The 72,089-nt window shown below is 40.5% G+C and overlaps 2 protein-coding genes and 1 pseudogene across 2 annotated transcripts; 1 reads left to right on the forward strand and 2 right to left on the reverse strand.

The window, feature by feature from the left end:
* Positions 1-2,953: 2,953 nt before the first annotated feature.
* Positions 2,954-5,115, reverse strand: LOC130417605 (acetylcholine receptor subunit alpha-1-A-like). The gene is made up of 4 exons (XM_056743264.1): positions 5,066-5,115; positions 3,770-3,951; positions 3,629-3,673; positions 2,954-3,067 (listed from the first exon to the last, which is right to left on the reverse strand). Exons 1-4 carry the CDS (start codon positions 5,103-5,105, stop codon positions 2,954-2,956), a joined length of 381 nt encoding a protein of 126 aa, XP_056599242.1. The 5' UTR covers positions 5,106-5,115.
* A 7,216-nt stretch (positions 5,116-12,331) lies between these two features.
* On the reverse strand, positions 12,332-35,310 carry LOC130428746 (5-hydroxytryptamine receptor 3A-like). The gene is made up of 8 exons (XM_056756965.1): positions 35,251-35,310; positions 35,110-35,154; positions 32,990-33,099; positions 31,219-31,391; positions 30,386-30,531; positions 20,599-20,809; positions 16,431-16,571; positions 12,332-12,495 (listed from the first exon to the last, which is right to left on the reverse strand). Exons 4-8 carry the CDS (start codon positions 31,286-31,288, stop codon positions 12,335-12,337), a joined length of 729 nt encoding a protein of 242 aa, XP_056612943.1. The 5' UTR covers positions 31,289-31,391; positions 32,990-33,099; positions 35,110-35,154; positions 35,251-35,310; the 3' UTR covers positions 12,332-12,334.
* A 14,720-nt stretch (positions 35,311-50,030) lies between these two features.
* Positions 50,031-52,146, forward strand: LOC130417613 (uncharacterized; annotated as a pseudogene).
* Positions 52,147-72,089: the final 19,943 nt, after the last annotated feature.

Here is a 72,089-nt window from a genome sequence, read left to right on the forward strand (position 1 = left end):
CATCATTCTTAAAGTCTCCATTTGGTCAGTTGACCAGTTGACTAAACTTGATCTAGTCGGATATGCCATAACGTAAATTGAGTTGTTTAAACTTAGAACCAGATGAATGGACGTTTACATTTCAGTGGCACGAGGGGACAACAGATGAGCAATACTGTGCCTCTTGGTGTTTCTTGTCATTTCCATTCAGTCACCACATTCACAGAAGTACTGCTTCTTTTTCTTTTTGCAATACGGATGTCATGATACACTGCTTTTTCAAGAAGGCGGAAGTTAAGTGACGTCATTGTGAAAAGGGCTTATTAGACTGCAACTATCATAATCCGGTCTGTGTTTGTTATGCAGTTTTATGTTACTTCCTGTCTTGTGCCTGGTTTTGTAATTCTTTCAGAGAAACTTTTATCATAAACGACTATAGTCAACATACTAGAAATGCGCTGATAAGCTAAAATGTCACCAGCATCCGCTGCTTCAAATAAATTATCCATCCGCCACCCGCCCGCACGTATCATTTTCACTGATAAAGATAACTGCCCTCGACCCAGATCCGATCGTCATTTAAATTACTCTAGCTCTAATTTTCTAGCACTGTCTTTGTCTGTAAATACTTAAATCTAATATTTCGATTTAGCACACAAATGATGTATCATATTAGAGGTACCAGTTTTATGCCTTTCATATACACTCACCTAAAGGATTATGAGGAACACCACACTAATACTGTGTTTGACCCCTTTTCGCCTTGAGAACTGCCTTAATTCTACGTGGCATTGATTCAACAAGGTGCTGAAAGCATTCTTTTGAAATGTTGGCCCATATTGATAGGATAGCATCTTGCAGTTGATGGAGATTTGTGGGATGCACGAAGCTCCCGTTCCACCACATCCCAAAGATGCTCTATTGGGTTGAGATCTGGTGACTGTGGGGGCCATTTTAGTACAGTGAACTCATTGTCATGTTCAAGAAACCAATTTGAAATGATTCGAGCTTTGTGACATTGTGTATTATCCTGCTGGAAGTAGCCATCAGAGGATGTGTACATGGTGGTCATAAAGGGATCGACATTGTCACAAACAATGCCCAGGTAGGCCGTGGCATTTAAACAATGCCCAATTGGCACTAAGGGGCCTAAAGTGTGCCAAGAAAACATCCCCCACTCCATTACACCACCACCATAATTGCATTAATGAGAAATTGAACAGGTGTTCCTAATAATCCTTTAGGTGAGTGTACATACAGTGCCTCACAGTTGTTGCATTTTAAATACCCAGTACTTGATTCATCCTCGTTAAAACCACTTCGCTAAAGCGCTCCCACACGGTACTTTTCTTTCCTACTTTTTGTTTTGATTTTAATTCTTCCTTTTTAAATTTCTCTCGGATCGGTTTTGCCTCCATTTCTGCTTTAAGAAATAGACCGTCCTCTACCGCCGCCATGCGCAAATTTCTTTTAAATTACTGCAAATTAGAGCCTGATTTTTTGAGAAATGTTGTTAACATTGTAAATGATATCATCCACCCTCGACCCACCTGCCTTCCCTTGAAGCCAGAGCGTTAGCATTAGCAGTAACGCTTTTTTGGCTGAAGTTTGCAGGATTTCCATCTAGTGGCTTTGCCACACTACTTCTGTATAGTTTTCATATTGATTAGTTGTCATTGACCTCCCTCACCTTTTCATGATTTTCTAGATCCATTCCGTGTCTGGATGTTCATGGAAATAAGCAACCCGGTCTCATCGGAAATACTTACATCTGTACACTATTTGCAGCGCCACAAAATACGTACCATCAGGTACATATTGCAATCCGGTATCACAATGTCCAACAGCAATAACGTTAACAACACCATATTATATTTAGGTGTAATTTAGGTGTAATTATAAATTCACCATATTATAATTAGGTGAATTTGAATTCAATCAGACGTCATATTTTGTGCACGTTTATTATTTCTGAGTAACAATTTAGAGGTATTTGAGCACGTTACCCAACCTCGCCCCTAATCCTAACAGTTTGTAAATTATACTATATAAACGACAACATGTAAAAGGAAGATACGGCTTTATGTGCTGTTTATTCATAAAGTGCAGATATTCCAAGTGTTCCGAGGCAAAAGAACAGACCCAAAAGCAATTCCCCTTCTCCGTGCACCATAAAACTCTGATCTGGACCACATGCGCACAGTGACAGAATCTTCAGAATCTTCTACAGTGAAATGGCATTGGCTCTTGTATGTCTTGTGACTTAACTTGTGTCATTAAGTTCACTTATATTATGAAACGCCATTGGATAACCCATTCCGATTGCATCACGTGCCAACCTTGAACGTACACTTTAATAAAACACGACTTTAGAACACTGGAAACGAAACGCAATCTTTTTGTCATTTTTTATAAACTGTGTTTGAGATAAATACCTGTGTCTGGCTTCTATTTCCTTGTTGCGTGTTTATATGGTTAAGTGGGTAGTTTTAAGTTTAGGGTAGGATTGGGGTTAGGTGCTCTGAAATATATTTTAAAGTATAAATAATAAGTGTTTATAAAATAGCTTTAGAGACAAACCATTACACTGACACACATTCTTTAGGTGACCATTAACGCCCCAGTGTACTTTTGTGTCTCAAAACTGTACCAAAAGGTACCTGATGGTACATACATTTTTTGGTGCTGTAAAAAGTGTACAGATATACGTATTTCCTAAGAGATCAGGTTGGAAATACACCCAAACACTTGGGATCAGAGGTTTCGCTGAATTTCTTTGAATTATATCTACACGTTTTTCACAGGGAAAACCTTGTGTCTTATTTTCTCATGTTGTGTCCTTATGTTGTGATCTTTGCTTTGTTAATGTCATTGTATTGTGCACCTCCTGATGACTGTAACTTTCAGTCACAGTCATCTGAATGTTAAGTCTTCTACAATGAAAGTGAGAAGAAAGGCCAAATAAATCTTAACCTTACCTTTCGAGAACAACAATGTCGGGAGCCCAAAACCCATCTTTGAGAGTTGTAATTGTATAAATGTCACAATAGTTTCGGTGATCCCAATGTATATTTTTGTTTATCCACGCCTATAAAAACATTTTAACATTGAGATAATTGGAAATACAATGTATAACATGTAGTTAACCTAAATATTATTAACACATGAATGATCATGACTAGCCCTTTATTAGTTGTGGATTAGTCCATTTCTTCATTCATAATTAGTTCATGTGGAAGTAAGTAGGAATTAGTATGTGATTATTCATGGACCCTTATTTAGAAACAAATATATAGCATAATGCACTGTAAATTGCTTTGGATAAAAGCATAATGTATAATGTAAATGTAAATTTGTAAAAGTAAAACTGTCAATTCAATTCAATTCAAGTTTATTTATATAGCGCTTTTCACAATGTGTATTGTTTCAAAGCAGCTTTACAGGGGCAAACAGGAAAAACAGATAAGTTAGAACACAGCACAGTGCATGGTGTTTATACCACGAGTAAGATCATTCTAATAATAATATCTAATTTATAAATAAATAAATGAATGAATGCAGTCTCCCGGTGAGCAGGCCAACACTGCCCTGCTGTGGCGAGGAAACTGTGTTTGTGTGCGTGATGTAATAAGAGTTTAAAATCACTTACAGTCTCAACTTGAACTTGTGTTGTAATGATCTGGGCATTTTCATTCTGTGGATTAAATCAAATGTTTAGTGATGAAACCATTCGATGACTCATATTCATACTGTAATGGTAAAATAACGGCGAATCGTGTTAAACTTTTACCACATCTGTGATGGCGGTCACACCGAGATCTATTGAAACCCAGGTATAACCATTATATTCATCAACGGGCCGCATGTTCTTAGTCAGACTGTTGTTATTGGACAGGTCAAGGTGTTTAAAAAGTGCAACATAAGCTCTAGCTCGGTCTGTAGAGTTGCATGAGATATCAGCAGACACCCAACCTGCAGAAATTAAACTTTACATTATAAAAGACAGATCAATATGTCCTTAAACCAACAATAATGAAATAAGTCAACAAAACCTTTTTGTCTGGTAATAAAACTTACCTGGTACCACTTTCGGGCATAAATTTAACAGAAGTTAATCACAACACATGATGAACTCTTACAAACCCAGAGCTTGATTTCACCTTGTTTCCCTTTGACTTTGCTTCTTTATCTGTTGCCATATCTACTAATATACCGACCACCAAGTGTGCTCATATGGTAACTTGTTACTTTATAGGTTTCTGTCCAGTATTTATAGCATTTATGCACATGTACAGTCTGCACTTCTCCTTCACTGCCTGTCTGCCCTACTGTGACAATTCCAAATAATAATAAAACAATTCTGACTTATCATTTTTATGTTGTTTTCTAGTAATGCGAGACATTTCTTATATTAATTTACTTGAGTAGCACAGTGAATTCAGATGTTAAGTATAGTTTTCATTAAAAAGAAATGATCAGAATATGTTGTCCACACCAGCCGCAATGGTACTTTGAGATTAGCGACACTAGGTTTCACATTAGAAACCTTTTAGAACCCGTTCATTATGTCTGATGTGAACACAGTGTTGAAACAAAAAGTTTGGTTTAATAAATAATGTCAGGTTTCAATGTTACAGTAACCTTGTTATATTTGTGTTTAAGATTTTACGCAATGCTTAAAATACATTATAACTACAGTATGGTAACTGCTGTGGAGTTCATTGTGTGCTATAAATATCATAGTCTTGAAAGTTTTAACAACATATAAAAATTATTATTTATGTGACGATATTACATATTTAATAACGCGTTATACTCCCTTTATTAAAATGCATTAAAAATTTTAAACCTTTTAAGGGATTAAACATTAAGTCATTTAGCAGACGCTTTTATCCAAAGCGAACTGCTAAATGACTTAAAAATACAGGCTTAATTTGAAACGTAACTGATTCTTTACATCACTCAACAAGACTACATTACAGTAATGTCTTTTTTTTCTGCATTCGATGTAATAATTTTTTTTTGAGAACTCAGCTGTAAAAAATACAGACCATAAATTACAATTCAATTTTAAAAAGACACTTACAGACGGATGCAAAAGTCAAAATGAGGCGGTGCAGGTCCATGGCTGGTAGTTCTGCGAAATCTGCTCCAGGATGAAGATTGAGTCTGAAGTTTATTTGCTTATATTTATACTGTTTGTGGGAAACACGCTCCACCTGCTGCTATTGTTCTAATACAATACAGAAAACTGTCTGCATGCATATGAATGAGTTATGTTATCCCCATACAGAACTTAGAAAACAAATGTCAAAGCAAAATGCTTCTAGTGCCCAAAGCATGTAAATGATCTGCATAAATATAATTTAGGAAAAAAGGTATACTTTGGAATTATTGTCAATTAAGTTCAATAAAAAAGGCCAGCGTACAGTGATATCACTGTTGGTGCATGTTGTTTCCTATTAACACTGCACAACATTCACTCATGCAATGGTGTCAGGGGTGAAGTTATATTATTTAGCAGATCAAGATATCTGACTTTTACAAAAACATTTCATTTATTGAATCACTGTATACTGTATCTGTAAAAAGTTCTGCCACCTTCGTGTGATTGGCTGACCCAAAACTTAATGAGAACACCTGTGTTTTTTATTCTAGTCTCACTGCACTTAGATGGTTTACAAGTGATTGTTTAGTTGTTTGCAATGAATAAGAAAAGTAACATCAAGTCAAGTTAAGCTTTTTTATATTGTGCTTTGTACAATGCTGCATTGTTTCATTGCATTTTCTCAGCTAATAGTGCCAGTTCTCCTCTGACACATTAAAACTGCAGTCTGTGACTTTTAAATAAAGGTAACGTGAGTTAATGTTTATTGATTAACATGGATAGTCTAATAAACAGTCATTGATTTGAGATTTACGTTTGTTGAAAACAGTTTAGATATGATTTTGTGAAGTCTCACTTTTGAACCAATATCAGGCAACAGTGATAATAATGGAGGCATAATGCAACTGAGTGCAGCTATCAAGTAGTGTAAAACTGCTTAAAATAGCGACAAGCAGTCCATCTTTGCTCCTGGTTAGTGGTTGTGAGAGTTTCCTGGTACTGGGAGGATCGTTCAGTCCACAGCCTCTCATAGGAGCTTGACATGAGGTGGTCGTTAGTGGGAAATCTCTACTTCTGCATATCGCAATAAACTGACAAAAGACAACTGAAAAAAATAATAAATGTAATGTAACTATAACTGAATAAGCCTCAATGGACCCACAATTCTCAAATCGGCCTCACATTTCCCAAAAGGGATAGTTCACCCCAAAATATTCATCATTTACTCACTTAAGTCTGTATACATTTCTTTGTTCTGTTGAACAAGCTATTTGAAGAATGCGCATAACTTGACAGTTCTTGGATCCCATTGACTACCAAAAAATTACTTTATAATATTTTGCTCTGTTGAACACAAAAGAAGATATTTTGAAGACTGTGGGAAAGCAAAAAGTTCTGAGGCAATTTTTCCAACAATAGTGGTCAATGGGGTCCGAGAGCTGTCAAGTGGTTATACTGGTTTGGAACAACTAGAGAGTATTTTCATTTTTGGGCGAACTTTCCCTTTGAGTTTGTTCAATATCGACACCCGGGGCAACACAAGGATTAAACTGTTGAACATCAGAGCATGAATGTGTAAATATCAGTTTTCATTTGTGTAAATATACGTCTTAAGTATAATCCTTTCAGGAACAATTTCAGGATCAATTCTGTCAATTGTAATGCGAGATGATTTTTTTTAGGAACAGAAATGGCATTGCAGAGAATGCACAACATTATGATATGTTTTCATTTCATGTTGGGAATATAGCACAAACACTCCAGGGAAATTAACAAGTATCTACAAATAAACATCTGTCATCTTTAGAAATGATTAAAGAGAGATTATTCTATCACTAGCATCTTGCTGGTGCTGGTTTTCCTTTTGAGATCACCCTCATTTACAGAGTTATGCAAGCAGTCTATGTAAATATCTGAAAACAGTCACAGATCCTAAATTGTGGCATGTAATGAAATACTATATTTCTCGTAGTCTTCATCTTCATCACAGTATAAGGGGTGGGCAGTCAGTCATCATTTGGTCAGCATGATGTTACTTTGTGACACTGTTCCATTTTTCCCTGAAGTAATAAAAATGGGTGTCTGGTTATAACCCCCCCAAAGTAAAGAAACCCCTTCTTTGTATATGTAAGTGTATTTTAACTAGAAGTCATCTTAACTGGGAGTGTACCCAGTTCATGTATTAAAAAAGATATGTTCCAGACTAATTGCAATTAAAAAAAACTATTATTCTGATGAATAAAGATCCATGGAATCAAGTGATGAAGCCCGCAATTTCAAGGTATTGTGATCGTTTAATAGCAAACACAAATTCTAAAGTTTATGAGCATTGAGATAGTCCTTGTTCCTGTGGGATTAGTCTCAAAAATAATTTATCCAAAACATTTTATACACACACGCATAACCAAATTCACAAGAATGAAACACGCACGACAAACAATTCAGCAGTTCATTGAATAAGTCAACAAATGTAGAATGGCCAAAATACTTATCATAATCTCTATTAGACTTATAAAGAGCCATTGTTTGAGACAACAATGACAAAGGGTTGCTTTGTAAACAGGTGACTTTGCTGTGCACTTTTGCTATGTTAAACTGTACATTTCATCCAAAATGTAAGTCATTTTACTTCAATTTCACATACAATATTAAATTTAGTCAAGTGGTTGAGTTAATGTAACTAAGAACATGTAAAAATGGCTTGACTTTGTTTGATGAGTTGATGTAAAGACATAATAAAAATAGTTGAAATGACTTGAAAAAGGCAAAGATAGCTTCAGTACGACACACAGCTTCTTCTCCCTTGTAAAAACACATTTCTATGGAATTAATGTTAAAGTTTTCCAAACAAAATGATTTTTTAATGTACCAGTGTTACTCAGACACATAGGTCTGAGTAGTTTAAGGTATAACAGTATAAGGTATAAAGTGAAATCTACTTTAAATTGTAAAGAAATAGAATAAAAAATCTTCATGTTCTTTAATTTGTTCTATTCTCATATATGTTTTATCGTGTTTGTTACAAGAAATCACTGACACTGACCCTTAACACATGAAAGAATAAGGCAACCAGCTGCAGCAGTCAGTAAGTCATCTTATTATATAATATATAGAGGGAAAGGGTAGATAACATTTTCATTTAATGGGCAGTCTTTATAGAAAATCATTCGATCACGAACACAAAAGGAACTTTTTTATGGAAAAATATATATAAAGTATATAGCAAAAACATCCTTGTAATAAAACATGTTTTCTATTTATACTTCTGTGTATTTATGTGTATTAACTAACGGTTGGTAAGATATATGCTATCTCTAATGTCCACCTCCAAACTATAAAAGTAAACTGATTTGCAGTATTTACAAAACTACAGGAAGTATTGCTAGGATGAAAATATTTAAGAAATAAGTTCTAGACATCTTGTAGTGTTACGTCTATGAAACATTTCCTGATAGAACACAACAAGTTGTGTCAGGAGAAGAGTTTATGAAAACTGTGATAAGAAAGTGTGATAAGACCAACACAATATATTTTTTATTAATGAATGATCAAATATTTGTGTGAATATAGGACTACAGTTTAATCCTTTGAGGAACAATTCTGTCACGTGTAATATGAGATGATTTTCCTCAGGGACTGAAATGTGTTATTATAGGCACCATATTGTAATGTTAATTATGTATAATTAATGTATAATCTTTATTTCAGGGTGGGAATCTTACGTAACAGACCCCGGAGGTTCATTCACATCTGCCATTTAATAAAACAGCATTTTTAAATCCCTATTTAATGAAATAACACATAGTAGTCAATCCTGTAAAGTATCAATTGCTACGGATAATTTATGAAGAAATGTACAGAAAGTTTTAAATATGTTTTAACAGAAAGAAAGAGAGTATTTAGAAGAATGTTGGTAAATAAAAATTCTGGGGCATCATTTACTTTCGAGGTAGGATCATTTTTGTATATTTTCTTTGTTCTGCTCAACACAAAAGAAGATATTTTGAAGAATGTAGGAAATCAGTCCTGGGGCACTTTTGAATGACAGAAACATTTTCATTTCCAAATATCTTTCTTGGTGTTCAAGCAAACAAAGAAATGTGTAGAGAGTAATTTATGACAGAAGTTTCATTTTTTGGGTGGAATATCCCTTTAGATCCAAAAATTGCTGCTTTCTTCATTGTTGTAATATACAGATGGTCTATCTTGCACTTTTGTTTTCCTCACTGAAAATATACTCAGTATACTTGCAGTCAGACTCATTTCAGTATTCTTCAAAGGTGTTAATGAGTTAAGCGGTTTGACACAGACGGACCACCACTGGGACAATGTCGGCATGCAGACTAATGTAAAAATGCTGTCGGTCTGCCAGCTTTTATTCGTGGGCACGCCATCAGTGGCTTGCTGCCGCTGGACCACTGTTGGTATAGCAGGGGCAAATTTACAAGACATGTTTTATTTGTTTTTACAGTCAAAGTAATCTTAAGTATAGTAGTATTAGTAAGTAATCTTAGTATAAACAACTTTTTTTCAGTTAAATCGAAAGGCTATTAATTTGCAATTTAATGATTATTTAATGAGATTTAATAGTTTATGTATTATATTAATCCCATATGTACCCTAAATGCTGCGTGATTAACGGGTGTTGCTCGCGAGCTGGACATTTGCGTGTATTTCAAACACTGTAGTGGAGGGAGTTACCATGGAAATGGGGCGGCACCAGTGCCCGGTTGCATAAAGCACCTTTAGTGTAATTTTCCCTTAAATTCTCCCTTAAATTTAAGGGTGTTGCAGAAAATAATCCTTAAGTGTAAGGAAATTCTAAGGGGTTTTTACATTTCAATAAAAAAAAACTTAAGTATATAATTTTCACTTAAGTAATCCCTTAAAAACCATTAAGCGATTCATAAAGCCCCTCAACGTTAATTTTATTGAACGTATTACTTAAAGTATTACTTAAGGGCTGAAAAACGCAAGCTTAAGTGTTTGAAGGACAAAAATGGCTGAGTTCATGGAACTCGTTGAAGAAGATTGTGTGCCAAGGCGAATATTTCACGACAGGGAAAACTGATGAAAAATTGTTGGAGGCAGGGGTGCCGCCAGAAAATCTGGGCCCTATGGAAACCAAAATTTATGGGCCCCCTACATTTTTTACAGATAAAATTTAACCCAATAAACATGCCCTGTATACTTAAAAAAAGATACTTAGCACAGTGCATAGTTAAAACGTCTAAAGATGAGTACAAAGCCCACAAAAACAAGAAAAAAATATAGAAATATGTACTTGTTTACATAAAAGGGAGAACATTTATTATCTCAATTGCAATTGCAAGCACAAAAGAACGTTATGTTCACATATTGACATATACTTTACATGAACAAGCTTTAGCTGGGTCAAACTGCTCAATCAACAAACATCAGCTACAGTAGAACAAACCCGTAATTAAATCAGTCCAGGAATAAAACGAGGTGCAGACAATAAAGCTGACTCTGCATCTGTGTAAGTCACGCACGCAGGCACACACACACCATATTATTTTTATTGGCCTATTTAGTTTTCTTAATATGAAATCTCTCCAGGGAACTCGACTCGACAGGGAAGGCTCAATGAATGCAGTCACAAAAGGTCAATGAATGCAGTGTCTATTTTATACCTGGGCACCTGGGACGGAGTCCGGCATGCAAATTTAATTCACCAATTTCATTGGTCTTTTTCAAAGCTAGTTGGAGTTGATAGGTTCTCAAGGGCCAACCCCACCTGTCGTTTCGACACAACGTCCAGAGACCGACAGAAAGGGAACCTGATGTATTGTGTATGTTTGTCTAATGTGAATGCGTTATGCTGTCAATAATAAATATTTTTAGAATATTTTTATTTGAGTGTGTTTGAACTGACAATTAGAGAAATAAATGTAATTTAGAGTATATCCATTAGAAATCATTTTACTACCTTAATCCAGTTATTAGTTTTTTAAGGTATACTTTTTAAGTACACTTGAAATAGTTCCAATTTAGCACACAAAAGTACACTCAATACACTTCACATTGTGCTGTACTACAATTCAATTGCAACTAAAATATACTTGTAACAAAATGATTGTGTCGAAAATGGCACACTTCAAGTTAATCTGTGCCGCCCAGTTTGCCACTGCTGTACCAACAGAGGCCCAGCGGCGGCAAAAACGCTTCATAATGTATGAAGAGTTTGGTTCCAAAACGAGAGAACTCTGTTTAAAAAAAAAATTATGTCATGTCTTTATTGTTTTATTGTGCTAGTTAGCTGTATTTTTTTTTTAGTTATTAAGGCTTAAATCAAAACAAACCAACTGCAGTTTGATTGATAGTAATTGGACTGCACAATAAAAAAAAATCTCATTTTGGAACCAAACGCTTCAATTCTGTTTTTTATTCTGATGAACACAAAATGAGAAAAAATAGTTCTGGGGCCCCTTTGACTACCAGAACTGAAAATTGCTAACATTCTCCCACATGTCTTTCTCAGTGTTCATCATAACAAAGACATTTGTATATACAGGTATGAAATAACATGAGGGTGAGAAAATTATGACAATGTATGATATTTATGAAAAATAAATTTGGGGTGAAATGTCAATTGAATTAGTTGATGGAAGTCTTATTTTATTATGTTGTTTGTAATTATTTTCTTAATTTTATTTTCTTAATTCTTTTAATTTTATGTGTCCAGTGCATTCCAAAAGCATTGTTTTCTTTTAATTATGACATGATGATAATCTATATGACATATAAAAAAGAACTTATAAAAATACTATCCAACAAACATGAATTAGTCAACACAGATGAATAACGCTGGCTTCTTTAATATATGAAACTGGTGTACATGATGGTCCAACCCTTTCTTCAGTGGTAAGTAAATATGTTTAAAATCATTACACAAACTATATTTAAGCAGTTTACATATAGAAGCACATTCTTATTATATGACATACAGTAAATAGATAGCAAATGTTAGGCCTACATATAGTTATTTAAATGAAACAATTGCGTAATTCAACCACAATAAACAGACGAAGGGATATGATTATGTATTGTCGAAAACACTAAACAAAATAAACAACTGCAATCAAATTAAGCTTTATCCCTGGGTACTACTGTTTCAGACAATGACAAATGATTTTAAACATTGATCTGTTCCTGTCTCTTATTATTATATAATAGGTAACACCACAAAAAAATCAGTAAACAATCCAAAAGAAGTTTTGCATGCCATTACATTAGCCACATCTTGCCAATTACGGAAAGGAACACAATAATGGTGATTATGTACAAAACAATGAAGGTCACATCTATAATTTTTGCAGCTCTGGTCCACAGCGATGATTTCTTTCCAATGGCAAGCATACACATCGGCTCCTCGTTTCCACTGGTTTCTAAAAAGTTATTACGGAAAAAAGACAACAATAAAATTTACATAGTCATGATTTAAATGATCTGTGGGAGGCTCTAAAGGGGTAGTGACTGGGAAGCGTAATATCATTGGTATCATCTTCCGTTGAGGAAGCGCGTTTCCGACTGATCGGTTGGAGTTGTCCACTGATCTTCCGACTGCTGTGTGGTGCTGCTCTTACAACAGCATTTTGTTATTTGAGTTGGTTTTCTTTGTGTATGTTTTGTTTCTTTGTTTCTTTCTTTGATTTCAGTATTTGGAAGTTGAGAGACGTTGGCTGGGGGTATAAATTCACAGATTGCTGTGCTGGAGATCTTACCGTGTGTCACGAGTGTGGTGTATTGAGCGTGGGGTGATGAATTAGCGACCCCAGCTGACCATCGCTCCCTCCTTACTGATAGGATTGGTGTTTTCTATGATTGTAAGTCATTTGATAAGCCATGTAAAAATTGTCCTCGCATTAGATTGTGGGATTTATATATAATAAACTTTTCTATTTCTCTAATTTGGTCCGTTTATGTCACACCACTTCTGACCATGAACCTGTTTGCTTAAATTGTGAGTTCCCGGTGTTTGCCGGGTGGCGTAGTCGAGTAGTTTCGTTACATATAACCCTTCTTGAGTATTCTTTGACCGCACCCCGCCACACTCAGATGAGATGTTAAACCGAGGTCCTGACTCTCTGTGGTCATTTAAAATCAAGCAATATGGCTGGATGCTGCACATTGGTGGTGGTTGAGGAAATCCCCCCTTCCATGTAAAGCGCAATAACATTTTCATTACTCAAATAATATAAATACTGTATTATTTAGGTGGAGTGGTCTTCACTATATATACTGCTATTCCATACGATTTATAATGCACAGCAGTGTTTTTTTGGTTTTACTATATCACATGCACGTTTTATTGCTGTAATTATTTTACCAGATATATAAAAAACACACTTTATGTTTGAAATTGCATAAAATGATGACAGAAAAAGTCTGTTTTTTTTAGATTAAATGGAAATTAAATCATTTTACCTTGGGTGTTTTGTTCGATGACTTCAATAAAACAATTTCAACATGGCTCCTTTTTATTCTGACTAATGGCACTGGGAAGGACCCTGTTTCACTTAACTTTGGGACACTGTTCATTTTTTCCTGGTGACATGACTGCAAGAGCGGGTTGTCATATTTAAAAGCTGGTTTTAATTAAGAATTCGGCAAACCGACATGATCTGATTACATTTTTTAAATAATGGTTGAAATACACATGAGATACACTTTAATTGTTCTGTATATCAGTGCACAAATTTAATCAATTATTAAATTCAACTGGTAAGTAGATTGTGTTCCCTGCCAGTTTAGCAACGTGTGTTTATACATAAATTACAATAAGCATTTGCTTTTTTAAAAGTTCTATCGCCATTCATGGATTTTATTGTGTTGGCTCGTGCGGTTTTGGTAAAACGGCTTCATGAAATGTCACGTGATTTCCGGTAAGGGAACATACAAGGCTTGTTCGACTTGATGCGGTGCTGCAAGATCCGACAGGCGGATGACATCATAATACCGCGAGAGCGTTTCGAAGGGAAATATTTTTGGTTACGTGCACTGGAAGGATTTTGCGATAGAGACAGCCCTTAAAATGTCCGACTCTCTGATCAGTGACTATTGAACAATAGAGTTTGATTGAAACGCACCCAAATTCTTCAACGTGTGGGAAATTTAGTATGTTGCTTGTCTTGCATATACCCAACATATCACTAGGCATGGTGGCATCTAGTGGATTCTCGTGAAAAAGAGTCTCAATTAATGAATATCTCACCATTCTTATAACAACAATTAATTTAAAATTATTACTATGGAGATAACACGCAACTCGACATGATAAATTTGTACTCTACCTATATCGTAAACCATTGAAATGTGTTAAGAAATGTAAAAGCTCATTAAGCGCTCCCATTCACATGAATGGGTCTAGTGGGCTTTTGCTCTCAGTAATAATGCGGCGCCGTTGACGCATCGCAGCAGCGGATTAGTTTGGCCAATCTGCGTATAGGTATTTGCTATGTCTATGATCCTGAAGATCCTGATTAGCTTGTTCAGGTGTGTTTGATAATGGTTGGAGCTAAAATCTGCAGGGAAGCGGCACTCTAGGACCAACGTGGCATGTCCCTGCACTAAGGTGAAAAAATCCCAAAGGAAGGGATTTCTTTAAGAAGGTTGGAACGACGGACGTCTTAACTGTCAGCCTTACATATGCGTTTATTCTACTCCGGCAATAGAAAATCGTTTGCCGTAATTATTGACTGTAGAAGATGACAAATGTAATGACACAGCTAATAAAACATTTGAATGGGTTAAGGTTTCCTTTGTGAAATAAAAATGACAATGCATTTTTTTCATGAAATATTGCAGCGTTTATTGTAAATAGTTTATCAATGTGGGTCATTTTCTCTTTAAAATTTGTGTGCCCTCATAATCTTCAATTAAAATCCCAAAATGCACTTATGACTATCCATCTAAAGTGACCCATGTTAGACGACTTGGGCAGAGCATCCCTTAACTCCTCCCCTTCAACTGTCAGTCTGCTAACACTTCCATTTCAAAATGCAACGGCTGTTTTTATACATCCAATCAAATTGCAGTGAAAGATGAAAGCCACGCCTACTATTATGCGTTAAAATACGGAAGTGAAAATCACAACTTCAGGTTCGCGGGGACTTTAAGGAACAGTTCTTTCAGAATTTACTTACCCTTGACTTGTTCCAAATCTGTAAAAAAGGTTTTGTTCTAATGAACACAGAAAGATATTTGGAAGAATGCTTATAACCAAGTTCCTGGACCCCATTGACTACCAAAGTAGGAAAAATGACATGATATTGTTTTTGTCCTGTTGAACACAAAAGAAAATCTTTGAAAGATTGTAAGCAAACAATTTTGGGTTACTTTTGACTTTCATTGTCATTTTTTGTACTATGTTGTCAATGGTGACCAAAAACTTTTTGGTTACAAGCATTCTTCCAAATATCTTTCTCTGTGAAACTGTGAAAGTAGGGGGAACTGTCTTGTTATTCTTGTAACCTGTTTTTCATTAGGGGTTCCCTAAACTTCCTACAAGCTACTGTGATATTTACTGAGAATGGTGATCGATTTCATATCTGTTGCCAATATACAAATCGATTGTCTGACCTCGGTACACCTGGAATATTTGTACGTTGAGAAAAGTAGTTGTGACAATTTGGTATTTTATGTGACGTAATAAACAAAGTAGTAACGGTTTAACTGAAAATCATACACACATGTCCAAAATTATAACACAACATGTAGTTTCATGATGACGGTATAAGCTTAGCCTTCTACCAGGTGTTAATTCAGAAAACACTTGTATTTGGGGACAAACAGCCTATATCTGGCCGTTTTGGTTGGAGGATAGGTTGCTCTAGATCAGTGGTCACCAACACTGCTCCTGGAGATCGACCGTCCTGCAGACTGTAGGTCCAACCCTGCTTTAGCACACCTGTCTGTAATTATCAAGCAAACCCGAACACCTTGATTAGATAGTTCAGGTGTGTTTGACATAGAGGTGAAATTTTCAGGATGGTCGATCTCAAGGAGCAGGGTTGGTGACTACTGCTCTAGATAAATGCCAACCAGTTTTAAAATATGGGTAGCATTCTCTTATTTCTTCATAAGTTAAGATTCATTCTGTACGTAATAATGAAAAAGGCCAAAGGTTATTGGCGACATCACCAGCTACAGCTTGATAGTAAACACTGCAAAGCATCTTTAGTTTGACCTTGTTAATGTAAACTGCTATTAAAATTAACATAAATTGAAAGATTGAATCGAACAGGTCTGCGTTTCAGATGTAAAGATGTGGTTTTACCACTTTCTTCGTAATAATTATACACAGATAAGGAAAGATACTTACCATCTGGACCAGATACAGCAGCCCTGGTGTTCTCTGGTGTAACTGATTTGGCCTTTTTTCCTTTAGCTATCAGAACATTCACAAAGATGGTCTCAAGAATGCTGATGCCAATCAGTGTGAAAACCACACCACAGTAAACCCCTGTAAAAACAGCAGTCTATGATTGCGACTATAAACTAATTCAATTTCTATAATGCCTTACAGAAGCAGAACTCAAACGTTACTTGAGTGTAATGTTTATTATAAAATAAAACTGATCTCTTGCCTAAATGTCTGACATTGTTTAGTTTGTATAGTAACATAACACCTTTAAAATCTTTAAAAAAACATCTCGAAAATAATTTCTGCAAATTCTAGGCACAGCAAATGTGGAACGATTCATTTAAGAGTCAGTCAAGAAGTAAGGTAAGAATAATGACCTATTTTTACAACATAATAGTGTTTTTACACCTTCTATGTACATAAAATTGTTGTTGGACACTCCATAAACCAAAGTAGGACCATAAAAATCATATGCTACTTATTCTTTAAATGTAAGTAAAATTCTTTTTGGTTTCAACTGAGTTTTTGAAGAATAAAATGTCAAAACTTGGTTGAAATAATGTTACATTGTCATTCAGTGTAACACAATTGTTACGTCTTTAGATGTATGTTTGTATTGTTGCGCTCTGTTTCTCTTTTTCCCAATACTACTCTCGCTCTTGCTCACAGAAGGCTCCGCTCTAGTTGGACGTTTATAGCGTGGCTCTAGATTGGCAGCTGGGGATCCGGCATCTTTTCAAATTTGACGGGTGCTGCAGAATCTCAATTATTGTGTGTGTGTAGAGCTATGCTGTGGGGTGAAACAAATTTGTGTATGTTGTAGTTTGATGGTTCCTATTCAGGTGTGATGTCTAATGCTGTTATTTTTCTACCTTCCCCGTTGAGCATTATAATTTAATGTTTTGATGTTTGTCCCCACAGTAAAAGTTTGATTGTTCTTCTATCTTACTCCAATATTGATCAGAAGTGGTAGGGAATTGAGGTGCCTTCTTTTTGTTTTTGTAAACTTCCTTTATTATTGTTTTTTTCTCCGAGTGAGGAAGTTTAGGGCAGTAGTTATTAATAGAGGTTATTTAGTAAAGTTGTGTTGCCGAAGCCTCCTCAGTGCAAGTAGCACAGCCCACAACTCTAGGCAATTGATATGACACCACTGGCGGGGGCCCATCCAACGCCCCACTAATGTGTGCCCGTTACACACTGCACCCCACCCTTGCAGGGAGGCGTCCGTCGTCACCACGACACGGCTTGTCACCTGCCCAAGAGTCCAGAGAAAGGTCGTGGAAGGCCAGGGGGTTAGGGTGTGTCGGCAGAGAGGCGTAATCACCATGCTCCTGCTGCTGGTGTGCCACGCTCTCCTCGGAACTCAACTCTGTAGCCAGTGTTGGAGCGGTCTCATGTGAATCAACCCGAGGGGTATTACCCCCGCCGAGGACGCCATGTGTCCCAGGGGCCTCTGAAATTGTTTCAGGGGGACCGCTGGCTGCCTGAAGTTTTCCAGGCAGTTCAACACTGACTGGGCGCATACTGTGGATAGTCGCGCTGTCATGATGACAGAGTTGAGTTCCATACCGAGAAAGAGGATGCTCTGCATCAGGGAGAGCTTGCAGGACGAGCACTGCTTCACCATTCTCATGGGGGATGTTTCGTCGGCTGGCGGAGCTAGCCACATCTCGCGGGGGTCCCCGGAAGAAAGGTTGGCGCCGCCGACTTGCCTGCCTGGCGAAACAGCTGCACACACTGTCGGGTTGAGAGTGATGTCTCGCCAAGACGTGAGGTCGGGTTGCCAAACACAGTTCAGTGGAGTGTGAGAGCGGCTGCAAGGGACACCCAGGGTCAACGGAAACTCTCTATGCGAGTATGTGGGCGCCAGGCCCTGAAAAGACGTTTGGCAGGAACTGTCCCATACCGACCGATCAGAGTCGTGGCTGTGATGGTTGGACCCGATGTTGTTCTCCATGGGGTCTTCCCGTGCGGAATGCTCGACCTCCTCTTCCAGGGTGCAGCCTGAGCTGGGGGCACAGGAACCCGAGCCTATGTCGAAGGGGGCCTGGGCTGCTGGGAAGCAGACATCACAGGAGATCTCGGAGGCCTCTGGGCGGGCGAGTCACAGCGAGGTGGAATATGGCTAATAGCCCCTGTCTGCTTCTTCACCGTCGAGAACTGTTGAGCAATGTCCTCGACGTTGTCACCAAACAGCCCACCCTGCGAGACTGGTGCGTCGAGAAAGCGGACTTTCTCTGCGTCACCCATCTGCGCAAGGTTTAGCCAGAGGTGTCTCTCCAGGACCACTAGTGTGGACATTGTCAGACCCAGGCCCCAGGCTGTCAAGTTAGTTGACCGCAGGTCGAGGTCAGGTTCGGCACGAAGATCCTGCATGATACCCGGTTGGGCCTTACAGTCGTGGAGCTCTCTTAACGCCTTGGCCTGCTGGACTTGCAGGATGGCCATGGCGTGAAGAGAGGAGGCATCCTGGCCCGCAGCAGCATAAGCCTTCGACACCAGTGATGCCGAAGTCTTACACGCTTTGGACGGTAGGCGTGCGCGATTCCTCCAGGTGGCAGCCGTCTGCGGGCAAAGATGCACCGTGACCGTACGTTCGACCTAAGTTATATTGACATAGCATTTAGCTGCCCCACCATCAAGGGAAGTAAGGGAGCTAGAACTGGTCTGACTGGAGCGAGACGTAAGCGAGCACTCCAAGTCCTACACAGCTCTTCATGCACCTCTGGGATGAATGGCACCAGGGTTGTTGCGGTTTGGCACAGCTCTCCGACCCCAGGAACCACATATACAGACGCGAGCATTAGGGAAGAGGCAGTGGTGTACACTGCAAACCAATGCTTGTGGCTGCCCGGGTTAGCATGGTTGACATCTCAACATTTGCTTCCTCCTGAGCTCGAACCCCCTTGAGGGGGAGCTCAAAGTCTTCAGCGTCGGATGACAACTAATCTCCCTCCGATGCTGCGAGCGACATCTCATCATCGTCACGCATCGTTTTCCGAATACGTGGCTGAGGATCCTGGATCCGGATCCTGGTTGGCGGGTTTACGCTTGCAGAGGTCGCCATATCAACAACACTGCTAGCACTGGTGGACATCAGGGCCTAAGCCACCGATGTCACAGCCCGGGTAGCAAATGAAGTGGTGGCTGGTTCCCGCAGTGCGGGCAAGATGTGTCTACGAAAGCTGCCTCAGCGTGCTGGACGCCCAGACACTTGATGCAGCTATCGTGTCCATCCCCCTCCGTGATGAGGGTGCCACAGCCAGGAGAACAGCGGGACATGCCGCGCTGGAGAAATGCTCAGTCCTTGAAAGGACTTTTTGGGGAAAATCGCTGAATACCTCTGGAACCGGTGAGACGCCCAGGGGGCGTTGGCCTCATTGGCCTCTTCGATAGTAGTCAGAGTTGATAGGTTCTCAAGGGCGAACCCCATATGACGGCTCGACACAACATCGAGAGACCGACAGAAAGGGAACCATGGGTTTAGTTAGCTGCCCCGTTTTGTTTATTATTTTGGGACTAGCTCATCTTCCGAAGAGATGCTTCTTTAAGGAGAGTTAGGGAAATAAAAGAATTTAAGGAGTACTACTTGTTTTGTGCATTTTCTTTGTTTCTCCTCTAACACCAGACCAGGGGCGTAACACAATGTTTATGCACAAAATCAAAAAACAAGCCTATTCTGGCTTGTACATATAAAAATATGTAGAAGAATAGATGAGCAATTTTATTTATATGTATATGTCCTAAATAGATTTTTGTTGTAAATATGGCTGACAAGATTGTTACACTGAATTACATTTTAGTGGATGTCTTCTGTAAATAATGGAAAAATTTATGGTTTTTTTGCTTAGAAAAACAAGAATGCTATAAGTTAAATTGGCTTAACAATGGCTACATTTTTTTGTCAGCAGCAACAATTTTAAGCAGTATTGTACTATTCTTTTACCCATTTTCCTCTTTGACCCTGATACTTTACTATATGAATATACTTTGCATTTCTGTTTGTTTGGTTAAGCCTATATGTTTTCTGTACTTCTACATTAATACAATGTGAACTATATGAGAATAAAGGATACAATTCCCTCATTATGTTATTTGTTTTTTGTTGTGAACAGTCATGACTTACCAATTAATGGAATTTCACTGGATGTTGCGGTCAGTCTGTCATTAAGAACTTGCAGCACCACAGAAATGGACAAGAGTAAAGTCACTTTAAAGCTCAACTTATCTCCTTGAGATGCATTTATGAAGAAGGAGGCCACATCCAGCACCAGGAAACAAAAGACTGGAAAAATTAAGTTGATGACATACACTAAAGGTTTCCTCTCGATGGTAATCTGCAATTTAAACCAAATCAATCATTATTTTAAAAGTGACCTGTATCTGATATCTGATATAATTATTTGAATATTGGCAAATAATACAATATAACCACACACAACTTTTATATGAAGGAAATATTTTTCTTTCAAAGGTGGAGTATGAGATTTCTGGGAAACACTATTGAAAACTTAAATCAACCTAAACCAACAATTGTGTAAATGTTGGCTACGCGTCTTGTACAAAGTCCTGACATAGATCAGATCAATACAAGTTTACACAAGAACACTCTTAAATCATCTGTTTGAAAAGGAATATTCTAGCAAGTGTTACAACTAACCCTCTGTCTGTTACAATATTTAAAGCTTGTTATTTACGTTGGAGAGTGCCACTGGTGTTTGTCTTCTCCTTTACTCATCAAGGCTTCGATTTGCGATCGCTTATAAAGCCATGACATACAACATTCTATGTAGACTTAGAAGTGTAGCTGGATGTCATGTCATCTTTAGATTTCTTCGAGTGTGAGTGCCAGACTGTCAGTTTTGACAGTTTTATCTTCTCAATGGGAATTTTGTTAAAACGTAAGGCTGAATTAGTTCATTGACGTCCTTAAGGCAAAGTCCTTTTTAATAAAAGGGAAAAAAACATACATTTTGATTTCACTGGGGCTTTAAGAAACTTTAGCTGCATTTGGTGTAACCGCCTACTTCTATGATTGCTGCTGCCGAAAGATGTGCTGCTGGAATACCGCTTCTCAGAACGCTTTTTAAGCATTGTGAATATATTTACCAAACTATTATTATTATATAAATATCCTGCAGAAACTTTGAGAGACGTAAGTTCCGTTGCTTTACTCCTTTTGGTAATCACTTCCGAGAGTCGCTCATCATTTGCAAAAAGTTGAGCAATTGTCCCTTCGCAAGCAGTTTGATTGACAGGTGAACTTACAAATCATAACGCAGATATTATGTACCCAAGTGACTGAATGACCGCAATTTTGTACGACAAACAAACCATTCCCGCAGCTGCTGTTGTAGTAAAGCTTTGATGATTAATATGAAAAATTACTAATTGTAATATTAAACAGAGAGATATATACCAATCTTTAATGGACGTTCACGTTATAACAATAAATGATAAATAGGTTATAACTTATTGAAATAATCCTAAATGAAGGAGAATAGGGGAGTTTACATCACAACTGTTACAAAATTGCTCCGAGATTTAAAGGGTTGAGGATCTAAATGCAGCTTTAATAACCCTAGAAACAGTCAGCAAACAGGCAAAGACGAGGTCACAGGCAATGGTTGGGCAGGCAGTAGTGATTTACAAGCAATATACAATTCAAGGCCAAACACAAGTAATCAAATAGCCGCTAATGCTCAGAAATGGAATGTTACACAAAAACAAGACCTCCGAGTGAGTGAATGAAATGATTGGGTTTAAATAAGCAGAGGTGCAACAGATAACAAGACACAGGTGAATGCAATACTGACTACGGAGTAAAAGGCTTATGGGAAATGTAGTGCACAGAAAGTCTGGATATAGTGGAGAGTGCTCTCTGGTGGAGCACAAGGACACTGCGGCTGACAGACCAACAACTATCCAAATACAGATCATTAATACGATTTACAGACAGGAGCGTTCGGAAAGTGATATTTCAAGGCGGAATAAAATACTTAATCATATATTGCTTACATATTACATGTATGAGCAAGCTGGAAAGATATGCTCTGCATACATGTGATGTGATGAGAGCACCTTGCCTTCAGAGAGCAGCATTTTCAGTGACATTTTAAAGGAAAGACCTATTCAGCAATTAAGTCATAAAGCAACAGTTGTACTCTGTTTATTGTATTTAACACAAATAAAGATTAAGACACTGATGGACTGTTTTCTTTCTGTACTGAACTAATATTTAAAAGTTTACTTTCACAAAGAAGGATCACTGCTGGACAAACTGCCGAATTTACTTTCTCTCTAAAATTGTCTTTACTACACATTTCGGAGTAAAAATAAATACAAAATGCACAATATTTAGGTTAGCTACGTATACACCCATTTGTGTGACAGTAACGTTAGCAGATTACTGCATAGTGCGAGTTTAGAATTAACATAACAATATTATCTGCTGGTGTGGACGCAAATATAGGTATAATTATTTTTACAGTTATCTCAAATCCTGAATGTATCCCTCACATGCATATTGCAGGCCTTCTTGTCTGAAATCAGCATGCCTTTTTTCCAGACATTCTTCACAATTTTCCCCAGGAGTGCACACATTAACAATGGGAGCGCATGGAGAATTGGGAGTCGACTCCTCATTACGAGCCTTCTTAAGCACAAGCCTTGCCCCTAGTTGATGTCATCCGTTAAAGGTTCTATGTGTAAGTTTCAGAGGCCACAATTGGCGATGTAAGAAATTGCAACCTACAGCTCCTCTACCCCCCTCTCCCTCCCATTAGAGAAGCTACGGTTGCCGTCACAGGACAAAAGGGTTCCGTAAATGATAGCGGCCATTATCGGTGGTGTTGATAATTGCAATCTACGTCTCACAGGCGAACATCAGACCGAAGTTACGGACACAGGACAGAGATGTCGTCGTCTGAGACAGCTGAGAGTAACCTTTGCAAGTCAAGTGACAAGGTTTATTTACAAAGAAAAATAAATTAATTAAATTGACTTACTTCATTATTTACTCTAATCGTTATAGTGAATATTATTGTTACTTGTTAACATTGTGTCAGTGATTTTGTAGAGAATGTTCGTGAGTGTAAGGAAGGAAGGAGGCGGGGTCGGCGTAGACTGAGAGACAGAGTCACTTTATTGTAGACTCTAACATAAACGTAGCGCCACTGCGCACTTTCTATCATCAAAACAACAAAGGGTTCTGGTCAGCGTTTCTCGGATTCCACTTCCGGGTTTCAGAGATCCCGTTCGTTCCCGTCTTTTTCAGTCCGTATCTCTCTCTCCCTCTCTCCTCTGAGTCTGCCAGCCTTTAAGCAGTCTCCTCGTCAATCACTGAAACAAGACGCAGGTGAACTTAGTCTGCAATCGACCCATTTGTTTACCGTTTTTCCCGTACCTCTCCCAGGTCCGGTGCAGACGTCACTAAACCACGCCCCCATTGCCACATACCCCCACCGCCCGACTCAGGCCGAGGCCCCATCCGGCCTGCAGCCTCCCCACTCCTCCTGGAGAGGAAGTCGGCCACGACCATCTGGGAACCCGGTCTGTGAAACTTAAAGGGTTGTAATGCCAGATACCACCGGGTGATCCACGCGTTTGTATCTTTCATGTGGTGGAGCCACTGGAGGGGAGCGTGGTCCGAATGGAGCGTGAATTCGCGCCCCAGGAGATAATAGCGGACGGTGAGGATGGCCCAGCTGATCGCCAAGCACTCTTTCTCGATGGTGCTGTACTTCGTCTCTCTCCTCGAGAGCTTTCGACTGAGGTACAGCACCGGCCGTTCCACACCCCACGTCTCCTGGGACAAAACCGCCCCCACGCCCCGATCCGACGCGTCCGTCTGCAACGAAAAAGGAAGAGAAAAATCAGGGGAGTGCAATAACGGTCCTCCACAGAGAGCAGCCTTCACTTTGGTAAAAGCCTGCTGGCATGGCTCCGTCCACTGGACGGTATCCGGTGCCTCCTTTCTAGTAAGGTCAGTCAGCGGGCTGGTGAGCTCCGAATAATTAGGTACAAACCTTCTATAATATCCCGCCAGCCCCAGGAACTGCCTCACCTCCTATTTGGTCTTGGGTCTCGGTGCGGTTGCAACTGCTGCAGTCTTATTAATTTGGGGACGCACCTGACCATGACCCAAGTGGAAGCCCAGATACCTTACCTCCACCCGTCCAATTGCACACTTCTTTGGGTTAGCCGTCAGCCCGGCCCCTCTCAGCGATCTCAGGACCGCCCTCAGATGTTGCATATGCCGCTCCCAGTCGTTGCTGTAGATAACGATATCGTCGAGATATGCCGCCGCATACCCCGCATGTGGTCGCAGCAGGCGGTCCATGAGGCGCTGGAAGGTGGCCGGAGCTCCGAATAAGCCAAATGGAAGTGTTACAAACTGGTGTAATCCAAACGGCGTGGTGAAGGCGGTTTTCTCTTTGGATAGGGGAGATAAGGGGATCTGCCAGTATCCTTTAGTTAAATCCAGTGTCGAAAAAAAACGAGCCGAGCCGAGTCGATCCAGCAACTCGTCAATCCGTGGCATCGCCACTAGAGGATAGTTCACCACGTCCCCGTGTACACACCGTACCTTAACCATACGGCTCTTATCCTTTGCCACGGACCGAATCAGGCGTTGGTGGATGGAGGTTTGGTCACAACCCGAATCCACCAAGGCCTGATATGTAATCCCCTTAATACTCACAGGTATTTGATACAGGCCGGCCGGATCGAGGGCAACCTGTGGGTCGTAGGGGACCCGGATCACCGTCCCGACCTCCATCACTGGACAGCGGTCGATCGTGTGACCCGGCTCCCCGCACCGCCAACAGCTCGGCCCAGACGTTTCCGCCGCCCTAGCGGCAGGAAATGGGCCGAAGGATTGACGAGGAGAGGCTTGTGGTGGAGGAGAGGCCGCAGGCTGGTTGTAACGGCCGGGTCCCCGGAAGAACTGTCGTCCATTTCCCCCTGCATCTGTGGTCCTTGGAGCGGGCTTGGGGCCGAAGGACGCCGGAGACCTGGGAAGGGGTAAAGGTCGTGGAGAGAGAGGGGGAGATACAATAGGTGGGAGAGAGAGAGATGTTCGGGGTACGCCGACCCCAGGGCACGCCACCATCTGGTCCTCAGCCAGCTGGATGGCCTCCGTCAGCCGCGCCACGAACTGTTCCAGTGTCAACCGGTCAATGATCTTCTTGACGTTGCCTCCGTCGGCCATCAGCCACTTGCAGCAGGCGTCTCGGAGCTGCTGGGCCAGGGCGAAGGGTTGGCCAGCTTCCCCCAGGTACAGGGACCGGAATCGCTGCCGCTGTTGCTCGGGGCTCAGGCCGACCCGCTGGAGAATGGCTTTCTTGAGGTCTGCGTAGATCAGGAGATTCGGGACTGGCAACTGCTGGGCGGCCAGCTGTGCCTCCCCCGTCAGCAGGGGGATCAGGCGGGCTGACCAGACATCCCTCGGCCATGCCGAAATCTCCGCGGACCTCTCGAAAAGTTCCAAAAACGCCTCCGGGTCATCCTGAGGCCCCATTTTGTGCAGCGACAGACTTGCTGCTGGTGAGCTGCCCGATAGTCCACTGTTGGTGACTTCCTGGTCCAGCCAGCCCCGGAACGTTTCGCGGTCTTCTTGCTGGGCCTAGAAAAGGGCTTGGAAACGCCGTTCCAGGTCTTCATGAAGGCCCAGCAGCGCTTGATGGTGCTCTCTGTGAAGACCGGCGAGGGACTGGATCACCTCTGCAAATGGCGAACCTGGCAGGGACATGGCGGCGGCACTGGTCCTTCCTTCCCGGGTTTCGGCACCAGTGTAGAGAATGTTCGTGAGTGTAAGGAAGGAAGGAGGCGGGGTCGGCGTAGACTGAGAGACAGAGTCACTTTATTGTAGACTCTAACATAAACGTAGCGCCACTGCGCACTTTCTATCATCAAAACAACAACGGGTTCTGGTCAGCGTTTCTCGGATTCCACTTCCGGGTTTCAGAGATCCCGTTCGTTCCCGTCTCTTTCAGTCCGTATCTCTCTCTCCCTCTCTCCTCTGAGTCTTCCAGCCTTTAAGCAGTCTCCTCGCCAATCACTGAAACAAGACGCAGGTGAACTTAGTCTGCAATCGACCCATTTGTTTACCGTTTTTCCCGTGTCTCTCCCAGGTCCGGTGCAGACGTCACTAAACCACGCCCCCATTGCCACAGATTTATTCGCTTATTTTGCATAGCATTTTTTCGCCAGTAACTTGGTTCGTAATTTGCAGCCTATTGAAACGGCTTGCTAATGTTAAAGCCGTGTAATCTAACCGCGAAAGTCTTAGCAGACGTTTTTCTCATCATCACAGAGTCAATCAGAGGATTAAACACAGGTCGTAAGAGGGAGAGGAAGAGGGCGGAGAGGTAGGGGTGTTGGAGAGGTAGGGGTGTTGGAGATGCAGGCAGGGCGAGGAGAGGAAGAGGAGCTAACGTTACCCGGGAGGATCGCACAAGAGAGCAGTATTGTATCAAAGCAGCTGTACCCAAAAAACAAAATAAAACCCATGTTAGCCAAACATAGATTAAATAAAGATATAACCTTAAAAAGTAGTAGTATAACATACACTGGAAAGCTTTCTGCAACATCCCGCAAGACCCGAGCAAAAAGTCTCATGATTCATAGCCAGAACATGTTGCATGATGGGATACGCTTAGCCTTAATACCGCTCCGAAGCGTTATTCAAGATAGTGTAGGTTTAGTGTGCGTTAAGCATTTTTAAGACATTGGACACACTTGCGCTCTTCCTTCCTGTTGTGTGCACGCGCTCTCAAGTGGCCAAGACCACAAGTGGGGGTATTTCAATGAAGCCTAAAAATCATTCTTTCTTGTCTAAAACTGTACCCAGATAGCACAGGTACATGTAAGATGTCTACTAAAGATCTGGAGATCTGGAAAACATCTGCTGTGTGAAAAGTCGGGCAGCCGGAGATCCTGAAAAGGGACTGCAGGAGTCTGATCGATACAGTACACAACGCATCGGCCACGACGAGGATCATAGTATCAGGGCTGTCGTCAGAGCGGAACTTCTGTGTGACAACCTCTCATAGACGCTTCGCATCATTTCACTAGGAAGTACAAACTTTAACAATAGTCTGTGTTCCTCTCATTCCTGTGTCTGTCCCCCGAATAATTAAACAAAATAATAAGTTAAGTAAAAGTCAGAGAAAAAACCTTGTCGTGATTAAACCTGAAGACAATGTAACTAATGAGCAAAACCAACTCATAAAGTCCGGGCTACTTAATATTAGATCACTAAATTCAAAGCCAGTTATTGCAAATGAAGTGATCACAGAGAACAGTTTTGATATACTCTGCCTTACCTAAACCTAGCTTCAACCAAATTATTATTATGGCCTAATTAGGGTAAGACTTTCTTTCCGTAACTCAGAGAACAGAGCATACCTTTTAATCATTTGAAGTGATAATAATTGTTCTAAACAAAAGTAAAAAACCATTGGTCTCTCTTACATTGGTTACTGTGTATAGACTCCCTGGGCCTTACACTAATTTTCTGGAAGAGTTTGCGGACTTCTTATCAGACGTTAACGTTGATAAAGTACTGATTGTCAGAGATTTTAATATCCACGTAGATAGAGCTAACGATGCATTAGCATTGCTGTGTAAAGAGCTACCTCTCTTTTGGAGTAACACAAAACATCAATAGACCCACTCATTGATTTAATCATACACTTGATTAGACTTGATTATATCTCACGGAGCCGGTCTAACAAATATAGATATTATACTTCAAAGCGACGATGTCACCGATCACCATCTTATAACAAGTACACTGCACACTGCAGAAATCAGCTGTATAATTTGTTATCGACAGGGTAGAACAATTACCTCAACTACTAAAGATAGTTTCTTAAAGAACTTACCAGATCTGACTAACCTTACCAATAAACACAGAATCGGTCGATGACATGACCAGCAACATGGCCTCTCTTTTCTCTTACACATAAGAAGCTGTCGCACATATGAAGTCATAAAAAGATTAATGACAAAATCATAGCACCATGCTACAATAGCGCCACTCGCGCCCTAAAAAGGAAATGGAAACAAACCATATTAGAGGTCTTTAAAATTGCATTGAAAGAGAGTGCAAACTGTTTACAAAAAGGCACTAAAAGCAGCAAAAACTGAGCACCTCTGAAACCTCATAGAAACGTACAAAAACAATCCAAGGTTTTTATTTAGTACAGTTGCCAAACTACAAACAAACAGACTTCACCTGACCTGGCTATTCTGCCGCACCTTGGTAGCAATGAATTGCTACCAAGCTCTTACCCTTATGAGCTCAATCTGTGCGTGAAGAGAAATACTTGTATTAAAAGCAGTCTCACAACATATTTACATAAGATGTTAAGGCTGGACAGAGCATTTTCAACACTTGCCTGCACTATGCATTTAACATTAAATGAGAAAATTACAAAGAGCAATAGCAAAAAACTTATGTGAGTCTATTAAAGAGAAATAGAGCTAATTAGTAACTGATCTCTACATATATATCTGTCATTTGCACTTACAGAATATGCACAGTATTCTTACTTAATTTTAATATAATTTACTGATTATTGATCTGTCATCTATATTCCTCAAGTATTGTTGTTAACACTGCTGAATAACTTTAATCAACTTTTAAAATAATTAATACACATGTGCTTTATTTTGAAAACATTAATAAAAAAAAACTTGAGAAAGATTATTACTAATATTTTTAATGATACTTTGGAATTGCAGCACAAGATTGACATATTTGGTAAAGATTTTGTCATATAATCTATAATTACTGTGAAAGTGAAAAGTGACAGCTTAGAAAGTTGTATTGTGTAGTGGAGTAGGCGGGGCGAGACCGTGGTTCGAGTCCGGTGAGTAATTGTGAATTAGCGCCGGCTGTGCGCACACCGGGCTCGAATCACGTAGGAGATAGGGAGCATATAAAAGGAACGAGCGACGGGACCGTCGAAGAGAGAAGACCGGGCCCGGACACATGTTAAGTTTATATTTATGTTCTTGTGTTTGTATTTATGTTTTGTTCGCCGGCGGTCGTCCGTGAGGGGCCGCCGGCTGTTATTATTTGTATTAAATCTGTTTAAATGTTTGCCGGTTCCCGCCTCCTTCCTTCCCTACTTGAATCGTATTACATATTGCACTAAAAATGTGTACATTTCTATAATAACAACTAAAAGTCGGTATTGAAACAGGGAATTGAGCAGGAATCGAAAACTGCAGCAGCAGAATCTTTCGATTCCCAAACCAGGAATTGGAATCTGGATCGACTGCCGATGTAACGATTGGGGGCGGTCAATTGTCAACTTTATTGAGTCGCTAGAATAGGCCTGAACGGTCACTGTTGCTCGTGTCGCCGGCTCTCCATTGAAATCAATGGAATCGCTTTGTCGCTGGGTCTCGCTGGCGCTCTGAACGGTGCATACAACCTCTTATATGTAAAAAGCTTAAAGGAGCAACGTCGAGATTTTAGCAACATTTAGTGGTGAGGCTTCAAAATGCAACCAATGGCTCACTCTAAACCTCCCCCCTCCCTTTCAAAGCACTACAGTGGCAGACACTGGACCAGCTGTTGTCATGTTTCCTCTTCTTTGCCGAAGGAGATGATGTATTTAGGAATGTAATGGTGGATGTGGATAAAAAAAGCTTCATTATGTAAGATCTCTTTACACCTTTTCTGTCAATGGATCCATCAAAATATTACATACTGCACCTTAACTTGAGATCTGATTGCTTGTGTTCTGATCCCTTAAGGATGGCAACCCTACACTGGACAGGGATCCTTGGATCAGCCAACAACTAACTCACTTAATAATAATACAGCTATAAATTCTATATATAAGAACATTATTATGAGCATCATAATGGATCATGAAGTGTCCTCTGGACTGTACCTGAAATGACACATTTTCTCTGTTTTCATATTCATTTGATAGGATTGAACTGATAAATTGCCACTCTCCCGGGATCTTCAAAGACTGAATGTTTGACGGTTTACTTGGATTATCAGATTTAATGCCATACACTTTTAACTCTTCTTCTGTGGATAAACAAATGATTAACAGACATTTCAGTTTTTATATTTTATACTCCATATACCATTAAGTTATAAATTAACCTGTTATAACTATATACATATGTGAACATCTGACAATATTTCTCACAAATTAAAATAAAACTATCAGTTCTTTTTGCATTTATTTGCAGAAAACCAGTTCAGATTCCCTCTTAAACAATACAATAGTGATATTTCTACATGTAACTAAGAAAAGTTCAAAAGTAATCATTTCAAATGTGATTGCTTAGATTTTTATGACAGTTTATGTGTCTTGTAACGCTATCAGTCTTCTGCATTGCTGTTGGATGACTTTATCCAACACATTTTGTTGCAGAACAGAAACTGGACTGGAATGACCACAATGTAAAAATGCTCATTTTAAATGAAAATTCTGAATTGTTTCTTAGTTTTTCCTGCAGCTATGTCTGTAAGTGTGTGTGTGTGTGTGTTTGCACTGATTTAAAGCTAAAATACACTACAAGACCTTCGCTCAGATTTTCAGTCTAGACGTGTTGCAGAAAGTCTGTGCCAGTCTGATCAGTTAGTGTGTTTCTATCTGAAACTTCTGAAGTCTGCGGAAGTTTAGGATGTCTAGTTTGAAAAAAAAATCTGTTCAGAATATCTTGTAGTGTATTCGAGACATTAATGATTTCTAGATTTCAGACTTACCTGAATACATTAAGGATTTAAAGGTTAGCGTGCAGACTTGTGTGTCGAAGGGAAACTTGTACAGCTCCATGCTACAGGCAGTGGTCAGAGTTAATATCTCTATCTTTCGTGTTTGACCCCAACTACCTATGTTGACATATGGAGACTCTTTTGATGCAAACTCTGTCTTGATGCTAAAAGAACATAAAATATAGAGATGACATTTACAGACTAGTGAGAGGTTCTTTAAGTATAATTAAAAACAGGTGTCGTCATTCTTAGTGAATAACAAGAGAAATTATTACAAGAAAATTAAAATTAGACCCAGAAGAGCACAACACACAATGAAATTTAAAAAGCAAACCAGAGTTTAAGAAACATCGTAATTGACCACATGCAAAGAGCAATCTAACAAACATCCGCAATGAGATAAACCACTTCCGGTGAACCAACACTCATTGGTGTGTGTGGGTATCTTCATTTATCTGAAGCAGCTTTAACAGCATCAACACTGTAATACAATCATGCCATAATGTTAATTGAGAAGTTTCAACTTAAAACCAGATGAAAGGATGTTACATTTCAGCGGCACGACGGGACCAAAGATGAGCACTGCTGCGTCTCTCAGTGTTTTTTTATTAGCGTGTGTTCCCTGGGATTGAACCCTCAACCTTGTTTTGATAGCACAATGCTCTACAAAATGAGCTACACAGGAACACAAAATTCCAGGAAAACAGGAAGTTCTGTGCATATTGTCAATTAAACTACAACATCATGATCTGGTCTGTGTTTGTCATGGACTTTTATGTTATATCCTGTCTTGTGCCTGGTTTTGTAATTCTGTCAAGAGAAACGTTTATCATAAATGATTTACAGCATCCATTGACAACCTTTGATCTCTTTTCCTGCGTTCCTTTGAAGCCAGGGCGTTAGCATTAGCAGTTACACTTTTTTGGCTAAAGGTTGGAGGCTTTCCATCTAATGGCTATGCTTCTGTGTAGTTTTTCATGTTGATTAGTATTTCCTGGTGTCTCCTTGTTATCTTGTTAATACATGTGTATGTATCCCTTGGGTTACTATTTTCTGCTGTCAGTCCATGGTGTTTCATGTTCTCTGTATGATGTTAGTTTGTTGTTATTTTGTCACTTTATTTCATTTTTTTAATCCGTTGACTGCGTTTGGATCCCGTGTCTGGGTGTTTATGGGTTGGTAACGAAGGATTGAACACAATGGAAATAAGCAACCTGGCTTCATAAGAAATGCGTACCTCTTTACACTTTGCAGCGCCACAAAATACGTACCATCAGGTACATATTGCAAAACCACAATTTCAAACAACAGTAACGTTAACAACACCATATTATATTATATTGGGGGTGTAATGATTTGAATTTAATGAGATGTCATATTTTGTGTACATTTATTATTTCGTACAGATAATTTAGACACATTGGAGCACGAAACCTGACCCCGCCCCTAAATCTAACAGTTTGCATAATTTACAATATAAAACACGACACTTAACTGGCATTTACAGCTAAATTAGCTATTTTATTAAAAAAATCAAATTAATCCAAGCGCTCAGAGGCCAAAGAACATACCCAAAAGTGACCCCTTCTCCGTCTGCCATAAAACTCTGACCCGGACCGAATGAGCGCAGTGAGAGAATTTAAAAAATGCCTGCGGAACGTCAGCTTCCGTGTGTTGTGCACCTCTGGGTGACTGTTATTTTTTCTACAAATGACAGTTAGTAGAAATGCCAAAAAAAGTCACATTAAAAATATGTTTTTACCTTTCGAGAATGACAATGTCCGGAGCCCAAACCAAATCTTTCAGAATTGTAAATTCGTAAATGTCACAATAGTTTGAGGTGTTCCAATGTATCACCCTGTTACTCCAAAACTACAAAAGCATTTAAATGTTGAGATAATTAGCAATAAAACTTACAGTATGGGCGTAAATCTCATTTAACAGTAGGGGGGGACAATAAACTTATAATTTCTCAAGAGCAATTTTTGAAGGGGACATAAATTACACAGTCAAAATTGTACTAACTACGACACAAAGCGACAATATGCGTTAAGGAAACAAATTTAAATACACACTACCCATGATACTACATGTTAACTGACATGATTCAGCCTCACCATGTCAGGTTTTCTTGGTCCCTCCCTCCCTCCCTCCCTCCCTCCCTCTCTCCCTCCCTCCCTCTCTCCCTCTCTCTCTCTCTCTCTCTCTCTCTCTCCCTCCCTCCCTCCATCCCTCCCTCCCTCCCTCCCTCCCTCCCTCCCTCCATCCCTCCCTCTCTCCCTCTCTCTCTCTCTCTCTTTCTCTCTCTCTCTCTCTCTCTCTCTCTCGGGTCTTGTCATCATTCCTGCCCTCTTGTTTTCTTGTTAATGCTCGTTATCATGCCCCACACCTGCCCTCTCCTGGTTTAGTTACCTTTAAGATGCCCTTGTGTTTTCTGTCTTGTGTTGGTACATTGTTTGTGTCATTGTGGTGAGTTCCTGTGTCATGTCAGTGAGTTTAGTTTATTGTAGTTAAATGTCTAGTGTTATGGTCTAGTCTAGTCTCGTGTGTGTTTGTTTTATAAATAGATTTTATTTATAAATAGATTTTTATTATGACACAGACTCTTACAAAAGGCTAAACAAAAACCACAAGGGGGAAAACAAGACAGTATAAACTATAAACGACAAGAAGGACACGGACTAACTAGACTAGGAAAACAAAGACTAAGTACAACCACTAAACTACACTTACATGACACAAGGTTAACAGGATCTTGATAAGACAAGGCACAATAAGGTAAAGGTAAAAAGTACAGGGTACAGCGTACAATTTTGCCTTTTGTGAAGTGTCTGTGTTAATAAATATCTGTTGTCGGAGCCGATGGTCGAGCGGTTCGTGCTCCGACATAAGGCGCTGGTGCGTCCCGGGCGACCCGAGTTCGAATCTCCTTTCCCCGACCCCACCCCCTCTCTCTCATCTCATTCACTTCCTGTCCTCTCCAATATCACTGTCTGTCCAATAAAAAGGCAAAAACCGCAAAAAAATATTTAAATATCTGTTAATCACTGCTGCTGCCTTGCAATTGGGTTCTTTTCCTAAAAATTCATGACAAATGTGTTGTGCGTGCAGGTGCGATGAACAGAGAGAGCAGGCATTGGAACAAACCTCTGTGAGGCAGGGGAGGGGAAACTCAACTGTTTCTAAACTTAAAACTTCTAAACTTAGAAAAAATTCTAATTCAAATTACGTAATTTGTAAATGTAAACATGAATATATTTATCACAATAGACAGTGCAAATTTTATTGTTTGGGGGGAAACCCTCGGATGGAGGGGGATGTGTCCCCTCCGTCCCCCTACGGGATTTACGCCCATGACTTAGAGTAGTCATGAAAGTTTGCCCATGAATAAGCATGTACTAACATGGGTTATTATTTTACATTAATTATTATTTAATTCCACATGAACTAATGATGAGTGGAGGAATGGACTAATATTATTCCACTCTCTATAATCATGGTAAAAATCTTTCCATTTTGGCACTTATCCATGTAAGTGAGGACAACCACTAATCCAGAAGCACCAAAGCGACAGATGCAATATCAGAAGTAATGAAAGTGTGATAAAATTCGTCACAAGTACTCTGGCAGTCTTTATTCAAGGGTCCACTTGATAAGTTGTGTTAAGTACTTAACTAACAAACAAACATGTATTAGCATGTATGTAGTTAACCTGGACAAGACCTTTATAAGTTCTTCATTAGTCCATTTCTCCGCTCTTCATTAGTTGATGTGGAAGTAAGTATTAATTGAGATGTTAGAACATGTTTATTCAAGAAATCTTTTTGTGTTACAGGAAATCTGTGTGTGTGTGTGGATTAATAGGAGTTCAAAAACACTTACAGTCTCAACTTGTACTTGTGTTGTAATGCTCTGGGCATTTTCATTCTGTGAATTAAAGCAATTTTTAGTGATGAAACATTTTGACATCTCATATTATTACCGTTATCATCTAAATGAGAAGGTAAATCATCAAACTTTTACCACATTTGTGATGGCGGTCACATAGAGGTTTATATCAACCCAGGTAGAATCTGAATATTCAACAACGGGCTGCATGTTCTTCGTCAGATTGTTGTTATTGGACAGGTCAAGTTCTTTTAAAAGTGCAACATAAGCTCTAGCTCGGTCTGTAGAGTTGCATGCGTTATTAGCAGACACCCAACCTGCAGAAATTACACTTTACATTATAAAAGACAGATCAATATGTCCTTAAACCAACACTAAGGAAATAAATCAACAAAACCTTTCTGTCTGGTAATAAAACTTACCTGGTACCGCTTTCGGGCATAACACAGAAGTTAATCACAACACATGATGAACTCCTCTTAACCAACCTAGAGCTTGATTTCACCTTGTTTCCCTGCGACTTTGCTTCTTTATCTGTTGCCATATCTACTAATATACCGACCTCCAAGTGTGCTCATATGGTAACTTGTTACTTTATAGGTTTCTGTCCAGTATTTATAGCCCTGTTTGCGTCTCGATGGTTTGTCAGTCAATGAAGTTGTAACAACCGTCTTGATCTGTGCCGTGGATGTCGTGATGTGATGATTGATTCCTGTTCCGTTCATCTCAGTTGGCTGCAGTTACCGTGTGTTCACTCACTTTGTGGATTTTACTGATAGTTCTTAGCTGCACATGTATTTGCCCTTTCCTTGCCTGCATGTCTGCCCCATTGTGACAACTCCACATAATAATAAAATAATCTAACTTGTGATTTTTATGTTTGTTTCTAGTAATGCCAGAAAATTCTTAAATGAAGATACATTTGCTTAAGAAGCAAAGTGACTTCAGATGTTAAGTCTAGTTTTCATACAATAACGAAATGATCAGAATGTATTGTCCACACCATGGTGCTTTGAGATGAGTGACACTAGGTTTCAGATTAGAAACCTTTTTTTAAATATCGTGCATTAGTTGTAAGAAAGCGTTTGGTTTAATAAATAATGTCAGGTTTCAATGTTACAATAACCTTGCTATCATTGTCTTTAAGATAGACTGAAAAAAGTGAGACTTTGGGATCAAGTGATTGGTGTCTGTAATCATTGCGTGGTTATTTAAATAATTACTCAGGAGTGTGTTATTATGTGAATAATATGTGATCCTAAATTGTAAGATTTAAACAGTGGTACCATTGGCGTAAATCTCAGTTAACAGTAGGGGGAACTTCATATACAATTTCTCAAGAGCAATCTTTGAAGGGGACACAAATAATACAGTCAAAATTGTACTAAGTTCGACACAAACCGACAATATGCATTAGGTTCATAGGTTTATCATGCAGACTTGCAGTCATATAATAACTGAACTGTCACATACTGTAATACAAGTCAACAAAAAGCTTTTTTCCAGTTTTCTATTTTTTGTCTCTGTTGTGAAGACAGTAAACAAATATAAAAACACACTTCCCATGATACAGCATGTTAACAATGAGTCACTTTTTATCCTGATTTATACTGCAACATCGTCCGACAAGATGACAGATGCTTGTTGTACTTGTTGATGAATTGCCAGTAAACTGAATGTTTAGTTTATCCGCCGCGCACATACTGCACACAATAGATGCTGAGAAAACAACCTTCTCCATCTGAATGAAAGCTGTGCAAAACAAGTTTTGTGGACTTTAGATATAGTGCCAACGTCACAAAACTGTAACCGGTATGTTCGCGGCTGTGTGTGACACGGGACCTGAATGACAGGATCGGTGGATAATTGTGGCAGTTAATGTTCACATCAGGGATCAAGAGACCAACTAAAGCAAACACTGATCACAATAATGATAGTTTGTTAAATTGTATACATTTTGCCATAAATATAATTTGAGAAAAACTAATAAAATTGATCTACAAAGTTGAAGTATTTTTTTTAAGTTGTCCAAAGGCAAAGTTATTTTGTTAAGTTGATCCAAAGTCTCACTTTTTTCAGTGTATTATGCAATGCTTAAAATACATTATAACTATGGTATGGTAACTGTGTGGAGTTCATTGTGTGCCATAAATCATTATAGTCTTAAAAGTTTTAACAACACATAACAAGTATTATTAATGAAACAATATAACATGTTTAATAAAGCGTTATGCCTCCAATCATTATATTGCATTGAAAATGGCCTAATAATGGAGTATACATTTAATCATTTAACAGACGCTATCATCTAAAGCGTTGCTAAATGACTTATAAATACAGGCTTCATTTGAAGTGCTACTGATTCTTTACATCACTCAACAACACAAACCGCAACAAAATAAATTACTCTAAGATTTCTTTTTTTGTCTACATTAAATGTAATGTGTTTTATAGAACTCAACTGTAAAAAAGACAGAACATTTTAAAAGACACTTACAGACTGATGCAAAAGTCAAAATGAGGCGGTGCAGGTACATGGCCGGTAGTTCTGCGGAAACTGCTCCAGGATGAAGATTGAGTCTGAAAAACCTTATTTGCTTATATTTATACTTTTTTTGGGAAACACGCTCCACCTGCTGCTATTGTTCTAATACAATACAGAAAACTGTCTGCGTGCTTATGAATGAGTTATGTTATCCTCATACAGAACTTCTCATTGTCAAGAGACAAAATTAACTTCCAACGCCCAAAGCATGTAAATGATCTGCCCAAATATAAGTCAGTAATAATGGTATAGACCTTGGAATTATTGTGATTAAAATTCAATGGTGTCAGGCATTAAGTGAAATTATTTAGCAGATCAAGATATCTGACTTTTACAAAAAAAAATCATTTATTGAATAACTACTGTATATACTGTATCAAGAGAAAATTCTGCCACCTTCGTGTGATTTGTTTGGCTCACTTTCAGCTCTCCTTCTAAATCAGAATAAATTTCATTGTTCTGGGACACTTTTGACTACTATACTACCTACCTACTATGGTAGTCAATGGGGTCCAAGAATTGTTTCTTTACAAGGATTCGTCCTTATATCTTTCTCTGTGTTCATCAGAACAAAGTCATTCAAGACAAAATCATTTTTGGGTGAACTGTTCCTTTAGGTTTGTTGGATATCAACACCCGGGGCAACACAAGGATTAAACTGATGAACATCAAAACATGAATGTTCAAATATCAGTTTTCATTTGTGTAAATATATGTGTTATGTATAATCCTTTCAGGAACAATTATGTCAATTGTAATGCAAGATTATTTTTCTCAGGAACAGAAATGGCATTGCAGAGAATTTCATTTCATGGTGGGTGTATAGCACAAACACTCCAGGGAAAATGACATCCACCTGCAAACAATATAGAAAATTCTTAATCCTGTGCAGGTATATGTGTGTGTCATTTTTGGAGAGGATTAAAAAGAGATAATTCTATCACTGTCATCTTGCTGTTGCTGATTTTTCTTTCGATATCACCCTCATTTACAGAGATATGCAAGCAGTCTATGTATATACCTGATGACAGTCAGGAGAGAGAGAGTTTGGCTGCGTACGAGACGGTGTCGTGAGGACAGATACCAGAAGCCACGAAAGAAATACTTATGTGCCAGGAGGCCATAATTAAATATTATTTACTTTTACTTTATGTTTTGTACTTTAACTAATAAAAGAATCTTACTAATAAAAGTAATCTTACCTGGGTGTTTATTAGCTGTCTGTTACCACAACACTATAAAAGGACTCCAGGATGCTTCATGAAGTAATGCAAAATAAAAAAACAAAGATATGTTCCAGACTAAGTGCAGCTGAAAAAGATAAACAATTATTTTGATGAATTACGAAGCAAGGATCAAGTGATGAAGCCCACAGTTTCAAAGTTGTCATGACTCTGGGTTTTGTGTGTCCGTTTTTGTACTTGTGTGGCATTGTTTTGTGTTTGTGTCGAACACGTGGGGAGTTGTCTGACAGCTTGCCGCGTGTTCGGTATCCGCGTCACTAGCCCCGCCCTCGTGTCTCCCTCACTGGGTTTCCCTCACTCATCTCTGATCACCCTGACACCTGTAGCGAGTTTCGCCAGCGCTTCACGCCCGTGGGTTGCGCTGCGCAGCTGCTGCTCATTTCTATTATGATAGGTTTCCCTATTTATTCCCTCGTGTCTTGCTGTTCTTTGTCAGTCCGTTGAATGTGTTTGCTCACAGTCCTAGAAGCTGACTCCTTGTCTTGTCTAGTCCTGTCGTCTTCCCTAGCATATTGCTCTGCTCTATACTCTAGTTATTCTTTTCCTAAGTCTAGTTTGTTCAATTATCTAGATTCTTGTCCTGTTATTTTTTTGGTTGAACTTATCTACCTATAGTTTCCCGCCGGCGCTCCAGTTTTCCCCGTGACGCCTCCTCCAAGGAGTTCCGCCATCTGTCCACGGGATCCACTCAAGCCACTCCAGCTAAAGACTTCTCTGTGCTACCTTGCCTATCGTGGAACCTGCTTTGAGCGCTTCGTCACAGCCGCCGTCTAGATCCCGGGTCCTCTGGGTGTGATACTCTCCTTGGCTGCTGACGCAGTTGCTTGGCGGTCTCTCCGATCCAGTCGAGCCCAGCCAGCTAAAGACTCTGTGTGTTACCCTGCCTATTGTGAGACCCGCCTTGAGCGCCTCATCACAGCCGTCGTCTAGATCCCGGGTCTCTGGGTGTGACACTCTCCTAGGCTGCTGACGCGGTCGCTTGGCGGTCTCTTCTATTGGGCTCTAGTTTGTGCCCTGTTTAATAAACGCTTGTATCCTCACCGCATTTGGGTCTCACCTCGTTCTTTGATCATGACAGAACGGACTGACCAAACTCGAGTCCCAGCGGAAGAGGATTCCGTCCGGAAGGCCATCCGGCAGCAGGGGGTCTTATTAGGACAACAAGCTACACGCCTAACTGCCACTACCCAGGGGATGGAATTCTTGTCTGGTCAGATGACGGAGTTACGCACCGCCCTGCACGAGATCCAGGGGACCATCGCCAGCGGTCAAGTGTCAACCACCCCTTCTCTCCCCAGAGCCTCGGTATCAGAGCCACATACCCATCTACCCCCCCCTTATGATGGGACACCGAACGCCTGCCGTCCTTTCCTGGCCCAGTGCGGACTCGTATTCACCATGCAGAACCGCCGCTATGCCCAGGAGGACACCAAGATCGCGTTCGTGTTGAATCTCCTCACCGGACAGGCCCGCGACTGGGGAATTGCCGTCTGGGAGGCTGGCGCTCCTTGCTGCTCATCCTTTGAGGCCTTTAAGACTGAAATGACCCATCTCTTCGACCGATCTGCCCAAGGGGATGAGGCGGCTTCCCAACTCTCTCGTCTTACCCAGGGGAGATCGTCGATCACCAACTATTCGATCCGGTTCCAGACCTTGGCGGCAGCCTGTGGCTGGAATGCTCCTGCCCTGCGGGCTCGATTCATGGAGGGACTCCATTCCTCGATCGCAGACGAGATCGCCACTCTTGACCTTCCTGAGGATTTGGAGGATCTTACCAACCTGTGCCTTCGAGTGGAGAATCGACTCAAGCGCCGTCGTCACCCTCTTGGTGACTCCGTGACACCCCATTGCCACAGACTGCATCGACTTCCTCCAAGGAACCCGAACCCATGCAGCTTGGGCGAACCCGCCTCACTCCTGAGCAGAGGGAGCACCGAATCATGCGTGGGTTATGCCTATACTGCGGAGGTCCAGGACATCAAGCCATCCAGTGCCCGGTAAAAGCAGGCGCCCACCCATAGTTCGGGGAATCCGTGTGGGCGCCATCCCTACTTCCTCCCCGACCTCACGCACCGTCTTGGACTTTCGCCTCTCTTTTGGGGGTCAGGACCACAACGGACAGGCCCTCCTGGATTCAGGAGCCAAGGGCAACTTCCTGGATGCCTCCACAGCTCGTCGATGGGGGATCCCTCTTCTGTCATTGCCCCAACCCATCCCGGTCTGGACGCTGGCGGGCCCATCCTTTGCCACTATCACTCACGTCACTCCCCACGTAAGACTCTTCCTTTCTGGTAACCACTGTGAGATGATTGAGCTGTACATTCTTGAGTCCCCCAAGACACCAATCATTTTGGGGCACCCATGGCTGTCACAGCACAATCCTCACGTGGATTGGGCTAACAGTTCTATCCTGGCCTGGAGCCCATTTTGCCATGCATCATGTCTTGGTCCTGCCCTGTCTCCTGTCTCTGTCTCCCCTGTCTTGCAGGTTCAGATGTCCGACATTTCCGGTGTCCCGGAGGGATACCACGATCTGCGCTCGGTCTTCAGCAAGGCGTGCGCCTCCTCTCTGCCTCCGCATCGCCCCTACGACTGCGCCATTGACCTCCTACCAGGCACTTCTCCGCCTAAGGGTTGACTCTATTCCCTTTCCGCTCCCGAGAGAGAGGCCATGGATAAGTATGTTCGTGAATCACTTCAGTCTGGGCTCATCCGTCACTCCTCCTCGCCGGCCGGGGCAGGCTTCTTCTTTGTCAAGAAGGATGGCTCCCTGCGTCCCTGTATCGACTATCGAGGGTTGAATGAGATTACGGTTAGAAACAAATACCCCTTACCACTCATGTCAACTGCTTTTGAATTGTTGCAGGGAGCCAAGGTCTTTACTAAACTAGACCTCCGCAATGCTTACCACCTCGTCCGCATTCGTGAGGGGGACGAGTGGAAGACGGCCTTCAATACACCATCGGGACATTACGAGTATTTGGTTCTTCCTTTTGGCCTGACCAATGCTCCGGCCGTTTTCCAGGGCCTAGTCAACGACGTGTTGGGTGACATGATCAATCGTTTTGTTTTTGTGTACTTGGATGACATTTTGATCTTCTCCCCCTCTCTCCAGGTACACACCCAGCACGTTCGTCAGGTCCTCCAGCGTCTTCTCGAAAACCAACTTTTCGTCAAGGCGGAGAAGTGCGATTTCCACGCCGATTCGGTTTCGTTCCTTGGTTACATAATCTCTCCTAGAGGCATTGAGCCTGACGAAGGGGTCCCAAGGGGATGCCCGCCTGGTCGTCTGTTCGTCCCGGCTGCGCTGCGCCCTGAAGTTCTTCAGTGGAGTCATTCCTCCAGGTTCGTCAACCATCCAGGCAATCGGGGTACCCTGGCTACGGTGCGTCAGAGGTATTGGTGGCCGTCACTGGCCAAAGACGTTGGGCAGTTCGTGTTGGCGTGCTCAGTCTGTGCTCAGAACAAGCCTTCTCATCGTCCTCCTGCTGGTCTGCTTCGCCCCCTGCCCATTCCCTCCCGCCCCTGGTCCCACATCGCCTTGGACTTTGTGACCGGCCTTCCTCCCTCTGGTGGTAACACCGTTGTGTTGACAGTGGTGGATCGCTTCTCCAAAGCAGTCCATTTCATTCCTCTGCCCAAGCTTCCCTCCGCCCGGGAGACCGCTCAACTGATGGTGGATCACGTCTTCCGTCTCCATGGGTTACCAGTGGACGTGGTATCCGACAGGGGTCCTCAATTTACTTCCCGATTCTGGAAAGAATTCTGCAAGCAAATTGGTGCCACTGCTAGCCTCTCTTCCAGATTTCATCCACAGACCAATGGACAATGTGAGCGCGCCAACCAGGATCTCGGTCGGAGACTCCGCTGCCTGACCTCGCACTGCCCTGGTTCCTGGAGTCAACAGCTGTCCTGGATTGAGTATGCCCACAACTCTCAGCCCGTGTCCTCTTCAGGTATGTCGCCCTTTGAGTGCTCTCTGGGTTACCAACCCCCTCTGTTTTCTTGCCAGGAACTCGACTCCTCGGTCCCTTCGGCCCTGGCTTTCGTCCAACGTTGCCAACGCACATGGAGGAAAGCTAGGAGGATTCTGGCCCAATCCGCTAGTCGTAACAAGACTGCAGCTGATCGGCACCGGACTTCCCATCCTACCTATGTGTGTGGTCAGCGAGTGTGGCTCTCCTCCATGGACTTGCCTCTCCGGGTGCCTTCTCGCAAGCTGGCTCCCAAGTTCATCGGCCCATTTCGGATCACCAAGGTGGTCAATCCGGTGGCCGTCCGGCTCAAACTCCCTCCTAATTTTAGTCGAGTTCACCCTGTTTTTCCATGTCTCCAGGGTGAAACCTGTCTTCACGTCCCGCCTGAACCCCTCTGGTTCCCGCTCACCACCCCCTCCCCCTCGCCTGGTGGACGGGTCCCCGACCTACACGGTCAGGAAGCTGCTCGACGTGCGCCGTCGCGGCAGGGGCTACCAATACTTAGTGGACTGGAAAGGCTATGGCGCAGAGGAGAGGTGTTGGGTGCCGTCTCGCGACATCCTGGACCGTGCGCTGATCGTGGACTTCCACCGGCGACGAGGTGAGCCCCCTCCCTAGGCGCCCGGTGGCGCCACTGGGGGGGGGGTACTGTCATGACTCTGGGTTTTGTGTTTCCGTTTTTGTACTTGTGTGGCATTGTTTTGTGTTTGTGTCGAACACGTGGGGAGTTGTCTGACAGCTTGCCGCGTGTTCGGTATCTGCGTCACTAGCCCCGCCCTCGTGTCTCCCTCACTGGGTTTCCCTCACTCATCTCTGATCACCCTGACACCTGTAGCGAGTTTCGCCAGCGCTTCACGCCCGCGGGTTGCGCTGCGCAGCTGCTGCTCATTTCTATTATGATAGGTTTCCCTATTTATTCCCTCGTGTCTTGCTGTTCTTTGTCAGTCCGTTGAATGTGTTTGCTCACAGTCCTAGAAGCTGACTCCTTGTCCTGTCGTCTTCCCTAGCCTATTGCGCTGCTCTATACTCTAGTTATTCTTTTCCTAAGTCTAGTTTGTTCAATTATCTAGATTCTTGTCCTGTTATTTTTTTTGGTTGAACTTATCTACCTATAGTTTCCCGCCGGCGCTCCAGTTTTCCCCGTGACGCCTCCTCCAAGGAGTTCCGCCATCTGTCCACGGGATCCACTCAAGCCACTCCAGCTAAAGACTTCTCTGTGCTACCTTGCCTATCGTGGAACCTGCTTTGAGCGCTTCGTCACAGCCGCCGTCTAGATCCCGGGTCCTCTGGGTGTGATACTCTCCTTGGCTGCTGACGCAGTTGCTTGGCGGTCTCTCCGATCCAGTCGAGCCCAGCCAGCTAAAGACTCTGTGTGTTACCCTGCCTATTGTGAGACCCGCCTTGAGCGCCTCATCACAGCCGTCGTCTAGATCCCGGGTCTCTGGGTGTGACACTCTCCTAGGCTGCTGACGCGGTCGCTTGGCGGTCTCTTCTATTGGGCTCTAGTTTGTGCCCTGTTTAATAAACGCTTGTATCCTCACCGCATTTGGGTCTCACCTCGTTCTTTGATCATGACAAAAGTATTATGTTTGTTTAATATCAAACACAAATTCTAATGTTTATGAGCATTGAGAATGTCCTTTTTCCTGTGTGATTATAATCTCAAAAATACACGCACATATGGCAAAATTGACAAGAATGAAATGCGCAAAAAAAACAATTCAGCAGTAGTTCATTGAGTATGTCAACAAATGCAGAATAGCTGATATACTTATCATAATATGTCACGCATAACGTCCATTGATCTCTATTTGACTTATAAAGAGCCATTGTTTGAGCAAACTATGACAAAGGCTTGCTTTGCAAACAGTTGACTTTGCTGTACACTTTTGCTTCATTAAACTGTGCATTTTATACAAAAAAATTAAGTCATTTTACTTTACAATTTTAAATTTAGTCAAGTGGTTGAGTTGATGTAACTAAAAACTTGTTAAAATGCTTAACTTCGTTTGATGAGTTGATGTAAAGAGATTATAAAATAGTTTGTTGAAATGGCTAATTTATTAAGGAATGGCAATGATTACCTCAGTACAGCACAGCACACACTTTCTTCTAGCTTGTTAAAACACATTCCTGTAGATGTAATGTTAAAGCTTTCCAAATAAAAAGATTTTTGAATATATCTGTGTTATTCGTCCTCTTATGTCAGAGTAGTTTGCTTTACCATTTTTTCTACATCAAGAAATTGATGTAAATCGGATTCCCAAATGATTTATACACAACAACTCAAAACATTTAAAGGTGCAGTTTGTAAAATTGATCAAAACAACAACAATGCCGTAGCTTGATGATGCTGTGAAGGAGCGTTGAATGATGGGATCTGTTGTCTTCAAGCCCACCGCTGATGGACATCAATCAGACGAGAAATCATGTTAGTGGATGAGGTAAAGTTTCATAAATGTATTGACCACTAATTGTGGTCCATAAATAAGAGACTGCTCGAAACAAGTTAGTGGATTGCTAGGCCAGACACTATACATTTAGACCGGGCCAGATGACGTCGGGCAACCCACTGAAAAAACAAGACAGGCAGAACAGAAATAGCAATGGAGCCTTCACAAGACGTAGGACAAAACTAGAATGCTACTGGCCCAAACGTTGAAATGACGAATTGACGACGTGACTACGTGACGACGTGAAGACGTGAAGACGTGAAGACGTGACGACGTGAAGACGTGAAGACGTGAAGACGTGACGACGTGACAAGACAGGTAGACAGGCTACAAGAGCGTTACTATTAACGTATGCAACTAAACAGTCCCGCACTAAACTGAGGGAAACACGGGTAATAAATAACAGGCTAACGAGGGGACAGACAAGGAACAGGTAACAGGGATTATTACGGGATGCTAAGACTAATGACAGGAGAGCATGGCCAGCTGTCAAAACAAACCCTGAATCAAAACAAAACACACAGACACACGAACACACAGACAACAGGACCGGGCTGATCAGACAGAAGTCATGACATATAGGGCCGCATCTGGTGTGAACAATTATTATTATTTTTTTTTAAATTTCTATTGTCTCGTCGTGTCGCATCGCGTCCGGTGTACACAGTGTGTATCCTATAGGCTGCTGCAGAGTGCATCAATGTATTCTTACGGACCAAATTCATCCACTGATAGACTCATTTTTTTTCCAGTATACTGGAATTTAGTGCATTTGCATTTATGACTAAAGTGATTTGTAGATCTCTTCATCAAAATCGAAGCAGTTTTGCCGGTTAGCATTCAAAGGTTGAATAATCCTGAAGGGGTTTGATAGACACACTTCTGAGCCTCACTTCTGGATCTTAAAAAAGACCATTGTGAGGAGAGATTTCTTCTGCAATTCATTTTGTATTGAATTTTTGTTTTAGATTGGGTGAGAAGGCCTTTCCATCTACAGTCTGGAAATAATTAGATTATATTAATCAGGTAGTATGTGACCCTTACGAAAATGACACAGTCAAATCTCCATCTTTTGAACAATATCCATTTTTTGATATGATGTCATGTTTGGTGTCCTGGTTTGGGAGGCTGAGAAAGTGTTTTCAGATATATGCTTCATTTGCCAGCTTGTCAATCAATTCAGTGTGTCTTGTTGATAGTGACTGATGCTCAGTGTCTTGTGTTTTAGTGCTTGTTGTAGAGCAGAGAAATGATTTGCTATGTTTAATATGAAAATCTACACCAGCGAGAAAGCTGAATTTCATGGTATGGTTAATAACTATTAGGGTTACTATAAAATCCACAAAATTAACTTGTAGTTTTACAAAAGTATAGTTTTCTTTTGCAGGACCTAAACAACTTTTTTAAACGTGACATGGTGATAATCTATATGACATATAAAAAAAGAACTGATAAAAATCTTATTTGATAAACAATTAAAAACAGATGAATAACGCTCGGTTCTTTAATATATGAAACTGGTGAACATGTTGGTCTAACCCTTTTTTCAATGTAAAGCAAATGTTTAAAAATATTATGCAGACTATATTTATGTAGTTGCAAATTGTTATAATACGACACACAGTAAATAGATAGCAAATTTTGGGCCTACATATAGATATATATTTAAATCGAAACTATTGTTTAATTCAACCACAACAAACAGAAGAGGAAGGAATATAATTCCGCATTGTCAAATACAATAAACAATAAACAAAACATGTTTCAAATTAAGCTTTTCATGCCATTTTACATATAAGAGGCTGTTACTTTAACCATTTCGAACCAATTACAGAAAGAAACACAATAATGGTGATTATGTACAAAACAATGAAGGTCACATCAATAATTTTTGCAGCTTTGGTCCACAGCGATGACTTCTTTCCAATGACAAGCATACACATCGGCTCCTCGTTTCCACTGGTTTCTAGAGAGTGATTCAAGTCATTTACATGATCTGTGGGAGGATATACAAACCATGGCTTTAGATGAGAATGTCATTGAAACAAAAAACAAGGGTGCATTTACTTGAATGGGTCTAGTGGGCTTTTGCCCTCAGTAATATGGCTGCGCCGTTGACGTAGCAGCAGTGAAACAGAGTGACCAATGCTGTGTCTAGATGTTTATTATTTTGAAGACACTGATTAGCGTGTTTAGTTGTTTTTGATTAGGATTGGAGCTAAAATCTGCCGGCCAGCGGCACTCCAGGACCGACGTAGCCTATACCTGCACTGAGGGAGGGGGTTTCTTTAAGAACGTTGCAACGAACATCTTAATAGTCAGTCTTACAAAAGCGTTTATACTTTTCCGCAATAGTTTCTGTCAAAACACGGCAATAGAAAAGTGTGTGCCAGAACAAACATATTATTGACTTTATTAGACGACAAATATAACGACACAGCTAGTAAGAGATTTTTAAGGGGTTTCCTTTAAGTAACAGTTCACCAAAAAATTCTGGTGAAATCTGTATCTCTGGTGAAATCTTTTTCCAAATCTGTAAAAAAGATTTTGTTTTGATGGAACACAGAAAAAGATATTTGGAAGAATGCTCGTAACCAAGTCCAAGTTCAGGTCCCAATTGACTACCTTAGTAGGATATTTTTTGTTCTGTTGAACACAGAAGAAAATATAAGAAGATAGACAGCAAACAGTTTTGGGGCACTTTTTACATGCATTGTCATTTTTCCTACAATGGTAGTCAACGATGGATAAGAACTGTTTGGATACAAGCATTCTTTCAAATATCTTTCTCTGTGAAACTGTGAAAGGGGGGTGAATTATCCCTACAAGTGAACCCTAAGGTTCCCGATACAAATAGATCGCTTGACCTCGGTACACCTGGAATAATTGCATGTTTTAAAAAAGCAATTCTGACAATTTTGAATGTTATGTTATACATTAAACAAATGAGTAACATTACTTACTGAAAATGCCTGAATATTGGAAAGTGGATTGTAAATAGAGTTAATCCTGACGCTTTAAATTGAAACACGATACGCGTCAAAATTAAACCCCAACATGTAGTTTCATGATGACGGTATGGGCATAAGCTTACCTGCCAGGCGTTCATTCTGAAAATGCTTATATTTTAATATTTATGGACAAAGAGCCTATTTCTGGCCGTATGGATTGGAGTATAGGTTGCTCTAGATAAGCCACCCAGTTTTAAAATATGGGCAGCATTCTCTTATTTCTTCTTAAGTTAAGATTCATTCTGTACATTATAAACACGTTTTACCATTTTCTTTCTAAGAATTATACACAGACAAGGAAAGATACTTACCATTTGGACCAGTTACAGCATTCTTGGTGTTCTCTGGTGTTACTGATTTGGCCTTTTTTCCTTTAGCTGTCAGAACATTCACAAGTATGGTCTCAAGAATGCTGATGCCAATAAGTGTGAAAACCACACCACAGTAAACCCCTGTAAAAACAGCAAACTATGATTGTAAACACTGACCAATTACATTTCTATGATGCCTTACAGAAGCAAAAGTCAAACGTTACTTGAGAATAATGTTTAATTATAAAATACAACTGATCTTATGCCTAAATATCTGACACTTTTGTCGTAGACCAAAATTGTAATTTAGCAAACATACATGTTTTTCTTCCATTACAAAACATTTTGTTTAATAAAGTAACTCCTTTAAGATTGTTTAAAAAGCATCCCTTGACTCATGACTTACCAATTAATGGAATATCACTTGATGTTGCGGTCAGTCTGTCATTTAGAACTTGCAGCAGTACAGAAATGGACAAGAGTAAAGTCACCTTAAAGCTCAACTTATCTGCTTGAGATGCATTTATGAAGAAGGAGGCCAAATCCAATACCAGGAAACAAAAGACTGGAAAAATTAAGTTGATGACATACACTAAAGGTTTCCTCTTGATGATCATCTGCAATGTAGCAATATGAACCAAATCAATAATAATTTTAAAAGTGACGCGTATATGATATCTGATATACTGTAATTAGTTAAATACCAGCAAATAATACAATGTAACCACAAACACCTCAACCAGACCAGTCTTTTATAAGAAGGAAATATTTTTCTCTTAAAGGAGCAGTAAGTGATTTCTGCTAAACACTGTTGAAAACTGAAATCAACCTAAACCCACAATTGTTTAAATGTTTGCTACAGTCTGTTCCATGTGTGTGTTGAAAAAACTCTTGTATATGCACATAGTCCAGGCAGTGTGAGTAGGACAACAAGTGGATCTGACCGATATGGCTTTATACCATAACACTCTTAAGTAACAGAAATTTACAATGAACAATGTTACAATGAACCTCACCCAACTTTGTAGCGTTTGCACTTCTGTCACTCTTGCTGTAATTGTATTGGAATGGTAGGTTCTAGAAAAAACTTGAAGTCTTTATTGGTAACAGAGATGTCTGTTGTTTGTGCAAAATATGATCAAGCTCAAATACAGATATTTTTGAATGATATTGAGCTAAAAACAAAAATTAAACAAATATACTCTTCCCTGACCTTGGGAAGTAGGGAGCTGTTTGAGACTTACCCCTGGAGTAGCACCAGCCCTGCACATTTTATATTATTGCTTCCCAATTTGCATACTATCCATTCTAAATAGAATTCAAAATTAGAATTTTTACTCGGTTGTGTTCTTTGTTGTGTTAACTCTGCCAAGAATGGTCCCTAGCTCTGCTGAAAAAGGAGGAGGGTTGGGCGCCCCACGACCTCATTCTGGGTGAGGAAGGTACTTCATTACGAAGACTTATGACGCTGGGTGGTGAAAGCCGAAAGGAAGCCTCAGAGCCGACTACCCTTCTGTAAACCAGGAGAACCACCATCAGCACATGGAATGTTAGGACCATGTACCAGTCAGGAAAGACAGCGCAGGTAGCAGCGGAGATGAGGAACGACGACCTGACTGTGTTAGGCATCAGTGAGACACGGTGGACCCAAGGTGGACAACGACGACTGAGGACAGGAGAGCTGTTGCTGTACTCAGGGCATAAAGAAAGGTATGCACCTCACACGCAGGGGTTGGTTTTCTTATTGTCCAAACAGTCGCAGAGGTTGCACGGCCCCAGGGAGGCACACGGCCCCAGGATCATTACAGCATCCTTCTGTACCAAGATGAAGAAGATCAAGATAAACCTCATACAGTGCCACACTCCAACGAACGATAGTGAAGAAAAAGAGAAAGATCAGTTCTATAGGAGACTGCAGAAGATCCTCGAGACTTTTCCAGACAAGGACATCATTATCCTCATAGGAGATGTCAATGATAAGATTGGGTCTGACAACACCGGATACGAACAAGTCATGGGCACTCACGCCCTAGGAGTAATGAATGAAAATGGAGAGAGATTGGCAGACCTATGTGCCCCCAACAACCTGGTCATCGGAGGCAGCATCTTTCCTCACAAACGGATCCACAAGAGCACATCTGTATAAGTAAGAAATTCCGAAGCTCCCTGCAAGATGTTAGAGTGAGAAGAAGTGCTGACGTGGCATCCGACCATCACTTGGTGGTGGCAAGACTGAAGCTGAACCTGAAGAGGAACCAAATAGACGCGTCAGGCAGAAGAACGAAGTACAACGTCAGCCTACTAAAAGACCCCACGACAAAATAACAGTTTAGTTTGGCGCTAAAGAATAGGTTAGAAGCGCTTCAGGAACTATTTGAAGAAGAGGATGACAGTGCACTCACCAGGTGGCAGAAAGTGAAAGAGACACTTAGATCATCATGCCAAGAAGTAGTGGGGCCAAAGAAACACCAACAGAAAGAGTGGATCACAGCAGAGACCTTGGCCAAGATGGATGAGAGAAAGTAGAAAAAGGTAACAGTTAACAACAGCAGAACCAGAGCAGTGAAGGCCAAGGCCCAAGGAGCATACACAGAAGCCAATAGAGAAGTGAAGAGAAACATCAAGAAGGATAAGAGGGCCTGCTTTGAAGGACTGGCAGCTGAAGTGGAGCAGGCAGCATACAGGGGCAATATGAAACAGCTGTACGACACCACCAAGCGACTCTGTGGAAAGTTCAGCAAGCCAGAAAGACCTGTTAAGGACAAGCATGGGAACACCATCAAAAGTCTAGACCAGAAGTTGAACAGATGGGTTGAACACTTTGAGGAAATCCTGAACAGACCAACACTACCATACTCCCCAGTCATTGAACCAGCCAATGTAGATCTAAATATCAACTGTGAGAAGCCCACCAGAGAAGAGATCAGAAAGGCCATCACCCTGATGAAGAACGGGAAGGCCGCTGGACTGGACGACATACCAGCAGAAGCGTTAAAAGCAGACCTGGATGCATTAGTGGAGATCCTGTACCCACTCTTTGTGAGGATCTGGGAGAAAGAAGATATTTCGGCAGACTGGAAGGAAGGTTACCTGATCAAGCTTCCTAAGAAAGGTGACCTCAGCAACTGTAATAATTACAGGAGCATCATACTCCTATCCGTGCCTGGGAAGGTCTTCAACCGGGTCCTCTTGGAGAGAATGAGGGATACTGTTGATTCACCGCTACAAGAAGAGCAGGCTGGCTTTCGGCAAAACAGATCCTGCACGGACCAGATTGCCATGCTCCACATCATAGTCGAGCAGTCCCTGGAATGGAATTCGCCGTTGTATATCAACTTCGTCGACTATGAGCGCTAAAGCCAACCTGATCAAGATGGTCAAGATGGTCAACCCAGCCAAGATGGTCAACCTGATCAAGTACTCCTACGATTGCATCTCCTGTAGAGTTATCCACGGAGGGCAGCTCACAGACAGGTGCGAAAAAAGCTGATTAAGGTTTTTTCAGGATCTCCAATTCCGTATTGGAATTTGGAGATTGGGGCTGTTGCCACCCCCGTGGCAACAGTTGTAGGTTGGCATTATGGCAGGTTGCACAATTTTACCACTAGCTTTCTCAACGACAATGGAAATAATAATCCGGGAATTGCATTGGGTGGTGGAGGAGAGCGTTTTAAAAATGGGTTGCGCCTACCTCCAATTAGGGCATACATTGATGACATGAAAACCATCAAACCAACCAAAGCATGTACAAAGCGGCTGCTGGAAAAACTCCAGGAGAATATTAGTTGGGCACAAATGGAATGAGTTGGGGAAATCCCACAGAATTTCTATTGTCAAGGGCCGGCTTATCAACGACAGGTTCTGTATGAAGGGTGAGCCCATACCAACGGTCAAGGAAAAGCCAATCAAAAGCATTTGATGGTGGTACACCGCAGACCTTAAAGATGCTGAACAGGTGGAACAACTCAGGGAGGAGACAGCCAGTGGACTCAAGAAAATGAATAATACAGCTCTTCATGGGCGCATGGAACTCTGGTGCTTCCAATTTGGCTTGTTGCCATGCTTGATGTGGCCCATTTCGAAGTATATGCTCACGGTGTCCCATGCCAAGAACCTGGAGAGATTGGTGAGTACACAAGGAAATGGCTTGGGCTACCAAGATGCCTTATTAACATAGGGATGTACGGGAATTGAGCTCTCTCTCTCTTCCCATTTCAAGCCTTGTGGAGGAATATAAATGCACCAAAAGAAGGTTAGAGATGACGGTCAAAGAATCTTGTGATGCCTGTGTAAGATATCGTGCTACAAACGTAGTGACCGGGAGGAAATGGAACTAAACAAAAGCGGTAGCAGATAAGGAGCAGCTCTTAGACATAGGGACATCGTGGGACAAGTTCAACATGGCAGAGGGGGACTTGGTTTGGCATCAATCTGGTCGTGGAAGAGTTTTAGTGTCAAAAGTAAGAAAGTAGATGCGCCAAAGCGGTCTCTCAAGCCCAGCAAGGCCGATAAATGAGGTGGGAAGGCATTGAACTGCGCAGTGAGCTGTGGAGTATGGAAACAAACAGGCTAGTTTTTATCATAAGAGCTAAATATGACGCGCTGCCCTCACCAACAATGCATGTTTGGTGTAGACAGGGTCCATCGTGCCATATATGTTCTGCTTCAGCAAACATTAAACATATTCTTGTGGGTTGTAAGGAGAGCTTGACACAGGGGAGCTACACATGGCGCCACAATCAAGTACTAAAGTGCTTGGCTGTAGCAGTAGAGACCAAGAGAGTGGCAGCAAATGCCATCCCCCAAAAAGACCAGGCTCACTCGCTAAAAAGGCAACCCTTTATTCGGGAGGGGGTTTACAAAGATTCTGGTCTGCTGACTATAGGGATTGGGGAATGCGAGTTGATTATAACCACAGACTTACTTTCTCCTTGGAAATCGCAGCGACCAACCTGCAGTTGGACATGGTTCTGTGGTCGAGCTCCAGTTGGACAGTCCTCATAGTTGAGATGACTGTACCTTGGGAAATGGCCATTAAAGAAGCATTTGAAAGAGGGAGTCTCTGATGCCAACTTGGCGGCGGAAGCTGAAGTTCGGGGCTGGACATCAGAGTGTTACCGGTGGGAGTGGGCTGCAGGGGCTTTGTTCACAATTCTGCTACAAGGCTGCTTAAGGAAGTGGGGATCAGGCGACATGCCCAACGGATGGTAGTCAAAAACTTGACACTGTTGCTAAAAGAAGCAGCCACTGGCTGTGGTTGAAACGAAAAGACACAACATGGGCTGCCAAAGTAACAAAATGGTTTTGTGTGGTGATGTTACGTCTCACGGAACCTGGGGCACTGAGCATGCATTAACGGTGCCAGTGGGGCTAGAACAGACTTAGCCAATAGATATGGTTGTGTTGATTTTGGTAGTGTGTTGTTAAATAATGCTATACGGGACCGGGGACACTGAACATGCATAAACGGTGCCAGTGGGGCTAGAACAGCTTTAGCAAATGGAATGGCGCGTGTGGTTGCATTTATTTTGGTAATGTGTTGTAATGTTAATCCATATGAGACTGAGGACACTGACTATGCATTAACGCTGCCAGTGGGGCTAGAACAGCCTTGGCCAACAGGTTGGCGCAAATGGTTGCGTTGATATCAGTGTTAATTTCGTTAACGAAAACTAAGACGAAAATAATTTGTTAACAATATGTTTTCACTGACGAAAACGAGACGAACACTAAACAAGAATGAATGCATGATAACGAAAACTGTAATAAAAATATAATGACATTTTCGTCAACTAATAAAAATGAGACGAAAATATACTTGTCCCACCTGGCGCACAACAGTTTGCGCGCATGTGCTGCTTCTCTCATATAAGCGGAAGAGTGAAGTCTCTGTTAGAAGGGTAAGCAAGCACAGACATATATTCTGTGTCTCCACGTGTTTTACAAAGCGTCTTATTTTCCTTCACAATCACTGGAAAAACGCTGCAAACTTGAAGCGTGACTACGAGACCCCCTGTTAACTTATCCACTAACACGAGCTGCTGCATAACTTGAAATGCAACAAAGTAAGCCAAAAGAAAACTTTCGCTGTCCTCAACTCATTATAGAAGTGATAAAGTGAGTAACACTGTAAATTCGAGCCAAATATGTAACATGTTTGCATGACTAAAGAAATATAATTCAATTTATGTCTTTTTAAAAACTATTCTCATTAACTACTATCTGCAGCAGTGGTCACCAACCCTGCTCCTGGAGATTGACCGTCCTGCAGACAGAATGCTTCAGGGCCCGTATGTATAAAGCCACTCAGAGTAAAATTTTACTCTTAAGTATGTCAAAATTCTAAGAATGACGTAATTTTACTCTTATTCTTGCACTTAAGAATAATAGTTATTTATAAAGGTTCATATGTGTTAAGACTAGGTCTCAGCTCCTAAATTATTTAAGAGAGCTGTAGAGGTCTCCTAACCTATTAAGAGTAACAAGATGACAGTACAGAGGCAGATACCATGTACTTTACAACAAAGAAACAATGTGTTGGAAAGATATGATGACAGGGAGTAGATTGAAATAATATAATTACATAAAAATGATAAATACAATTTTAAGTATTTGCAGCTATGGTCTTTTCTTTATATACTGTACTATACTAGGGTGTTATTCAGCAGCTTAATTCTTAAAATTAACTGTTAAAACTCATTTAAAAGTGTATGAAACCAAGCCAAAATGGATACATATTTGTAATATTTTTGCGCAATTTTGAAACTGCAATTTTTAACTTTTGCATCTCTGTCGACATCTTTGTTTGAAGAATGGAATTGCAGGTTATTTTATGTATTAATCTTTATATTGGTTGATGTCAACCAATGTTTAATTTCACACAGAAGCTTACAGCTCAATATATGAATCACTATTATAAGCTGAACGTTGTAAATCAGGGGAAGGTAGGCAGACAGTTTTCATGTGCATGCCCTATAACAAAATTTTGGTTTGTTTTACCCAAAGAAGTTATGGATAACAGCTAAATATAGAGTATAAATAAATTAAAATATATTAATGTTATGTCTGAATTAAGTAATGTCTTAATTCATTCATGAATAAATGGTGCGTGCCATGCTGCTCTGACTTCAACCTTGCCAGCTCCCTATTTGTTGATTCAGAGGTCAAGGGTGGCAAACTCTAAAGTGCATTTTTGAGAAGTTTCATACATACATGCCCAGCTCTCTTCAATCATTTAGGAGCTGAGACCTAGCCTTAACACTTATAAACCTGTATGAATCACTCTTATTCATAGGTGTAAGAATAAGAGTAAAATTATGTAATTCTTAGAATTTTGATACACTTAAGAGTAAAATTGTACTCCTAGTGGCTTTAAGGATGGCAACCCTGTCCCAGACTCGGATTTATTAATACAAAATAAAGCTAGAAATTCTATATGTAAGAACATTATTATAATGATCATATTGGATTACGATGTGTCCTCTGCACTGTACCTGAAATGACACTTTGTTTTCGTTGAAATATGTTTGCGTTGTTTGGAGAAGTTCCCACTCTCCTGGGATCTTAAAAGACAGCTGGTTCGATGGAATACTTGGATACGTACTTGAATAGCCAGACACTTTAACCTCATTGTCTGTGGAAAAACAGATGATTAACAGACATTTAAGTTTTTTTATTCTATATACCATTAAGTGATAAATTAACGTTTGATGTATTGATATGTACAGTACATATCTATATATACAGCTGTGCTTAAAATGATTCATACCCGTGGTAAATATATTCAAGGAAGGCTGAAAGAAACCTTTTATTGGATAATACGAATTTTAAATAGGGAGATGTCACTATACACTCACCTAAAGGATTATTAGGAACACCACACTAATACTGTCTTTGACCAACTTTCACCTTCAGAACTGCCTTAATTCTACGTGGCATTGATTCAACAAGGTGCTGAAAGCATTCTTTAGAAATGTTGGCCCATATTGATAGGATAGCATCTTGCAGTTGATAGAGATTTGTGGGATGCACGAAGCTCCCGTTCCACCACATCCCAAAGATGCTCTATTGGGTCGAGATCTGGTGACTGTGGGGCCATTTTAGTACAGTGAACTCATTGTCATGTTCAAGAAACCAATTTGAAATGATTCGAGCTTTGTGACATAGTGCATTATCCTGCTTGAAGTAGCCATCAGGAAACATCCCCCACACCACTACACCACTATAATTGCATTAATGAGAAATTGAACAGGCGTTTCTAATATTCCTGTATGCATGTTTGGGGAAAAAGATCATTTTTGTTTCATTCTGTAAACTACTAACAATATTTCTCAGAAATTTCAAATAAAAATATTGTATCTATTTGAAATTATTTGCAATAAATGTAAACTGGAGAAACAGGTGAAAATAGGAGAAAATATGCTCTGTATTTTTTCATACCTTAAATACTGCAAAGAAAACAAGTTCAGAATCAGATTTAAGCAAAGCAAAATACATATTTCTTCTTGTATTTAGGAAAAGTTCAAACATTATAATCTTTCTATGAGATAACACTGTTTTTTAATCACAGTTTTCATGATCCTTGTCATGCTGTTAGTCTTTCACATTGCTGTTGGAAAACTTATGTCTTTCCTGAAGTTAGATTATGTTAAAATACAACAGATATTGGACTAGAATTGCCACAATATTCAATATAGGTAAATTCTGATTTGAAATGAAATTTAGAACGCGCTCTTAATTTTTTCAAACTCTTCTTTTAAGTGTGTGTGTTTGCACTGATTTAATGATTTCTAGATTTACCTGAATGCATTAAGGATTTAAAGGTTAGCGTGCAGGTTTGTGTGTCGAAGGGAAACTTGTACAGCTCCATGCTACAGGCAGTGGTCAGAGTTAATATCTCTATCTTAAGTATGTAGCCCCAATTATATATGTTGACATATGGAGACTCTTTGGTTGCAAACTCTGTCTTGATGCTAAAAGAACATAAAATACAGAGATGAAAATTACAGACAAGGGAGTGATAATTAAAAAAGTTAATATGTCATGCTGGTGTTCTAAAGAAAATTGTTTAAAAATGACTTTAAATTGTGATGGAGAGAACCCTTCAAGTTTAGACATTAAACTCTGAAGCTCATATGAGTAAAGCAGGTTTGACGGTTCGTATGTATTTCATTTTTCTTCTACCTATCCTCAATTATTGTTAACGTAAACCCAGAGGAGCACAACAACACAAGGAAATTTGAAAAGCAAACCAGAGTTCACGAAACATCGTAATTGACCACATGTACAGAGCAATCTTACAAACTTCTGTAATGAGATAAACAACTTCCGCTGAACCGACACTCATTGGTGTGTGTGGGAATCTTCAGTTATCCGAGGCAGCTTTAACAGCATCAACACTGTAATACACTCTAGTCGGATACGTAGTCATGACATTTTGTTAATTGAGTTTTTTTAAACGTAAAACCAGATGAATGGACGTTTACATTTCACGAAGGGACAAAAGATGAGCACTGCTGCGTCTCTCAGTGTTTCTCCTCAGCAAATTTACATTCAGTCATGACTTTCACACTTTTCAGGGCAGCAAGTGTGGAATGATATCCTTTAGCTGTTCACCGGAAATGCCTGAGCTGGCTTATCAAAAGTTATTTACACTTTAATAAAACACGGCTGTGTGCGATCGTCAGCGATTAAAAAATACTGTGTTCACATAACGATATAGCGCACACCTTTAGAAGACTCGAAATGCAACACAATCTATTTGTAGTGCTTTTATATAGTGTTTGTGATAAAAACATGTTTCTGGCTTCTATTTCCTTGTTGCATGTTTATGTGGTTTAGTCGGTAGGCTAAGGTTTAGGGTAGGAGTGGGGTTAGGTGTACAAATAATAAGTATTTATAAAACAGCTTCAGAGGCAAACTGTGACACTGACACACATTCTTCAGGTGACCATTCTTTACTTTTGTGTCTCAAAACTGTACCAATATGTCACTGATGGTAAATACATTTTGTGGCGCTGCAAAACATTGACAGAGGAATATATTTCCTATGAGACCAGTTTGGAAATGAGCAGAAACACTTGGGATCAGATGTTTCGCTGAATTTCTTTGAATTATATCTACATGTTTTCACAGGGAAAATGTTGTGACTTTATTGCTCATGGTGTGTCCTTATGTTGTGAACTTTGCTTTGTAAATGCTGTTGTGTTGTGCACCTCCGGATGATTGTAACTTTTCTACAAATGAAAGTGAGAAGAAAGGCTAATAAAATCTTAACCATACCTTTCGAGAACAACAATGTCGGGAGCCCAAAGCAAATCTTTCAAAGTTGTAATTCTATAAATGTCACAATAGTTTGAGGTGTTCCAACGTATCCCTCTGTTACTCCACATCTGCAAAAACATTTTAAAACATGATTGTTTATAAATCTTACAGTAATATCATGAAAGATTGCACATTGATGAATAAGCATGTACTAACATCTGAACTATTTCTTTGTTCCACATGAACTAATAATGAGTGGAGGAATGAGCTGATATTATTCCACTCTCCATAATAATGGTACAAATCTGTAATCATAGCACTTATCCATGTAAGTGTGGACCACCACTAATCCAGCAGCACAAGAGTGACAGGTGTTACATCACAGGTAATGAAATTGTTAATTCATATCAAACAACATACTCGTTACAAGTACTTTGAATAACTGCTTTTTATTCAAGTATCCACTTGATAAGTTTTAATTCCAGGTGTTAACTAATACACTAACTAACAAACATGTATTAATAACATGTAGTTAACCTGGATAGCATAAACACATAAATAATCATGACTAGTCCTTTATTAGTTCCTGATTAGTCCATTTCTCCACTCATCATTAATTCATGTGGAAGTAAGTATTAATTCAGATGTTAGTATCTGAAAATTCAAGGACCTTAATTTAGAAACAAATGTATAATATAATGCACTGTAAGTCGCTTTGGATGAAAGCGTCTGCCAAATGCATACACGTAAACGTGAACGTGTTACAGTAAAATTGTGTAAAATATGTGTAAAAAACACTTACAGTCTCAACTTGTACTTGTGTTGTAATGCTCTGGGCATTTTCATTCTGTGGATTAAATCAAATGTTTGGTGATGAAACTGTTTGACGTCTCACATTCATACTGTAATGATTGAAATGAGAAGGTGAATCATGTTAAACTTTTACCACATCTGTGATGCCGGTCACATAGAGGAATACAGAAACCCAGGTATAACCATTATATTCATCAACGGGCAGCATGTTCTTAGTCAGACTGTTGTTATTGGACAGGTCAAGGTCTTTAAAAAGTGCAACATAAGCTCTAGCTCGGTCTGTAGAGTTGCATGAGATATCAGCAGACACCCAACCTGCAGAAATTAAACTTTACATTATAAAAGACAGATCAATATGTCCTTAAACCAACAATAATGAAATAAGTCAACAAAAACTTTTTGTCTGGTAATAAAACTTACCTGGTACCACTTTCGGGCATAAACTTAACAGAAGTTAATCACAACACATGATGAACTCCTCTTAACCAACCCAGAGCTTGATTTCACCTTGTTTCCCTTTGACTTTGCTTCTTTATCTGTTGCCATATCTACTAATATACCGACCACCAAGTGTGCTCATATGGTTACTTGTTACTTTACTGGTTTCTGTCCAGTATTTATAGCCCTGCTTGCGTCAAGTGGGTTTGTCAGTCAATGAAGTTATATTTGTGCCGTGGATAGTCGTGGTGGTTCGTGTTCCGTTTATCTAAATTGACTGCTTTTACAGTGCATTCACTCACCTTAGTCTTAACTGCACATGTATCTGCTTTTTCCTTGCCTGCCTGTCTGCACCATTTTGACAACTCCACATAATAATAAAACAATTCTAATTTATAATTTTTATGTTGTTTTCTTGTAATGCCAGAAATTTCTTAAATTAATTTACTCAAGAAGCTTAAGAGTTGTGATGTTAAGTATAGTTTTCATACAAAAAAGAAATGATCAGAATTTGTTGTCCACACCGTCCGCAATGGTGCTTTGAGATGAGTGACACTAGGTTTAACATTAGAGTTTTTTTAAATATTGTGCATTAGTTGAGAGAAATTTAATAAATGATGTCAGGTTGCAACGTTACACTACGTTGTTATATTTGTGTTTAAGATATTGTGCCATGCTTAAAATATATTATAACTATGTTATGGTAACTGTGGAGTTCATCGTGTGCTATAAATCATCATAGTCTTGAAAGTTATAAGAACAAATAACAATTATTATTTATGAGACAATACAACATGTTTAATAAAGCATTATGCCTCCTTTCATTTAAATGCATTGAAAATGGGCTTATAATGGATTATACATTTACATTTAGTCATTCAGCAGACGCTTCATCAAAGCGACTGCTAAATGACTTATAAATACAGTCTTCATTTGTAGCGTTACTAATTCTTTTCATCACTCAATGACACTACATTACTGTAACGTCTCTTTTTTGTCTGCTTTCAATGTAATACGTTTTATCTGAGAACTCAATTGTAAAAAATACAGAACATAAATTATAGTTATATTTTAAAAAGACACTTACAGACGGATGCAAAAGTCAAAATGAGGCGGTGCAGGTACATGGCTGGTAGTTCTGCGAAAACTGCTCCAGGATGAAGATTGGGTCTGAAACTTATTTGCTTATATTTATACTGTTTGTGGGAAACACGCTCCACTTGCTGCTATTGTTCTAATACAATACAGAAAACTGTCTGCATGCATATGAATGAGTTATGTTATCCCCATACAGAACTTAGAAAACAAATGTCAAAGCAAAATGCTTCTAGCGCCCAAAGCATGTAAATGGTCTGCCTAAATATAATTTAGGAAAAAGGTATAGATTTTGGAATTATTGTCATCTAAATTCAATAAAAAAGGCCAGTGTACAGTGATATCTGTCACGGTATGACAAGGGAGAACCCAAATGCAGGCACAAGACAGACGTGATGGTAGGGGTAAACAAGGGTATTTATTTATAACATAGAACACTATAAAATGAAAAAAACAAAACCCAAAATGGGGAAAACAGGACTTAATAAACTAACAATGAAACAAGGACACTGACTAACTAAAACTAAGAAAACAAATACTAGAACATCACAAGACTACACTTACTAAACCGGGAACAGGGAACAGGGAACAGGGAACAGGGAACAGGGAACAGGGAACAGGGAACAGGGAACAGGGTGTAACCGTTCAGCTACATGGAACAAGGTACAACGAACAGCATACAATGAACCAGCACACAATGAACCAGCACAGGACAATGAACACGAGGATGTTTTAAAGGGAACAAACACAGGATAATTAATAAGGAACAGGTGCTAGGGATTAACACTAAAGGAAAGCTAATTAACACAAACTAGGAAACAGGAGGGTAGGAACGATAATGCAGACCGGAGAGAGATGAAATCGTCTCTCTACCACATGAAACAAAGGATCCTGTATGATTCCACCTCTAGACCAAGAAATACACTACAAAAAATGACGTTCTTACTTAGTCTTATTTTCTTGTTTTCCTGTAAAAATGTCTACAAATTCTTGAAACGAGATGCATTTTCTTGGTGAGCAAAGTGACCTAAGAAAATAAGTATTGTTTTTAGTCCAAAAATATGAAATTTCAGTGAATTTTCCCCTAAAACAAGCAAAGAAATCTGCCAATTGGGTAAGAAAAATAATCTTGAATTAAGTGACTAAGAAAAAGGTAAACCTTATTTCAAGATTATTTTTCTTCATCCAAGGTCACTTTGCTCACCAAGAAAATGCATCTTGTTTCAAGAATTTGTAGACATTTTTACTGGAAAACAAGAAAAATTTACTAAGTAAGAACGTCATTTTTTGCAGTGTACCTGACAAGGTGAGGTGGAATCATAACAGATCTCACTGCTAGTGCATGTTTTTCCTATTAACACTGAACAACATTCACTCATGCTATGGTGTCAGGGGTGAAGTTACATTATTTAGCAGATCAAGATATCTGACTTTAACAAAAACATTTCATTTATTGAATCATTCAGACGCGATTTCTTTAAGACTGCAAGGGAAGCTCAGCTTCCCCTATCATTGTCAAAAAATGAATGGTCAAATATATGTACTATTATGTTAACATTTTATTGACTAAAAATGCGTTAAACACGTTCATCTCGAACGAAAACAATTTTGTTCAGAATCAGTTACTTAGGTCGGCTGACTCGATTTCCTTCTAATTCATTCACGTAGCGTACAGTGCATTACTCTGTTGAAGCCCAGCGTCCATTGACTTCAATGGGGCTGCTTTAAACAGTTTTTTTCAGTGCTTAGAAACAAGACGGTCATTGGATAATGCTGCGATTATGTCCCGCCCACGGACGCTCAGCGTCTCTGGGATGAATGGAGGAGTGGGCTGGCCCGGACTCCGAGCGTCTGCGTGATGATTGGAGGGTCTGTCATCTCTTTTTAATCCACTTTTATGTCCTAAAACGCTCGTTTTTTGGGGTCGACAGCTTATAAAAACGTATTTCTTGGTTTTTTTTGGCTTGTTTGCTATACACATTGTCACATATCAGCTTTTAGACTTTTTTTTTTGTTATAAATCATAAATGACAAGGAGGCTGCAGCTTCTCGCAATGCAAAGAGACGGTTGGTGTGGCTGTGGTCTTCAGATTATGACGCATATCACTCTGTGTCTCCATTTCCAACTCAGTCCCATCGCGGATTTTGCATGTGTAGTCGAAAGACAAACTGCTGTAACCTTCATCGTATATTTCACACAATTTCACACCACATTCATTGTTTCAGTTTAACATAATTCCCACATTTCCTCCCGTTGAGTTAAATATATATATATATATATATTAGATCGTTTTTTCATTAATTCATATAGTCTGAACTAGCCAGCTAGCAAACTGCACACGATGGCAGACAGTGCTAATATTGTCGACCTGATTTTGGCAAAGCCATTAGAAAGTCTTCCTTACGAGGAGAAACTTAGAATTAAACAGCAGGGCAGATCAACACCTAAGATTGATTTAGTGCAAAAGATAGAGAAAAGTAACAGGTCTTTTCAGCTCTCCTGGTATGACAAAGTTAGCTGGCTGACTGGAAGTGCTGTGAAAAAGAAAATGTACTGCTGGCCATGTCTCTTGATGAAACCATCTCATGGATGTGTTGTTTGGTCAAAATTGGGGTTTGGAGATCTGTCAAACTTTGACACGGCATATAAAAGGCATGAAAATAGCAATGAACAGTGCATGTGCAAGATTAAGTTGCATGGGCAGGATCAGGGTTGAGCATGCAATCAATGAAGGTGCTCGCATTCAAGTGGCTAAACATAATGAAACTGTTAAACAAAACAGGGCCTTCCTAAACCGCCTTATTGATGTGACATCCTTGCTTGGCCGGCAGGAGCTGTCATTTAGGGGACATGATGAGAGTAGTGAGTCATCCAACAAGGGGAATTACAGAGAGTTCACAGAAACATTAGCTAAATATGACTCTGTCCTGTCCACACAATTCGAGTCCTCAACTGTGTTTTCTGGTATGTCACACACTATTCAAAATGACTTGATCTCTGCTCTTGCAGCCACCATTTCTGATCAGATCAGAGATGAAATTCAGGATGCTCCCTTTTTTGGATGGCAGGTGGATGAAACCACTGATATATCCTGCCGTGCCCAACTCTCTGTCATTGTTCGCTATGTGGATAGTGCAGGTAAAATTCAGGAGCGCTTCATTGAATTTTTTGATGTTTCTGGGGGGCGAGATGCTCAGTCCGTTTTTGATGTTTTAAATGAGAACATGCAGGGCTACAATTTTAAGGATAAGCTTGTGACACAGACCTATGATGGGGCTGCTGTCATGGCTTCTGCTCTCAATGGTCTGCAGGCCAAAGTGAAAGCAATAGCCCCCAGTGCAATGTTTGTGCATTGCTATGCACACAGACTGAATCTGGTGCTGTCACAGGGGGCCAAATGCTTGCCAACGTTTTTCAAATTTGGAAAGTATGCTTTTCTTAGAATTAGTCAATCCAGGGAAATTTCATTGACATGAGACAAGCATTTCCAGAGGAGGCCTTCCAAAGTGTCCTGAAAAGTTATGGCCATCACTTTGATTCACTTTGACTTTTAACTTCAAGTCCTGTATTCAGATCAGGACTTGCAGAGTAACAGGGGAAAGCTGTGTGATTACTTGGTGTTCCTTAAAGACATGGAGTTGGACAGTGCATTGCCTCAGCTTTACAAACTGTTCTCATTAGTGGCAACAATTGGAGCTACATTTGCAGGTCTAGAAAGTAGCTTCTCCTGTTTAAAGCGGCTCAAGTCCTACACCCGTAACACAATGGGCCAAGGCCGTTTAAGCAGCCTAGCTCTGCTGGCAATTGAGAGGACACTGGTCAAGTCACTGGAAAAGACGCCTAGTTGGTACGACAGGGTTACAGAGCATTTTCTTGAAAAGGAACGTAGGGCGGAATTTACATATAAATAAATGGACAATTTTTATGATTTAGGCCGAAATGAGCTTCCCCTCTTTAAAAGATCAGCAGCCGCCACTGGAATCATTGTATACTGTATCTGTAGAAAGTTCTGCCATATGTGTGTGATTTGTTTGGATGACCCAAAACTTAATGAGAACACCTGTTTTTTTATTAATTTTATTATAGTCTCACTGCTATTATATGGTATGTAAGGGATTGTTTAGTTGTTTGCAATGAATTAGCAAAGTAACATCAAGTCAAGTTAAGCTTTTATATACTGCGCTTACAATGTTGCATTGTTCCATTGCATTTTCTTAGCAAATAGTGCCAGTTCTCCTCTGACATATTACAACTGCAGTCTGTGACTTTTGAGTAAAGGTAACGTGAGTTAATGTTTATGGATTAACATGGATAGCCTATAAAGCATTCCTTTTTTTGAGATTTACGTTTGTTGAAAACAGTTTAGATATGATTTGTGAAGTCTCACTTTTGAACCAATATCAGGCAACAGTGATAATAATGGAGGCATAATGCAACTGAGTGCAGCTATCACTCCAAAGTAGTGTAAAACTGTTTAAAATAGCAACAAGCAGTCCATCTTTGCTCCTGGTTAATGGTGGTGGGAGTTTCCTGGTACTGGGAGGATCGTTCAGTCCACAGCCTCTCATAGGAGCTTGACATGAGGTGGTCGTTAGTGGGAAATGTCTACTTCTGCATATCGCAATAAACTGACAAAAGACAACTGAAAAAAATGAATAAATGTAATGTAACTATAACTGAATAAGCTTCAATGGACCCACAATTCTCAAATCGGCCTCACATTTCCTAAAAGGGATAGTTCACCCCAAAATATTCATCATTTACTCACTTAAGTCTGTATACATTTCTTTGTTCTGTTGAACAAGCTATTTGGAAGAATGCGCATAACTTGACAGTTCTTGGATCCCATTGACTACCAAAAAATTACTTTATAATATTTTGTTCTGTTGAACACAAAAGAAGATATTTTGAAGACTGTGGGAAAGCAAAAAGTTCTGGGGCAATTTTTCCAACAATGGTGGTCAATGGGGTCCGAGAACTGTTAGTTACAAGCATTCATCCAAATATCTTTCTCTGTGTTCATTAGAACGAAGAAATTTATACTGGTTTGGAACAACTAGAGAGTGAGTAAGTCACTACAGAATTTTCATTTTTGGGTGAACTGTCCCTTTGAGTTCGTTCAATATCGACACCCGGATTAAACTGATGAACATCAAAGCATGAATGTTCAAATATCAGTTTTCATTTGTGTAAATATACGTCTTAAGTATAATCCTTTCAGAAAGAAAATTCAGGATCAATTCTGTCAATTGTATTGCGAGATGATTTTTCTCAGGAACAGAAATGGCATTGGAGACAATGCATCACATTATGATATGTTTTCATTTCATGTTGGGAATATAGCACAAACACTCCAGGGAAATTAAGAAGTATCTACAAATAAACATGTTTCATCTTTAGAAATGATTAAAGAGAGATTATTCTATCACTAGCATCTTGCTGGTGCTGGTTTTCCTTTCGAGATCACCCTCATTTACAGAGATATGCAAGCAGTCTATGTAAATATCTGAAAACAGTCACAGATCCTAAATTGTGGTGTGTTATGAAATACTATATTTCTCGTAGTCTTCATCTTCATCACAGTATAAGGGGTGGGCAGTCAGTCATCATTTGGTCAGCATGATTAAACTTTGTGACACTGTTCCATTTTTCCCTGAAGTAATAAAAATGGGTGTCTGGTTATAACCAAAGTAAAGAAACCCCTTCTTTGTAGATGTAAGTGTATTTTAACTAGAAGTCATTTTAACTGGAAGTTTATTAGCTGTCTGTTAACACAATTACACCAACCCTAGTCATGTATTAAAAAAACAAACAAAGATATGTTCCAGACTTAATGCAGCTGAAAAAGACAAACAATTATTGTGATGAATTACGATCCAAGGAATCAAGTGAGGAAGCCTGCAGTTTCAAGGTATTGTGATCGTTTAATAACAAACACAAATTCTAAAGTTTATGAGCATTGAGATAGTCCTTGTTCCTGTGGGATTAGTCTCAAAAATAATTTATCCAAAACATTTTATACACGCACGCATAACCAAATAAGCAGTTCATTGAATAAGTCAACAAATGTAGAATGGCCAAAATACTTATCATAATCTCTATTAGATTTATAAAGAGCCATTGTTTGAGAAAACAATGACAAAGGGTTGCTTTGTAAACAGGTGACTTTGCTGTGCACTTTTGCTCCGTTAAATTTAACATTTCATCCAAAATGTAAGTCATTTAACTACAATATCACATACAATATTACATTTAGTCAAGTGGTTGAGTTGATGTAACTAAGAACTTGTAAAAATGGCTTGACTTCGTTTGATGAGTTGATGGAAAGACATAATAAAAATAGTTGAAATGACTTGAAAAAGGCAATCATAACTTCAGTATACGACACACAGCTTTCTTCTCCCTTGTAAAAACACATTTCTATAGAATTAATGTTAAAGCTTTACAAACAAAATGATTTTTTAATATACCAGTGTTACTCAGACACATAGGTCTGAGTAGTTTCACTTTACCATTATTCCCAAAAAAATAAGTACTCCGAACAACAGTATAAGGTATAAAGTCAAATCTACTTTAAATTGTAAAGAAATAGAATAAAAAATCTTCATGTTCGTTAATTTGTTCTATTCTCATATATGTTTTATCGTGTTTGTTACAAGAAATCACTGACACTGACCCTTAACACATGAAAGAACAAGGCAACCAGCTGCAGCAGTCATTAAGTCATCTTATTATATAATATATAGAGGGAAAGGGTAGATAACATTTTCATTTAATGGGCAGTCTTTATAGAAAATCATTCAATCACGAACACAAAAGGAACTTTTTTATTGAAAAAATATATATAATGTATATAGCAAAAACATCCTTGTAATAAAACATGTTTTCTATTTATACTTCTGTGTATTTATGTGTATTAACTGACATTTGGTAAGATGTATGCTATCTCTAATGTCCACCTCCAAACTATAAAAGTAAACTGGTTTGCAGTATTTACAAAACAGGGAGTATTGCCGGGATGAAAATATTTAAGAAATAAGTTCAAGACATCTTGTAGTGTTACGTCTATGAAACATTTCCTGATAGAACAAAACAAGTTGTGTCAGGAGAACAGTTAATGAAAACTGTGATAAGAAAGTTCGATAAGACCAACACAATATATTTTTTATTAAGGAATGATCAAATATTTGTGTGAATATAGGACTACAGTTTAATCCTTTGAGGAACAATTCTGTCACATGTAATATGAGATGATTTTCCTCAGGGACTGAAATGTGTTATTATAGGCACCAAATTGTAATGTTAATTATAATGTATAATCTTTATTTCAGGGTTGGAATCTTACGTAACAAACCCCGGAGGTTCATTCACATCTGCCATTTAATAAAACAGCATTTTTAAATCCCTATTTAATGAAATACCACATAGTAGTCAATCATGTAAAGTATCAATTGCTACGGATAATTTATGAAGAAATGTAAAGAAAGTTTTAAATATTTTTTAACAGAAAGAAAGAGAGTATTTAGAAGTATGTTAGCTGAAAATAGGTAGGATAGGAAAAGAGGTAGGATCATTTTTGAATATTTTCTTTGTTCTGCTCAACACAAAAGAAGATATTTTGAAGAATGTAGGAAATCAGTCCTGGGGCACTTTTGAATGACAGAAACATTTTCATTTGCTAACATTCTTCCAAATATCTTTCTTGGTGTTCAAGCAAACACAAAATGTGTAAAGAGTAATTTATGCTTTCTTCATTGTTGTAATATATAGATGGTCTGTGTCATCTTGCACTTTTGTTTTCCTCACTGAAAATATGCTCAGTATACTTGCAGTCAGACTCATTTCAGTATACTTCAAAGGTGTTAATGAGTTAACTTGAAGTGTGCCATTTTCGACACAATCATTTTGTTACAAGTATAATTTAGTTGCAATTGAATTGTAGTACAGCACAATGTGAAGTGTATTTAGTGTACTTTTGTGTGCTAAATTGGAACAACTTCAAGTGTACTGAAAAATTATACCTTAAAAAACTAATAACTGCAAGTAGCACAGCCACAACTCTTGGTAATTGATATGCCAGCACAGGCGGGGGTTCGTCCAACGCCTGTGTGCCTGTTACACACTGCACCCCTGCAGGGAGGTGTCCGGCGTCACCACGACTTGCCTCGTAACCTGCCCAGAGGGACCTTAGTCCGTCGAAAAGTCATGGAAGACCAGGGGGTTATGGTGCGTCGGCAGCAAGGCGTCATCACCATGCGCCTGCTGCCGGTGTGCCACGCTCTCCTCGGATCTCGACTCTGAAGCCAGTGTTGGAGCGATCTCATGTGCATCAACCCAAAGGGTATTATCCCGCGATGACGCTATGTGTCCCAGGAGCCTCTGAATTGTTTCAGGGGGACCGCTGTCTGCCTGAAATGTTCCAGGCAGTTCAACACCGGCTGGGCACGTACTGCGGACAGTTGTGCCAACATGGTGACAAAGTTGAGTTTCATACCGAGAAAGAGGATGCTCTGCACTGGGGAGAGCTTGCCCTTCTCTTGGTTGACCTGGAGTCCCAATAGATCTAGGTGCCGGAGCACCACGTCCCTTTGTGTACATAACAGATCTCGCGAGTGTGCCAAGATAAGCCAGTCGTTGAGATAGTTTAGTACCCGCACACCTTCCTCCCCTCAGGGAGAAAGGCCGGCTTCCACAATCTTCGTGAAGACCCGTGGAGACAGGGACAGACCGAAAGGGAGGACTCCTTCAGCTCGATTGCCACGAACCAATCCTGACACCTGATAGATGTCAGGACGCGCCTCTGCGTGAGCAGAACATCTTGTAACCCACTGAACATCTTGGTTTTGAGGGACGAAATCGATACCTGTTTTGCCAGAAGGTGGTGACCTCTACCCGAAGTATGTAGGCGTCCCTGCCTCTGACAGAGGGAGAGATGATGCCCCGAAACTTCGGAGAGACTCTGGCGAACTGGATCCAGAAACCAGGACGGACCGTCCTCATTAGCCACCGAGACAGTGTGGACAGCTCTTGAGCTCCCAGGGACTGTGACAGGGGGACCAAGGGGACGGTCTGCACCACCATTCCCACGGAGGGTGTTGCGATGGCTGGCAGAGCTAACCATGTCGCGGGGCGAACCCCGGAGGGAAGGTTGGCTCTGCTTATTTACCTGCCTGGCGGGACAGCTGCAGGCACTGTCGGTTTGAGAGTGGTAGCAGCTGTCGTGTGTGTACGACCCTACGCCTCGCCAGGGCGTGAGGTCGGGTTTGCCAGCCACAGTCCAGTGGAGTGTGCGATCGGCTAGAAGGAACACCCAAGGGGAACAGATAAACTCTCTTTGTGAGTAAGTGGGCGCCAGGCCCTGAAAAGGGCCCGGCTTTGGGGACGAGGCAGGACCGGTCAGTATCAGTGTCATCATCTTGCCGTCACCTTGGTCGCCCGTAGAGCGAGGTCAGTGGCGGCACGGAGATCCTGCATTATCCCTGGGTCGGTCTTACCCTCGTGGATCTCTCTCAACACCTTGGCCTGGTGGACCTGCAGGATGGCGTGGAGAGAGGAGGCAGCCTGGCCCACAGCACTGCCACCAGAGATGCCGAGGTCTTACAGGCTTTGGACGGAAGGCAATGTCAATTCTTCCAGGTGGCAGCCATCTGCGGACACAGTTGCACCACAACCGCACGCTCCACCTGGGGGATCTCGACATAGCCCTTGGCTGCCCCACCATCGAGGGAAGTGAGGAAACCGGAGCTGGTTTTACTGGAGCGAGCCGTGATTGGCGCGCTCCAAGTCTTGCACAGCCCCGCATGCACCTCCGGGAAAAATGGCACCGGGGTTGGGCACGGTTTGGCACCGCGCTCCGACCCGAGGAATCAAGTATCCAACCGCGAGCGTTGGGGAGGAGGCAGTGGCGTACACTGCAGCCCAATGCTCGAGGCAGCCCAGGTTAGCATAGCCGACATCTCAACCTCTGCTTCGTCCTGAGCTCGACCCCCCTGGGGGGGAGATCGGATTCTTCAGGGTCGGATGCCAGCAGATCTCCCTCCGATGCTGCGAGCGACATCTCATCTGCATCATGCATCGTTTCCGTGTGCGTGGTAGAGGATCCGGACGGTGTGCCACCGCCGGTTGGGGAATGGTTGGAAGAGCAAATCGGGGTGCGCAGAGGTCCCCACATCACTAACGCCGCTTACACAGGCGGACCTCAAGGGCGTAGCCACCGATGTTACGGACTTTGGGGCCGTAGCCACCAAAGTCACAGCCCGGATAGCAGACGAAATGGTGGGTGGTTCCCATAGGAAGACAGCCACCCGTGCAACTGCAACTTCTGTATGACTATCTGCCAGCAGTGCAGGCAGGATGTGTCAACGAACGCTGCTTCAGCGTGTTGGACGCCCAGACACCTAACGCAGCGATCGTGTCCATCTCCCTCCTCGATGAGGGTGCCGCACCCAAGAGAAAAGTGGGACATGCCGACCTGTAGAGTGCTCAGTCCTAAAAAGGATTTTGGAAAAAATCTTTCTGACACCACTGGAACCGCCGAGACGCCCAGGGGAAGGTCGCTGCAGGTAGGGACAATCCGCTGCAACACGTCGTAGATCCGGCAGATAGTCGTAGTAGAGAATTCATAGAATTCAGGTTTGTAATCATGAGCGATGGCTCTGAAGAACAAAAGGTAAATGAATGCTGCACGCCGGCTTCCTTTTATACCAGACATCCGGGAGTGGAGACCAGCATGCAAATTTCATTCGCCAAATTTCATTGGCCTTTTCTATAGTAGTCAGAGTTGATTGGTTCTCAAGGGCGAACCCCATCTGTCGTTCTCGACA

Source organism: Triplophysa dalaica, chromosome 1, assembly GCF_015846415.1.
Source record: "Triplophysa dalaica isolate WHDGS20190420 chromosome 1, ASM1584641v1, whole genome shotgun sequence".
NCBI classification, from domain to species: domain Eukaryota; kingdom Metazoa; phylum Chordata; class Actinopteri; order Cypriniformes; family Nemacheilidae; genus Triplophysa; species Triplophysa dalaica.

Bases quoted from the DNA above. Each gene is read 5' to 3' on its own strand.
- LOC130417605 (XM_056743264.1), bottom strand. From the start codon at position 5,105: ATGGACCTGCACCGCCTCATTTTGACTTTTGCATCCGTCT. The intron at 3,952-5,065 runs GTAAGTGTCTTT...TAATTTCTGCAG, and splicing joins TTTGACTTTTGCATCCGTCT to GTTGGGTGTCTGCTGATATC. The intron at 3,068-3,628 runs GTAAGTGATTTT...ATGTTTTTATAG, and splicing joins CACAAGTTCAAGTTGAGACT to GCGTGGATAAACAAAAATAT.
- LOC130428746 (XM_056756965.1), bottom strand. From the start codon at position 31,288: ATGGAGCTGTACAAGTTTCCCTTCGACACACAAGTCTGCACGCTAACC. The intron at 20,810-30,385 runs GTACAGTCCAGA...TTTAAATTGCAG, and splicing joins GAGAAAATGTGTCATTTCAG to ATTACCATCGAGAGGAAACC. The intron at 16,572-20,598 runs GTAAGTCATGAC...CTGTTTTTACAG, and splicing joins CAGTGAAATTCCATTAATTG to GGGTTTACTGTGGTGTGGTT.